The sequence below is a fragment of the Eulemur rufifrons genome, chromosome 19 (assembly GCF_041146395.1).
Source record: "Eulemur rufifrons isolate Redbay chromosome 19, OSU_ERuf_1, whole genome shotgun sequence".
Classification (NCBI taxonomy): Eukaryota; Metazoa; Chordata; class Mammalia; order Primates; family Lemuridae; genus Eulemur; species Eulemur rufifrons.
In genome coordinates this window covers 92,845,262-92,917,350 of record NC_091001.1, presented here as the reverse complement: position 1 = coordinate 92,917,350, position 72,089 = coordinate 92,845,262, and the positions used below count along the sequence as shown (strand labels likewise).

The window sequence follows — 72,089 nt, the reverse complement described above, 5'->3', positions numbered from 1 at the left end:
CAAAATACACATGCCTCTACCTTATCTCAGGATGTAAAGTTTTTAAAGTGGTCCTATAATTCTTGGTTTCTCTCTCAAAATGCAAGGTTTTAAGAAATGTAAATCTTCCCTTCCTCCAAGGCGTGGGGATATATGTCAAGTTAAATAGGACTAGACTATGCTAAGGGCAATAAAGACAGTATCCTTTTTCAAAATCAAAGATCCATAGACAAGCAACAATTTCAAGGGGGAAAAAGAAGTGTAGCAGACACTGTCAATACCCTGCCACCTTGGCAACTTAACCTCTATACATCAAAGACTGCAAACACGTGTGACTCTCTGCCTGAGGTTTCCCTGACCCCAGGAGCGTGCTCATCTCCCCAGGAAAGACAGAAGCACCTAAAAGGCAGCCTCCAAAAGTAGCTATCAATCAATAGCAGATGGGGACTGGTGGAAAAATACCCCAATTCCTTACCCCTTGGTAGGAATAACAGTACAAGCTATACCATCTCCCAGAATCCCTTGGCAGGATTGAGCTCAGGTTGCCTGAAGTGGTAGCCTGCTTAATAATTAATTCCTTATTATCTTCCTTCCCATTCCTGTTTCCCTTCCCCACTCCTCTATGCATTTTCCCAGAATCACTTCCCAAGGAAAATACTTGCATTCACATTCTTGTCTCAAAGTCTGCTTCTGGGGAAACTCAAACTAAGGCACCAAGTACACTTCACAGGCATATGTGCAACAGATATTCAAACCAGAAGGGCTCTCAGAGACCATTTACTCTATCTTCTATAGATAAAGGACCTGTGGTTCAGGGAACGTGGAGTTAGTGGCAGAGTCGATGAAAACCAATAGCACTGCTGACAGTAAGAAGCTGATGAAAATGTATAAGCAGCAGCAGGAGAACTGAAACGGTCAGGAGCTGCTAAGGTTGATTGTGTTTGTGTTTGTGGATGGAAATACACAGGTAATTTTGTAATTATAGTCTCAGTGAATATAGTTGGTGAATTAGTTATTTTCCTTTTGATGATTTCAAGTCATTTCAATACCAAACTACCAGCTTCAGAAAGTCCCTGCCCATGCTTAAAGAGAGAAATGAAAGAGTGGATAGTTTATTGGCAGGACTGTTGGGCACTGTTCAAGCATAGTGGAAGGAAACTTGGCAAAGAAACAAGGGACTCGCTCATATCCACCTTCCTGCCAGCCAGCCGCTGCTCCTCCCCGGCTATGGGAGGACGTGGATCTGTACCTTTGTGGTGTTAACACACCCGGCAGGAGGAGCCCTTTGTAGTTGTCCACTTGAACTATGTATATTTTCACAATGAAAACTCGCAACAGATCAGAAATCTGTTAGAGTCCACATGAAGTCCAAGAGGAGCACTGGCTCCCTGACCAGATAAACCTAGTTTGAGATCCCAGCTGGCCGTATGCTAGCAGGCAAGTCCCCTAACCTTGCTGAGCTGCTGTTGTCCCATCTGGAAAATGGAATACTACTTGACTTGCCCACTTCACAGAGTTGTAGTGATGACTGCAAGTTACAGGGAAGCAGGGTGTGTCTATCACCTTCCTTATTTGAACTTCTGTACATTGCACAGTGCCAAGCTCATAGTAAACTCAATACAAGTTGATGGTTAAATGGTAGCCCAAATGACGGATGCAAACAAACCTCGCTAACTAGCAAGTACCACCCAGATGTTAGAGACAATCTGTGTTTCTTTTCTGACTCCCCTCCCTCCTTGCCCTATGCTATTCTTTCTCCAGCAATGCCCCCGTGACCAACCCACCCTTCAACCCAAAAGTTACTCCCAAGCCTCCCCAGGCAGTGTAACGTCTCCAAACATATAGTTAACCAACCCATAGTCAAGGACAACTGTGGTTCCAAAATCCCCCAGCAGAGTTAAGATCTCCTAACCACTTAGATCACAATACTTCCAACATTGATTAAGTTACCAGTTATCTCCCAGGGCTCCCCTTCGTACAGAGGACCCCCCCACACCACAGGCCCCCAGGAATAACTAATAGGCCTGATCCCAAAAAAGCCCTCGGCAGACAGACACGTCTTCCGCTGGATCACACCGTTTTCAGCTTCTCCGCTCAGCCCAGGTTCTCAGCACCCCAGCACCCTGTTCTTCCCACTTCAGCCCAGTGCTGGAATCTCTTTAGGTAGCACCTATGTCACCCTCCTAGTAGGTGGTGGAGGGAGAAGTAGAACCTGGTAGGCAGCAAATTATTCACCCCTTCACCTCCACCCTTTAGCAGACTCTAAAATTGATGTCAGGGGCTGACCAGGAGTAAACCAAGACTAACTCAACAGAATATGTACTACTCTTATGACACTAATGAGAATGTGCGCCAAGGGCAGGGAGGAGGAGGAACAAAAAGTAAAAGGAAGAACTGAGTTCAAAATCTGATTTATCACGTGCACTGCTTCTTAGCCGCGTGGCACGCTCTTTGGTGTCCTCAAGCTTCCGTTTTACCACTGTAAAGTGAAGCCGTATTGTCTTTTGCACAGAACGTTGGGAAGGCCAAAGACAATCATCTAAGTACTTAGCACAGTGCCTGGTCCCTTACATCTGCCCTGACTCAGCGCATTCACTTGCAGCTGTGATCCCAGAGCCACATGGAAGCTTTCCCTCAACGCTTCCCACGTGGGCCCTCCTTCCTTCACCACTGGAGGAAGGAAATTAGCATTGCCAGAGCACTTTCTCCTCACCTGGTCCTTCTTAGAACCCCCCTGGGGTCACACCCTCTTTCACAGAGGCTCAGACATGTCAAGTGACTTTCTCAAGGTCACACAGCTCCTATGAGGCTTAGCTGAGGCTCAACCTTAATTCTCTGGAACTCCAAGAACTACTTTTTATGCTTCCCACAGCTCTCCTTCAAAAGGATGCATATGAATCACAAACTGGTTAAAATAATTATGCAACATCAAGAAAAGAAATTCATCATCCAGGAAGGGTAGTTTACTCAGGGGACATCTTTATCCTATTTTCCACTATCCCTCTGTCCTTGAGTCTCCTTCTCTCATCTGCATTTCCCTCTCTTTCCACAAGGTGGCAGCATCCAACAAAGTTAAGCACAAAGCAGCCCTACATTTAGCAGAGATCCTTGAGGTTACCAACCTCTGGACCTTGTGTAGGTACCTGCAAGGAAGAACACTCACCCTGAAATACACTGGGGAGAACACACACAAGCACCCCAGCAGAAGAGCTTCCTTCCACTCCTTTCACCCCCTGAGGACAAAAAGATGCACTCTCAGAGGCATATCTGACACCTTGTTCCTACAAAGTCAGAAAAACAAGAAACAGAAAAAAACAATGAAAATGGGATAAGGAGGAAAGAAAAGAAGTAGAAGAAAGATAAAAGAGAAGGGCAAATGATAAGAACCAGGGCCAGGGTTGATGGCAAAGGGAAGCAGGAAGGAAAGAGAGAAGAGTGTTCTGAGCTCGAGGACCTACATTTCTAACATCCACAGGTCCCAGCCCTCAGGCTAAGGCAGATACCACTTAGCCAGGGACCCACAGCACAGTCATCACTTGGGCTGGACCACTGTTCCATCACTAGGCACCAATGGGTGCTGCATCCATAATTAACTCCACCGGGCTCTAGCTCAAAGACTCAGGGATTGCTAGAGCTTACAGGGACCCTGGGACTACTTCTTCCAGAAAGATGGAGTAGATGTATTTTTCCATATTGCTCCTGCTAAGTACAGCTAAAAACCCTAGACATTAAAATAAATATCAGATGACTCCAAAAGTTGAAAAGAAGACAGGCAGGCTAGGAACTTCAGGACCCAAGGCATGACATGGTGGTAAGTTCTCTGAGTTTTCTTTTTTTGCCTCAAGACCAGTTCCTAGAGAAACTGGCAACCTGGAAACTCCAATAAGTGCAGACCAAAAAAAAAAAAAAAAAAAAAGATATTCCCAAGAAAACCTGTTCTCTTGCCAAAGGACCAGGAAAGGGATAGCCTGGCAAGACGTGAAACTTTGAGACAATAGCCGCTCAACTCCAGACAAATGCCATAGAAACAGTTGCAGCCTCACCCCTACTGTCACCAGCAAAGGCCGAATGGAGAGCCAGGTAACAAGGCATTCCCCACCTGCCCTTCCTCCCTCCATCCCCAACTGGTGTGGTGTCAGAGAAAGACAAATGGGAAGACGGGATGTTCATTCTTGCTGAATAATAAACACCCGCTTACCATGTGGAGTGGTGAGTGGAGACCACATGGGACTTCCACCCCCAGTAGGTGGTAACAAGGTGCCACTTCTCTTCTCTGATGGGGTGTCAGAGGATCATAGGAAGCCTAGTAAGCACCCACCACTTCCCAGCAATAACAAGGAATCTCTCTCCCCATAGGTATCCACTGAGGCCAGGAGCAGAACCTGAACTTCTAGCCCCTTCTGGCAGTAACAAGGCAATATCCCTCTTTCCTTCATCAAAGCAGAAGTCCTGCTAAAATAAAAGACTTAAATAAAATCTCGAGTCTATAACTTAATACCTAAAATATCCCAGTTTCAATCAAAACTTTACTCATCATACCGAGAACCAGGAAGAGCTCAATTTGAATGAGAAAAGACAATCAACAGATGCCAGCACCAACATGGCACAGATGTCTAACCAGGATTTTAAAGCAGCCATTATGAAAGTACTTCAACAAGCAGTTATAAACAGACTTGAAACAAATGAAAAGACATAAAGCCACGGCAAAGATATAGAAGACAGAAGACCAAATAGAAATTTAAGAGCTGATAAATACAATGAAAATTTAAAATGAAATGGATAGACTCAACAGCAGAATGGACATGGCAGAGGAAAAAGAAAATCAATAAACTAAATATAGAACAAAAAATTACTCAATATGAACAACAGAAATAGATTGAAAAAGAAAAAGAGCCTAAGGGAAATGTAGAACTATAACAAAAGAAATTTTTCTAACATTTGTTTCTTCAGAGTTCCAGGAGAAGAGAAAGAAAACTGGGCTGAAAAAAATACTCAAAGAAATAATGACTGAAAGTTTCCCAAATTTGGCAAAAGATGTAACTTACAGATTCAAGAAGTTTTGTAAACATTAAATAGGATAAACCTAAAGAAATCCACACCAAGGCACATCATATTCAAACTTGTAGAAACTAAAGACAAAGAAAAAAATCTGAAAAAGCAGAAGAGAGAAATGACGTCTGTAGGGTAAAGACAATTCAATGATAATCGATTTCAGAAAAGTAACCGAGAGGCCAGAAGGAAAAACATTACAACAGTTTTCAAGTGCTGAAAGGAAAGAACTGTCAACTCAGAATTCAGTAATTCTAATCTAGAGAAAATATCCTTTAGGAATGAAGAAGAAATCAAGACATTCTCAGATGAAAGAAGACTAAGTGAAGTGGTTGCTAGCAGACCTACACTAAAATAATAGCTCAAGGAAGTTCTTTAAACAAAAAGAACATGATTTTTTAAAAAGGAATTTGGAACATCAGGACGGAAGAAACAACAACAGAAAGGGCCAAGTTAGTGATAAATACTGTCCTTCTCCTCTTGAGTTATCTAAGTTATGTTTAGTGGTTGAAGCAAAAATTATCTGTCTGATATGGTTCTAAGTATACACAAAAGAAATAGTGAAGATAATCATATCATAAATAGGAGAGGGTAAAAGTATATAAAGAAAGTTAAGGTTTCTATACCTCACTGGAACTGGTAAAATGTTGACAACAAAAGATGATGATAAATTATGTATACATAATACCTAGAGCAACCACTATAAATGCTAACAAAGACATGCACTTAAAAATACTATAGGTAAAACAAAATGAAATTCTAATAAATGTTTAAGAAAATCACAGGACAGGAGAAAAAAGAAAATCAACAAATGAAAAATAGGGAAAAAAATGAAAACAAAAAATAAAATGCAGATTTAAGCTCTATCATCTTAATAATTACAAGTGTAAATGGTACCAATGAAAAGACAAATTCCCAACACAAAGAAATGATACAGGTTTGAGGTGATGGATACCCCGATTACCCTGATTTGACTACCACACATTATATGCCTGTATCAAAACATCACATGCCCCCTGTAAATATATATAACTATTATGTATCCTTGTTGCTAAAAAAAAAAAAAAAAAGAGAAAGAGAGAAAGACTGAGGAAATGTCGATCAAAGGGTACAAAGTTGCAGTTAGACTGGAAAAATAAATAAGTACCAATTGATAGGTTAATTAGCTTGAGTCAATCATTACACATGATACATATAACATCACTTTGTACCCCTAATTATATACTATTATAATTTGTCCAAAAAAAAAGAGATTGGCAGAGTGATTAAACACATTACTCAACAATAGTCTATTAGACACTTACTTCAAATATAATGATATAGGCAGTTTGAAAGTAAAAGCGTAAAAAAAGATAATTAGTCATCCCTTGGTACCTGTGGAGCATTAGTTTCAAGATCCACTGAGTATATTAAAATCCTTGGATGTTCAAGTTCCCGATATAAAATAGTATAGTCTTTGCATATAATCTGTGCACATCCTCCCATGTACATTAAATCATCTTTAGATTACTTATAATACCTAATACAATGTGAATGCTATGTAAATACTTGTTTTCTTATATTTTTAAATTAGTATTATTATAATTGTGTTATTTTGATTTTTTCCCCAAATGTTGTCAAACTGCAGTTGGTTGTATTCACAGACATGGAACCAGTGGATATGATGGGCTGAGTGTACCAGGAAAATACATGATTCGCTATACCATTATCAGGTGAAGTAAACTTCAGAGCAAAAATTACCAGGGGACAGAAGCTTCCACCACCCTTACTGAACAAGTAGCATAAGCAACAAATAAACCTTTGTTTCAAACCACTAGATTGCTGGCTTTGTTTTGTTCCCTCAGTACATCCCAGCCTATCCTTACTGGTGTCTAAGATGGCTCAAAATGCTTATGTCTTGTTAACAACTGAGGATGCGATGCTTTCTGGTTAAATTCGGCACTGAATGTTAATTAGGTGAGGGTTAGACACTGCTTGCATGTGATGGCCCCAGCTGGTACAGTGTAGTGACTCCTCTGGGAAGTGAAATAATGCCCCTGTAGACTTGGGGATACTTAAAGAGGCTTCTCAGAGGGTGGAGTGATAAGCTTCACATTCGAGAGTTAAAGTATAAACCAACACCTAATAGGAGCAGAGGTAAGCAGTCACCTTAAAAGACAGAACGACTCCTGAAACAGAAAGGCTTGTACTATCATTTGTTTTATTCCATAACGTGTCTGAGGACAGAATGAAAATTGAAAAAGGAGTGCAGAATTGAGAACACAGAGAGTCAGAGAGGCAAACTCCATTAATGTTAAGTACCTCCTAGATGCTTAGTCCACTATTCTTGCCACAATAAAAATAAATAAAAACATAAATACAAAAGGAAGAAGAGTATTCTAAGCACAGAGGCCAGTGTGTTCAAACTTTCTGAGACTAAACACAACAGGGCCAGAAAATGGCAAGTCAGGGAAGTTAGCGTGACCAGAGCATACGCCGTGAGGGGAAGGAGGCGAGAGGAAAGATGCTGAAGACCCACAGTGAGGATGACAGCAGGGTCTCTGCCCTCAAGGCACACAGCCAGAAGGGAAGCAGGCATTTATTAAGTTTAGTCTGAAGCTGTCTCCTTACATTTTTTTTTTGTATGACAAATTTTAGTAATATTTTAAACTCCCAGGGCTTTTTAATTTCTTTTACAGGAATATAATCTTTCTCTGAATGAGCAATGCTAATTTATGGAAAATGAGAGGAGGAACGAATCTTCTGAAAATATTTTAAGTGATGCACATGTGTTTCTAATGTCATTAAAAATAGCAATATATGTTGATAACTGGACTTTTCTGAATGGGAAAATAGTAGAGTCCTGCTTTCATTGTCTCCTGTTTTCTATAGGAGGTTCTCATGGCGCCACCTGCTGGCAAATGGCATAGCCGTTTTCTTCGTTTTGGTTTCACAGGTGGTGGCAGGAATAGGAACCCAACTGTAAATGTGTACCATAACGTGGTCGATCAAGAAAACCTGCTTTTGACACAGCTATTCACTCCGCACATATTTTAAGTTCTGCCAGCAGGTTTCTTCGTAGATAGTGAACTACAACCTAACTGGATGTGTAATCAGACTGTAACCTATTCGTGTACCAACCACAGAGTTTCGACCAATCACAGGCGGCCAACTGTTAAAACCGCGTTCAAATAAGGCAAACTCGGAGCTGTAACCAACCCAGCTGGTTCTGTACCTCACTCTTCTTTTTCTACCCGTAAGTAGATCCTACTTTGTGGCAGCCCCAGAATGACTCTGAACCTATTCTGGCTCTGCGGGCTGCCCGGTTTGCAAATTGCTCTTTCTCCATTAAACTCCGTCAAATTTAATTTGTCTAAAGTTTTCCTTTTAACACAATTAAGCAAGCAACTATAGGGAAGCAGGATGTTGACCGTAGTATAGAAGCACGTGGTACCCTGGAAGCTAGAAAGTGACAGGAGTTAAACAGGACAAGCAGGATGGGCAGGGGCGAGGTACACAGTGTCAGCAACGCCAACTGAACGCATTCAAGAGATGTGCTGTGCGACATCGGGCCAATATTTAACAATACAGCATCACAGACTTAAACATTTGTTAAGTGGACAGACTTCTTGTTACATGTTCTTACCACAATAAAAATAAATAAAAATATAAATACAAAAAGAAGAAGAGCATTCTAAGCACAGAGGCCAGTGTGTTCAAACTTTCTGAGACTGTGCACAGCCAAAGAAACAGTCACGAGAGTAAATAGACAACCTACAGAACGGGAAAAAAAATTTGCATACTACACATCAGATAAAGGACTGATAACAAGAATCTATTTAGAACTCAGGAAAATCAGCAAGAAAAAATCAAACAACCCTATCAAAAAGTGGGCAAAGGACATGAATAGAAATTTTTCAAAAGAAGATATAAGAATGGCTAACAAACATATGAAAAAATGCTCAACATCTCTAATCATCAGGGAAATGAAAATCAAAACCACAATGAGATATCACTTAACTCCAGTGAGAATGGCCTTTATCAAAAAGTCCCAGAACAATATATGTTGGCATGGATGCGGGGAGACAGGAACACTCATACACTGCTGGCGGGACTGCAAACTAGTGCAACCCCTGTGGAAAGCAATATGGAGATACCTTAAACAGATTCAAGTAGACCTATCATTCGATCCAGCAATCCCATTATTGGGCATCTACCTGAAAGAACAAAAGTCATTCTATAAAAAAGACACCTGCACCCGAAAGTTTATAGCAGCACAATTCACAATTGCAAAGATGTGGAAACAACCCAAATGCCCATCAATACATGAATGGATTAGTAAAATGTGGTATATGTATTACCATGCAGTATTACTCAGCTATAAGAAATAATGGTGATATAGAATCTCTTTTGTTCTCCTGGAGACAGTTGGAACCCATTCTATTAAGTGAAGTATCCCAAGAATGGAAAAATAAGCACCACATGTACTCACTAGCAAATTGGTTTTCCTGATCATCACTTAAGTGCACACTTGGGAATAACACCAATTGGGTGTTGGACAGATGTGGGGGGGTGGGGGGAGGGCATGGGTGTATACCTACATAATGAGTGCGATGCCCACTGTCTGGGGAATGGACACGCTTGAAGCTCTGATTCGGGGGGATGGGTGGGGGCATGGGCAATATACATAACCTGAACTTTTGTACCCCCATAATGAGCTGAAATAAAAAAAAAAAAAAAGAAGAAAAAAAAAACTTTCTGAGACTAAACACAACAGGGCCAGAAAATGGCAAGTCAGGGAATTTAGCGTGACCACAGCATACGCCGTGTGGGCAAAGAGACCAGAGGAAAGAAAGGTCTAGGTCTTGTGTGGCTTTGAAAGCTGAGTTAGGGAGTTTGAACTTTGGAGTAACATGATCAGATTTATTAATACTTTTAGGACGGCTCTCTGACTGCTGGGAGGAGAACTGATCAGAGATAACCAGAGAGGAGGCGTAAGAAGGATTTAGGAGGGAGATGACGGTATCCTGAACTGGGGTGGTAGCACTTGGACAGCAGAGACGCAGGGCTTGGTGGCTGCCTGGCTATAGGGGTGAGGGGGAAGACAGTTCTAAGCATGATTCCCAGGTGCTATGGTTGAGTCTGTCCCTACCCAAACTCATGTTGAAATTTTGGATCTTGCTGGTGGATCCCTCATGAATAGCTTGGTGTTGTATTCACCGTAGTGAGTTCTCGCCCTGGCAGGACTGGATTAGTTCCCACAGGGTGGGTTGTTATAAAGCCTGGACGCACCTTGGGTTTTCTTTCTTCACACGTGTTCGATTTCCCTTCAACCGTCTCTGCTATTTTATGACGCAAAACATGGCGGCCCCAGAAGCCAAGCAGATGCTGCTGCCGTGCTTCTCGTACTGCCCAGCCTGCAGAACCTTGAGATAAATAAACCTCTTTTCTTTATATTAATAATTTACCCAGCCTCAGATATTCTGTTACCGCATCGCTAAACAGACTAAGACGCCAGGTTTCTGTCTTGAGTGACCGAGTAGATGGTGATGCCAATTGCTGAACTGGAGAACCCAGGAGGAGGAGGAAGTTTGGGGTCCAGAGCTCAAGAGAGGGGTCTGGGCCCGTTTAAGCCCCGCCCACCTGAGGAGGTCCCCGGTTCAGACGGGAACTACATCCAGCCTGCTGGGGTTGCAGTTCTGGTTGTCTTAGTCACTTGAGCTGCTGTAACAAAATACCAAAGACTGGGAGGCTTAAACCATAGTTTATTTTCTCACAGTTCTACAGGCTGAAAGTCCAAGATCATGGATGGGTTCTGGGGAGAGCACTCCTGGCTTGCAGGTGGCTGCCACCTTTGCTGTTTCCTCATGTGATGCCGGGAGAGGGGGACATCATCCCGTCTTATAAAACCACAGTCCTGTAGGAGTAGGACCCCACCCTCATGACCTTATTTAATCTTAACACATGCACTGCTGCATGAGTTGTATTTAACTCACAATAGTTTTGAGCACGGGGCCTTGTGAAGCAAAACCTGGGCAAAACCCTGCAGTTGGTTCATGAAAATCTTACTTGTTGATTCTTATTATTACAATTAATATTGACAATTTAATTCTAAAAACATGGATTAAATGAATACAAGCCAATACATTTCATTTTTCTATTTATGTTTACCTTTAAATTACACTTAAGCCTGACAAATTAAGAAAAACACTTTACTCTCATGAACTATTTTTCAAGTTTTCACATTACTTTTTACATTACACATTTTCAAGTTTTTATAGTACTTTTCTATTGAAAAAAACACAGAAAAAAATTTAAAAAAATTAAATTAGAAAGGATCATTTTTGTTTTCGAAGCTTTTATTCTATTTTCGTAATACAACACTGTGACCTCAAGGAAAAAAAAATTTTTTTTTCTGGTGTGGCAGTCAATGTGTTAATTACCTCCTAAAGACTCTATCTCCAGATACAGTCACAATGGGGGTTAGGGCTTCAACATATAAGTGGGGGAGGGAGGACAATTTAATCCATAGCAGTGGTGGAATGGGGGTGGGTTATCTCAGCCTAAGGTCATTAAGCATTCACAGGAGAGCTGGCTCTCTGTGGATGCAACCCATGCTCTCCAAGCCACCTTCTGATATCTTACTTCCTGTGGTCTTTAAGGAAAAAATATACTGGCTCGGCCAACATGAATATCTGGAGCACAATAAGTATTGTGGCTTAATCAGCATGGGTCAGAATGCTCAAGTCTGAAAACCTCTGCTCCAAAGAAAGATCACAGCTTTCAACCTACAAAACTGAGAACCAAAAGTTCTCTACGCTACAATATATGCAACTTAGTCGAGATTTTCCAACGGTCAGCCAGAGCCTCTCCCAGAGAATATTCCTCTGCACCAACAGTTTCCATTTTGCCTGGCTCATTTAGGAGAAGGAAACAACAGCTTCACTTATGTGGACAAAGTAACGGAGGAAAAAGAGAAAGGGCTTTGGAGCAGACCATTGTAGTCCATGTGGATGAGACCCATTGAAGTTGTGCAGTGTGCAACCTGTGCTGCTGCATGCAGAGGCCCTGCTTGCAGTCAACAAAGCAAAGCTCAAATGCCAGCGCCTCTACTTACCAACTATGGGGCCCTAGGCAAGTCATTAACTTCTCTGTTAGGTGTAGAAAAAAAGTATCCACCTCAGAAGAGTGGATTGTGTGGAAAATGGTGTGTTGAGCCTTTAAACCAGTACCTGGCATTTGGCAGGAAATCAAAAATGATTGCTCTTTTTATTTTTAGCAGGGAAGAAAAATAAGGATAAGTAAAAGGCATTTGCATCAATATGTGACTTCCACTGTTGCCAACCTAATATTGGGATGAAATGGTTATTCAGAACCACTCCCTAAATTCTGCAGGGCTATGGGAGGAAAGGGAGATAGAGTGGTGAATGGAATTGCCAAAAAAATGGAATGGAATTCTGTTTCTGCCCAAAGAAAATCCAATTTTTTGTTTTGATCATTACCTCCCCCTAGTCAGGAAGATACTCTTCCTACCAAATGCAGCTAAAAATGACCTCTAATTGGCAAGAGGAAACTTCCAGGGATAATGTGCATGTTCATAATCTTGATTGTGTGTGGTTATAGTTTTATATATACATATGTCAAAACATTAAGTTGTGCACTTTATATATGGGCAATCTATTGTACATCAATTAAACTTCAGTAAAGCTGCTGGATTTTTTTAATGCTCTCCAATCATTACTACTTTGCCAAAGACTGATCCAGGCAGAGAATGCCACACACAGGGGGAGGGGCCAGAATAACATGCACAGTTTAGGAAGAGATTATCAGCATTTTGAAGCCTACATTAAAAAGGAATAACCCTCCTGGGAAAAGTGATCATTCTAGACTGGCACCTTTACAAATGCAAACACTCAAAACGATTTTTGTTTGGTATTTAAGGCCCTGAAAAGCCAAGTGCCAGCCTGGCCCCAGGATGGGACACAGCCAAGCCTCTAGGGAGGTCCTTTCACAGTCTTGTCCCTAACCCACCCTGTGGGCTGCTGTTGGAATAATCTTTCTCAGAGAACGTTTTCATCTCGAGCTCTCGTTCTCGGATCTCCTGTGGTCTCCACAGTTCACAAGGCCAAGGCCAATTCCCACTTGCCTCCTCTGCAACTTTCCTCCTCCGCAGTACAGGCCGACTGGCTGCGGCTGTGCTCCAGCACTTCCAGCTCTCCTGGGTTAGCGGCTTCCTTTCCACCCCAGGCTGCCCTTCGCCCTTTTAGATCCAGCTTAATTTTACATCCTCTGCAAATCTATTCTTGGCTTCACCACTAGATGATCATTTATCTTTCCCTTCATTAAAAACCTATCTATAGACACGATACTCCTGAACCCAAAATTGGAACATGTGGATAGAGTTTTAGGCTGTTGACAGATGTGAAAGACAGTCTGGGAAATGTCGCTCAGATGTTCATAAATTAGATTTTAGAGCATGTTTTGATAGTGTGTGGGGCCAGGAAACAAAATATTTAAAATGGTGATTGTGTAGGGCACCCGGGATGCATGTCTGTGTCTCTCATTTGGCTGTCAGCATGGGCTACTAACAGTATACTATTAAATTCTTTTAGCCATATCTTTTTTCCAAAACTAAACTTCAATTACTTTAAGGACAGGAACTATGTTAATACCTCAATATACTCCCAACACCTGGGCAAGACATAGAAAATGCTGGAGAGCAAATAAATGGTTACGAATGAACAATTTCAAATCCCTAATGTCTGTGGGAAAACAAGTCCCATGCAGTGTCACCATCATCCACCATCCTTAGCCACTCCCTGTGAACAGCACCCCTCATCTAGGCTGTGGCTCATGTGACTGATACAGGGAATGACCTTCAGGACTTTGTGTTCTTTGCATCGTCTTCTAACCAATACTTTAGAGAGGGGAAGAAAAGGTTGGGCCTTGCTATGATGGAGAGCAAGTTTCTGAAATTTTAACATGCATAAAAATCACTGGCAAGTTTGTTAAGATCCAGATCCACAGGTAAGTTTGGGACGGTGCCTGGAAATTTGCTTTTCTTGCAATCTCCTGGTTGGAGCTGATGCTGCTCATCCTTGGACCACACTTGAGCAGAGCTGACACAAAGCACACTCTAAAGGGCACCAGCATTACCAAAAGTTCATGAGAGTGGTAGTAGAAACTCAAATCAAACTATCTTTTCTTTTTTTTTCTTTTCCTCTTTTGCCCCAAATGTGTTCACAAAAACCAAACTATCTTAATCGAGCAAATGGATTTGTTGGAAGAAACCTGGGGAAGGTAGCTCAGTGTGAGTGGCAAAGCTGTTAAGGATCTGAGGACCTCAGGGACTGAACTTGGGGACTCGATCATCACTGGCATTCTTTCTTTCCTCACTTTTATTTCTGCTGTCTCTGTTTGGCATTGTTCTCCCCTTCTACCAACAAATGTTCTTCATATCATGGGGACACAGCTAATGGAAATTCCAAATTCTTATTACCAAGTTTCATGTTTCAGTTATTTACTGCTGTATCACAAACCACCTCAAATTTAGTGGCTTGATGCAACCACAGTAATTCGTTTTGCTCAGGAATCTACAATTTGGGCAGAGCTCAGAGTGGACATCTCATGTGTAGTCTGTGTGCATCCACTGGGGTTCAAAGGCCAGAGGGGACTTGACAGCTGGGTGCTGAAATCCTCTGGGGGACCCTCACCCACTTGTCTGTTGAGTGACACTGGCTGTGGGGACCTCAGCTGGGGGAGCAGCCAGAGCACCTACCCATGTCCTCTCCACCAGGCTGCCTCAGCTTCCTCATGGCACGTTGGCAAGTATCCCGACAGAAGCAGGTGTAAACCACATCATCTTTTATTACAGATACCTCAGATGTCACAAAGCCTTATTTCCACCATAGTCCCAGATGCAAGAACAGGGAAAACTAACCCCACCTCTTAAGAGAAGTGAAAAAGCCACATCACTTAAAGAATACAAAGTGACTAACGGGCAGGTAGCATCTACCTGTGTATATACTGGATAAAGCTTGATTCACATCCCAGATAGAATGGAGCAAGACTGTGCAAGATTTCATCACAGTGTCCCATTTAAAACTTATAAATTGTTTATTTCTGTAATTTTTATTGTTTTTAATCTATAATTGCTTATTTCATTTAATTATATATATGTTTTTTTCTGTTTTTAAGAGAAACCTGCACTCAGGCTGGAGTGCAGTGGCGTGATCATAGCTCACTGACGCCTGGAACTCCTCGACTCAAGTGCTACTTCCCCCTCAGCCTCCCGAGTGGCTGGGACTACAGGCGCACGCCATCATGCCCGGTTCTTCCATGTCATATTTTTGAGCTAAGGAAAGCAAAACCTTGAATAAGGAGGGACTGCTGTACCTCATTTAACCCCCACAACCATAATCCTGTAGGCTAAGTACGACCTTGAGGAGAGAGACTCAGAGGTGCTAAGTGGCCCATTCAGCATCACACCTAGGTGGGAACTGTTGCAGGCTGAACCAAGCCCAAGCCTGCAGGAGCCAAGTCCCTGCTCTTACCCAGCATAACTTAGGACCCCCACATTCATGTATTACAGGGTCATTGCTGTGAGCAGTGCCACTGCAGAAGCACCCCTGGCTGGTGCCAAAGTGCTCCACATAGCAAGTGCTCAAAAACTGTTAGCTATTTTTACTACTTGACTTTCTATTTCAAAACACCTGGTAACGTTCATCATTTTATTTGTTTCTCATAACAACCCTAAGCAGTGGGTAGAACTCGATCATTATCTCTAAGGTTACAGGGGAAGAAACTGAGACCCAGAGAAGTGAAGGGACCCAGGTCTTCTTTCCTCCATCAGAAGGCTCCTTCCCCTCTGCTACTGGCCACCGCTCAGGTCACATTTCTATCCTATCTGGAACATTCCCACCGGCCCAGCAGGTCAGGGCTGGCCTCCTTTGTGCCCTAACAGACTCCCACCTCCAGGGCAGATGCAAGAGTGAAAACCTTCCTCCAGCCACAAAGAGACTAAGAAAAAGCAGATACACCCTCTGTAGGCATCACATTCCCACTCTCTGAAGGACAGAGAGTTCCTGCAACTGTGAACGGAAGCAGGTGGTGAGGGCTTCTCAGAGCTGTCTCCTCCACTCCCATGTACCTTCCACACTGCGCCTCCGTGCCAGGCCACCACCTCACAGGCCTCTTCTGGAGTGCTCCTCTGGGTTCCAAGGACAGGAAACGTGTGCCTTCTGTCTGGGCTGTGCCTAGCCTTAGTCACCCTGCATGGTAAGCTCTAGGGGAAAGCTGTGGTTGGACTTCACCTCTCCGGGCCTATGAAATTGATCAGTGGCCTTCACACTTGTATTGTTAATAAGAGTCTTTTGTTTTCAAACTCAATTTTCCCAGAGCCCACATTAAAAGAGGCAAAAGCGAAAGTTTCTTTAGACGTTTTAAATATTCGATGTGTGGAATAACATGCATCTTTTTTAAGGACACCCTTGGGTAAGTCTGTGGACAGCAAGCACTCTCCAACAGTTTAAAAGCCCCTCGACCATTGGGCCACTGAGTTCCTGGCCACCTCCACCATCCCTTTGGGTTAACCAGTACGGCCTGTGAAGAGCAGTGTGTTAGTCCTTAACTCAAATAAGGTTTTGAAAGGGAGATCAGGAGCATAACTTCTGGGCCTCATATTCAGTGTTAGTAGTCCCTGGAATTTAAGGGGAGGGTTGAATTGATGATTAAAGAGAAAACTATATTTTTTCCGACACTACTTTCTCCATGAAATGCCTCACGGTCTCACTCACAAAACCCTTCTAATGTGAAGCCATGTCAATGCCCCTGGGCCTCCCCCCAAGATGATGCCACTGTTTCTTCTGATCTCCCTCCACTCCCTCCTGCCAGCCCTAATGCCATAGTGTTCTTTTCTCAAAACATAAATTTAGCTGCTCTGGGAGGATGGGCAAGGCTGGTGGCAACTGTGTTCTCTGCAGGTGGCGTGAGTCACTCGGCCTTGGCAGGGGCCTCTCCTTGCAGGCTCCTCAGCACCTTCAGCCCTTGGCTGCGCCTGGCTAAGCACACCTGTAGTGGCGGCCTTGGTCTTGAGACATTCACTCACCCAGGGAGCCAAAGCTGTAATTAACATTCCCCCAGAAGATGTTCCCTGCCTCTGGCTTCTCTAACTCCCCTCAGCTTTTTTCCCTCCTATATGCAATTTATTCACAATGGACATGTTATTCAGATCTGCTGGAGAAGGTAGACCCACCTGCAGTGAAATAGCATGTGTTTCTTCATATCCCAAATTCTAAATGCTTGAGGGATTTTAAGCTGAATCTGATATTTTTCCTTTTTACCACTTGCCGCTGCACACTGGTCTGCTTATTCCAATCTGTCCCCTAAACCTATCTATTTCACTTCTCTCTGGTCTTCCCAGATGACTACGCACTTTCAGAAGGCTGGTGGAGTGATTGTTGCACTTTCTTTAAACAAGGGGGCGAGGCCGCCATCTCGCGTCCAACATGGGAAGTGCAGGTATGAAACAAGTCATCTGTGAACAAGTACATTGTACCTGACCTGCCAATTTTAGGGAACGTTGGTGACAGTTTCATGACAATCATGCAATCAGACAGGTTACATATATTAGACAGCTAAAGAAATAGTGTGTGGGTGGAAAAATATTTCTTTACCCCCTCCCAGTATAGAGTGACCAACCATTCTGTTTACCTGGGACTTAGGGAGTTACCTAGGACAGAGGACTTTCCCTGCTAAAATTGGAAAAGTCCCAGGAGAAGGACAAGTTGGCCACCCTATGTGGAGAGATGAAATGACTCTGGGAGCAGAAACTGTCATAAATAGGAGTCCTTGGGCTTCTGGTTGGGGACAGAAGACTCTTAGCTTTAAAAAGAGAATTTTTGCTTTTCTAGAAGAGACTAGGCTTTGTGGTTATCAGAGTGAAGAGACTCAGCCAGGGAGCAGAGAGATTACTTGGGGCACCAGCCAAAGATATCCTGATCAAGAGACCAGGCTGAGCTGAGCAGATTCCCTGTCGGCCTCCAAACTGAGGAATCTCAGTTGAAATTGTCCATTTCCTACTGCAACGAAGGCAGGTTCTGCAACTTCTCTTACAGACTTGGCCTTTAAATCTCTAAAACAGCCTCAGGACTTCAAGTAAACTCATTTTGACCACACTCAAGAAGGGAAGTGTTGCTTCACTAACCATCTGGGAACCGCCCCGTGAGCAAGTGCACTTGGGAGTCGTAGCTCTGCCATGAGCTGTGTGGCACTGAGCAAGTGACTTAACTGTTCTGAAGCTGTTTCCTCAATGGGTTGCTCTGCAGACTGGATGACCTATACATCCAATAAACCTTGTCTATGGTTGACCAAGCAACCCAGAAGCATGTCCCAGCCCTGAAGTCAGAGTCCTGGGGTCTCTTCCCTTTCTTCAGGCAGACCCCTCATGGAGCCTGCTTTCCTTCCCATTTAGGGTTCCCACCCCCTATTTACTTCTTGCTTTTCTTCCTACCTGGAACTCATTGCCGACCCTGCCCCTCACTCCCAGGGCCGGCTGCAGAGTGGAGATTATAAGAGATAATCCAGATGAAGATCCTAGAGCAAGGCCTGACCCAAAGTAAGAGCTTGAAAATTCCCCTGCTGTGGTGGTTCTCCCACCTTCGCCTCCTAGCCACAGGTCTTGTTCTTTTCAACCATTGCTGAAGTCTAAGACACAAAAGTTCAAGAGATTGCCCAAATTTCACCCTAAAATCTAAGCAGTGCTGAAGAGCTTCAAAGTCCTTCCTGGTTCACCTGTGCATCCATTCAACAAAGATTTACGGCCCCTATGCCAGACTCTGTATGAGGGAGGAAGGATGCCTGGGAACACGACAAATGCAGCCCCTGCCGTTGGAGGCTTACAGCCAACAGGGAACCAGGCATTAACGGTGAATTACGACAAGGTACAAGGGATAGGACTTGGAGGGCCAAGGGAACATGGATCAGAGAACTCGTCTCCCAAGGGAGGGGGCGGGGATCTCCACCAGGCAGTGACATTGAAGCTGAGGCATGAGGGATGAGGGTAGGAATGAGCTCACCTGCCCAAGAGAGGGAGGAGGGGAAAGGCCCAGAGAGCTCCCAAATGCAGGAAAGAGGCAATGATGGTCAATGCCTAGGACTAAGGCTGGAAGACAGAGCAAGAGAAGCAGACCGGTGAGCGGTGGCGCCACGAGGGGAGGGAAGAGCTGGGTCTTGCAGGACCTGAAAGGCTTTGTAGGGACATGGGACTTCCCTCTGTGGGCCACAAGGAGCCCAGGTGAGCCTGAAGCCTGGGAGTACAGATCAGATTAGAACGTGGAAAGCTCCCTCTTTTATCCCCGAGGGCGAACCTGAGCAACAGCATCACCCTTCCTCAAGACTCCTTCCTTTCCACAGATTTTTCAGAGAAGGTTAGGATGGAGCCATGGGTGTGAAATATGGGCTGTTCAGGTGGGTAAATATCCTCCCCAAAAGACTGCCATACTAGAACCCCGGAGCTCAAAGCGACCATCAGATAACATATATCTTCCCGGCAAATCACCCCTGAGGGAGGGAGAGGATTGCAGAGTGGCTCTGCCCCCAGGCCCAGAAGCTGGCAGCAAGCTGGCTGCAGTGCCCACACGGGCTTCCTTTTGTTCCTTATCGATAATGTTAGTGCTAGTTTTTACAAGCGGTTCACAAATCCAGCTTATTCTAACCCCTGCGTATTTCTTAAATCCCTACCTTGTGTATCAGTTGATCTGCCATGGTTGAACAAAAATGACCTCAATGCTTTTAGGTGTGGGGAAGTTAGATATAAAATAGCAACCTCATTACAGTCTTCACAGAGCTTATAATATTATGAGGAAGGGGAAAAAAGGAATTTAGTAGGAAGAAAAGGACAGTAACAACCTCTGTACTCCTTGGTTAGGAAACTGAGGCTGGAAACACCGGGAACCATTTGCCAAAGATTGAGATGGAGTCAGTGCCAGGGCCAGGGCTGGAACCCACCAGACCATGCTGGCCAGGGCTCACGCAAAGGCCCCTGGGGAAGAGCCTGGGGCCCCTTCCCTGCGCTGTTGAGGTTGCAGGTAAGTCATGGACCAGATCCCTAGCCATAGTCCACTACAAGAGCCCCTGTTCTCGTCATACAAATCTTCCTTTGGTTCCTCAAAAACGCCAAGTCCATTCCCACAGCCTCAGAATCTTCCCTCTTACTGGAATGCTCTGACCCCTCGATGGTTACTGGTTTCCTCCTCTAAGTACTGCATCAATACCACCTCATCAGATAGGGCCCCCAAAGACCCTTCCTGAAGTGACCCCACCACCACACGTGAAGTCTCTCTCTCCCCCAACATCGAGCTTTTCATCTTCATTGTTCTCAACCACCAAGGGAATGACCCTGTTCTGTCAGTCCCTTCTCCCACCCCCATGCCCGGGGCGGCAGACTACAGACTCCAAAGACAGGATCTTGTCTGTTTTGTTCACCGCTGAACCCCCTCAAGGGAGGAGGCTCGGCATATGGCAGGCACTCAACAGCTTTAGCATGAATTAATGAAAGAAATGCTTTATAAACAAATCCACTTCAAGTAGACGCAGAAAGTCTTATTTGTAAGATAACTAAATTCAAAGGTGGTATAGTGAAGACGAGACCAGGTTGAGCAATAATAAGACATAAATTTAAGTCCTCAATGGACCTTTTTTTCTAGCTGTGGTGGCCAATGTACTGAAAATTCTGAATCTCAGGCTGAATTGGTAACTGTATGAAAAAGAAAGAAAGCAATAGCTCACACATTGATGTTGAGAGGATCAAACCAGAGAGTATATGGAATGCTTTGAATTCTATAAAGTGCAAATAAACATATTGTAACTTTACAGAGGGAATTACTGCAATATTTATTTATATAATTATTTTCCTTAGCCTATTTAAAATAGACTTTGACTTAGAAAAACTGATTTAGAATGAACATTTCAGAAGTCCATCTAGTGTTTTTACACTAGATTGAAACATTTCTACAAATGAGGGCAGAGTGTACAAATTGTGTCTATTTTAGACTCTATTGTTTTTCTTTCACACTGTGCCCACTGACGGCTGGCTTCACTTTAGAACAAATTTTGTCATCTGTTTATTTTCCTTTTTAAAGGACTTTTTTCTATTTATATATGGAATATATGGTCTTGAAAATTTTTAGAAAATGCTGCAAAGTATTTTTGAAATCACCTGTAGCCCTAACAGTCTAAAGGTAACAAAAGTAAATATTTTAAAATATTTTCTCCCAAATTCGTTTTAAAACTGAAATTGCATATGACGGTTTCATTTTGTAGAGCATAAGTGAATGTGCTCCGTTGCTGCCTAATAATGGCTCTGTTAGGCTGGCTGAGACCTGAGCAGGATCCAGGGGGCAGTGTACAGGGGAAATGCACAGGAGTTTGGTTCTGACTCCACTTCTTAGTAGCTTGTATACTTTGGGCAAGTTATTTACCCTCTCTGAGCCTCAGTTTTCTCCTCATCTGCAAAATGAGGCGTAATAATTCCTATCATATAGAGGTTGTGAGCGCTCAATAAAAAATGTAAATTGACTGAAACACAGTGGTGCTCCATAAATTACAATCATATTATTAGTGCTTTTAATTATAATGCCTTTAAAGATGCCAGCTCAGTCTCGAATAAAGACTTTAAATTGAAGCAAAGTTGGCCGAAGCCACACACAGTGGAATGAATCAGGTGAGACAACTCTGCACACATTGCTAGAATCTGGCCTGTGTAACCAGAGAAAACTTCCCATGTCCAGGGTTTCCTTATTCCTTGAGATCAGCATCAAGTATATAGAAAGTCAGTGAGGAAGTGGCAACACCCAGGTCTGGCCACAACTGGCCACAGCTGAAGGATAGTGATCAGAGAGCAGAAAGGTAAGTGTGGCAAAGCTGTGACGTGGCACCCAGAGGGCCCTGCAGGATGAAGGACTGATTCCCCTCGCTGCTGGACGTGCTGCTGGGAGACCACTCTCAGCTGTCACCCCTCTGTGGATGATCTCAATGAAGAAAGCTGCCTTGCCAAAGGTCACATCTCTTTTCAGGGTAACCCACACCCTGTGACTGGTGATATGGGCATGCAAAGGCCTGCCCCTCTCTTTCCAATCCAGGACAGCTCTGAAAGCTCATCTCATCTTCAGAATGCCCTGGAGGGTCAGCTGAGTCTTCATTAGGGCCTTGGTACCTCCCTCTACACAATCCTGGTCTCTTTCACAGATGTTGATCCCAAAAGTGCTCCCTAATGAGCCTCCTATGTCTGACCCCATCTCTGACTCTGCTTCCAGGAAAATCCAGCCTATGGCAGGAGCCTCACCTGTTCCCCCTCCTTGCTTCTTCTGGTGCAGTCACTGCCGAAGGGCCTGGGGGGCTTCTTGGGGAAACAAAGGGCCGAGCTGACATTAGATTGTATTTTCACATTTTGCTTTTATTTTATCAATGTCACAAAAGGATTTCTGCTCCCAGGAAGATGGAGTAGTCATACTTTATCCTATTTGTCCTGCTAAATACAACTAAACTGAAATTGCATGTGACAGTCTCATTTCTTACACAGCATAAAGTAAATGTGCTACTTATATTTATGCGCTATATTATTTATGTGCTACATATATTTATGCGCTATATTATTTATGTGCTACATATATTTATGTGCTACATTACTTTTGTGCTACATATATTTATATGCTACATTATTTAAGTGCGACATATATTTATATTATACATAAAACACAGAAAAGAAGAATCTGAAGGTGGTGAGAAGGAAGACAGGCTAGGGACCGCAGGATATAAAAAATGACACAGTGGTGAGTTCCTTGAGTTTTCTTTTTGCCTCATATATCCCAGACTTGGAGTTAAAGGAGCCAGCAACTCAGAAATGGCAACAAGCACACAGAAAAATGTCCCCAACAAAAGTCTGCTTTCTCTAGCCAAAAGACCAGGAAAAGGGCAGCCTAGCAAAAGAAAACTTTTAGACAATAACACTCAATGCTCTGTATTTTGACTCTATTAATGTTCATATCCTGGTTGTGATATTGTACTATAATTTTGCAAGTTTAATGTTTAAAAAAAGTCATAAAAGTCACATATATTTGTTGGAAAAAATTAAACTAAAATTAAATTTTAATTTTAATTAAACTTAATTAAAATTAAATTAAATGTAAATTGATGTTAATGAAATTAACTTAAATTAAATTAACAATTAAATTAAATAAGTATATAAAATAAAAAGTTCCTTGTAAGATATCTGGACCCTACCAATTCCCTTGGCCCTCTCCCCATACACCCACACGAACGCATGCACACACAAACACAGCCTCTAGAGAGATACTATTAATGGTTTGGTTTGGTTTGGTATATATTGCTCAGATTCTTTGTATATCCTAAAATATTTACCTAGCTATATATATATAATTTTCATTTTTTAAACCAAAAATGGAATTATACCAAACAGTTCTGCAACTTACTTTTCTTGTTTAATGTACTGTGGGCATTTTTCTATATTAGTATTTCATTTCTATCAATGGCTACACAATATTCTACTAAATGGATGTGCTATAATTTATCATTTCTTATAATGATAGAAATACATTTTCTTTCAACATCACAAATATTGCTGGAAACAACTATTTTTTTATTTGTGCTAATGTATTTCTAGTATCATTTCCTAGAAGTAGAAATTATTAGACCAAAAAGTTTTGCCTATTTTAAAATGTAATAGAGTTTGCCTATTTCCCTCCACAAACATTGTACCAATTTATAAAGTCACTAACAGAGTATTAGACTGTTTGCCTACACCTTCAACACAGATACTGGGTTTCAAAAATTCCTCTGGTGTCATATTTGTTTGTTTGTATTTTTTTTTTTTAAGTCTCACTCTGTTGCCCTGAGTAGAGTACCATGACGTCAGCCTAGCCAGCAACCTCAAAATCCTGGGCTTAAGTGATCCTCCTGCCTCAGCCTCCCGAGTAGCTGGGACTATAGGCATGCGCCATGACGCCCGGCTAATTTTTCTATTTTTAGTAGAGGCAGGGTCTCGCTCTTGCTCAAGCTGGTCTCGAACTCCTAAGCTCAAGCAATCCTCCTGTCTCAGCCTCCCAGAGTGCTAGGATTATAGGCATGAGCCACTGTGCCTGGCCTCATATTTGTGACAATAGCAGAAATGTGGAGAAAATGGTGTCCCCCAACATAGACATAGGAGGTTAGGTTCCAACAGTACATACAAGGGTAAGACACGTAGACAAGGGTACTCATGAAGAAAAAGAAAGGTAGAGACATAGAGACAGACAGACGAATGGATGGACAGACGGATGGATATATGTATGGATAATGGATACATAGAGATATGAAATCACATTTGATTCAGTTAAACATTTTTAGAACAAGCACACAGCTTTAAATATCCTAAAGCCAAGTGCCATGAATATATTGGATGGTTTCAGTAGTGAGAAGAATATTTTATATATAAAAACAAAAATATGTGAAATTCTAAATTAAACTAGTTGTATCAAGAACAAAAGTCCTAAAGGCTGAGCAGAGGTTTTCTAGGAGGGCATGCAAAGGTTGGTGCAAAAGCTGGGAGCTCTGAGAAGCAGCCAGGAGGGTAATGTGGGAGAACATTAGGAACCTGTAGGGAAAGGGGATGGTGAGGAACCTGTCCACAGTGCAGAGAGCAGCAGGGAAAAGATGGGTACAGGAAGCAGAGAGCAGGTGTGGTGGCCTCAGGCCTCCCTCCAAGAGAGCCTGCATAGCCACAACTTTGGCCCTGGCCGCTCCCACCCCACGCCTGAACACACATCGGGTTCTGCAGCTGGGCCATTTCTGCCTGAGGTGGGATTCCTCTCACTGGCTGCCATCTCTTGGGGATGCCCCATTGTCCGAAGCTCTTCCTACCCAATCCTCCTTCCCTGCCTCTCTCCTTCCACAGGTATCAGGTCTACATCGCAGTCTGATGGCTCTTCAGCCTACTGCTGCAGGTCACCCCCACACACAGGTGTTTTCTCCATCTCATCTCTGCATGTCTAATCCCATCTTGGCATCTGCTTCTTAGGGACCTGAACTGACCCAGAGAGAGATATTCAATCAATATTTATTGATTGAAAAAATGAAAACGGCAAAGCGGCATCTCACTCCATTAGACTTTGCTGCCGCCCTACTACCACACCTGGGATCACGAAAGTTAACCCCTTACTCCCGCCAAGCTGTGGGTTCCTCATCTGCAACACAGGAGAGATGGACTACAAAACCTCCAGGTCCTTTCGGCTCTATGGCTCCACAAACTGAATCTGTTAAGATTTCAAACTTGAAAATGTGATCTTTACTGTCAGAGGGAAAGGAGGATTTTCTTTGAACTTATTAACCAATAAACAAGGATGAATCCTTCTCCTGAATAGTCTGTAATTAATCCCAGAGTATGGCGGCTTATCCCAGGCAGGAGAGCAGGAACAAAATGGATGACGGAGGAGGACACTAGGAACTGGGGGTGCAGGAAGGAGACCTGGGTCCTTGAGTTCCTCTGCACAGAGATGGTGCAGAGTTCACAACCCACCCTTATTTGCCCTGACTTCCTTTTTTAAACTACAGAGGTTTTACAGGCTTGAAAAAAAAAAAAAAAAAAACAATCAATACAGAAGTGCATAAACTGCTTAAGGGTTATAATTGCTCACAGTATGATCTTTCTGTTTGCAAAACTTCCTCTATTTTACACAAACCCATAGATCTGCACTTGTACACATTTTATCTTTTGAATTTTTAAAATTATAAAAGAAATAGAAGCTTATCGGAAAAACAAATAGTTCTTTAGAAGATCCTGAAGCTTATGGAGAAAAAAGTGTAAGTTCCACTTGACCTCTGTCCCATTCTGGTCACCTGCAAGGAGGTGACACATATGAATGCACAATCTCCTACTTGATATATTTCTTTGTATTCCAAACAAGCAGCTGGAATTTTAACAAGTGCAAAACAGGACTCTTGACTCTCACTCTGTACCCACTCCCCAAAGCCATTCCTTGAGGCCCCAGTGTTTCTCGCTCACTAAAGGCCCCCACATTCATCTCTTTGCTCGGCTAAAATCTGGGAGACCAGGACGTCTTATATATCCCAGACACTGCCACTTCCTCTTGTGACTATGACCATGGCCCTAGAGTAAGCCCCATCTGCTCTTACCCACATCACCAAATTCACTTTTGAACTGATCTCCAAGTTTCTAAGAGTAACCAGAAGAATCATTTTAAAATGCAAAATGAAAATGAGGTTTGAACCACTGCACTGCATTTCCATTACACTCAGAATAAAGTCCGTCCCTGTTGGCCCCCTGTAACCTGGTGTCTGCCCCACTTCCAACCCTTTTCCTTTCACTGCTTACACTCCAGGCTCACCAGCCTTCCTAGGCCACGTGAGCTCCTTCCACCCTGGGACCTCCAATTTTCTGTCCCCTCTGTCTGGGACACCCTTCTCCACCATCTGCACACAATGTTCCTTCTCAAATATCCCTTCCTACACAACTTCAAGTAGCCACCCACCTGACCCCAGTGCCCAGTATTTTACAAGGCACTTGCAATATTCTGCAAATATTTGATTATTTACTTGTTCAGTTTCTCTCTTACTGGAGTCTGTCACCCGTGAGGGGCAAGGACTTTGGCTTACTCGGCACAGCATCCCTGGTTTCAAAAGCAATGCTTGGTTCAGTTGGTGATTCAGAAAAAAATTAAAAAAAAAAAAAAGCAATGCTTGGTACCTAGTAAGTGTTCAGTAAATATTTATTGATTGAAAAAATGAAAATATACATATGTATCTGGGATTTTTAAAATAATTGCTTTAATTCTCTTTTCAAATTGCTCTTTTCACTTAAAAATTATTACACAAACACCATTCTATGTCAGTACATATAAACCACTTCACAAGGTATCATGCTATGTCTGTATTATAATTTATCAAACTATTTTGTCACTGGTGGACATTTAGCTCATTTCCAGTTTTTTTTTTGGGGGGGGCGTATTATAGTGCTTTAATGAGCTTTCTTCTACATACATTTCTACACCCTGGATAAGTGTTTTCATAGACTAAGTTCCAAGAAGTGGGATTGCTGGTTTAGAGTCTTAGTTGCCTTTAAAGAGATAACTGTGGACTAGCAGAATGAGCACAGGCTTTGTTTCAGATGATCTGAGTTTAAATTTTACCTTTTCCATGAATTTACTCTGTGACATTGGGAGTCTCTCTGAGACTCAGTGCCCAAACCAGCAAAATTTCACATGTCTATCACATATCTATACATCCATATGAGATAATGGGTGTGTATCTTCTACAATGTAAAGTTCTGTAGAAAAGGTAAAATTATTAATCAAATAGTGTGGTATATCAGTTAAGAGCATGGGCTCTGGAGCCATCCTACCTGAGTGCTAATATTAGGCACCACTGTTTACTGTATGCCATGGGCAGATTACTCAACTTTTCCAGGCCTCAGTTTTGTCACCTGTACATAAGACAAGGACAGTAATAGTATCTATCCCATAGAGTTGTTATGTGGATTACATAAGTCAATATGGGTAAAATACTTAGAGTACTGAGTTGCACATGGTAAACACTATATAGGTACTATTATTATTGTTATTATGATGCCACTGCTGTGATTTATTTGGTAGCATAAAGCATTACTTCATGAAGAACAGAGCTACCTATATACCTTTTTTGCTTAAAAAAATATACTCATGTCTGCATAAATTGTAAAAAATTCTCTCTCACCATTTCCTTCACTTTATCTAAGCTTTCTCACCTTTTATTAAATTTGTCTTTCTTTTCAGCTTGCTCACAACGGAATGTGTTGCACAAATACTACATATATATCTACTCTATATTCAAGGTATGCCACTCAAAAACTGGATTAAAAAATATTTCTGAATCATTTCTAGGAAATAAATACAATGACATTGTGCTGCTGTGAGAAAGTGGAAAAAAAAAAAAAAGAACAGAACAGAAAAGCTACCAGTGTATTGTACTGCCACGTATCATCACCCAAAGCCACTGGTTATTATTTGTGGTGTGCTCATCTTGAAATTCAAGTGGCACATACACAAAAGACAAAGCTCAGCCCTGCCTCAAGCCTTTCTGCAGAATTCTCACCGAGCACTGGTGAAACAGGACTGTTACAATGGACACAGTTCTTCTTTGCCTGGTAGATGTCAAATTACATGAAGCCTCCCAGGAACACAGGGAGACACAACGGGCATGGCTCTGGGGAAAGAGAATGCCACACACAAGCGTTGATCTGTGATTCCACCTACTGCATGGTCATTACCTTTGTGTCTTTGAATACCGGACTTCCATACTTTTCGCTTGCTCTCTCTCTCTCCCCACACTGCCCCCCGCCCCAAGAAGCCATTCATTTGGTCATTCTCCAAAGTCCATTTTGGAGTCAAAGAACACATCCACGGAGGTCAAAAATGTGCTGGCCATGAGCCACTTCCCAGCTTACTGAACCTCTGTCAAAACGAAGGGCTTTGTGTGAACCCCATGAGATGAAATCTTTTCAGATCAAAGCTTATTCAGATGGTACCAGTTAGAATCCAGAATTACAGTAGGGATGGAAAGATTTCTTGATAGAACTCCTAAGCTGGTCAGTCCTGTCACTAGTATATGTTTAATAGACTCATTTTCCAAAAGTATTCCTTTTCCAATAGTGAGGCTTCTGATCCTAAAAACCTACGTCTTAGAAAACTTTAAATTGAGGATCTCAAGACTTTAAAGGCTTCTTAGGGTTAAAAAAATAAAATTGTCTGTAATTACAGAAACGTATTGGTTCAGCCAAATTGCTGAGACTGGCACTTTCAGCCTATCTACTACCTGTCCTTGGCCTGGACTTCCAACATCTTTTGTATCCGACATCCAATGCTATTCTGTTAAACAGACTTTCTCAGTCTTCCCATCCTCCCCAAGTTCACTCACACTTCCTGTCTCAGAGCCTCTGCTCCGGGGCAAATTAGTCACTGAGGAACTTTTACAACAGATGCTGGAAAGCACCCGGCAATGTCTTCAGCAATAATGGTAACACAGCTCTGTCTGCCAGAGTAGAACTGGCCTTCTTTTGGGAAATGCCGGTTCCCCAACTCCAGCCAGGCGGTCCTGGGAGCTGTGGGAGCTGCCAGGAACAGCTTCCGCACACCAGCTGTTGTGATTGGTCCCTGAGCCAGCCAGGCCAAACAGAATCCTCGCTGGGACTCTCCCAACTGGAGCTTGCAAGGAAAAGACTCTCCAGTCAGGAAGCCATAAGGAGATAAGCATGGAGCCCCTTAAGGCCACACAAGCAGTCAACTTGCAAAGAGAGAAGTGGAGATAGAATCAACCAGTCTTGGCTGCTTCTGAGTTTTCTAAGGCCATTTCAAACCAGCCTTCCTGTTCTTTGGTGATATGGGCCAATAAATTCACTTCTTATGTTGCAGCTACTTCAAGCTGGATTCCCGCTACTTACAACCTAGTACTGCTGACTGCTCATGGTAGTTTTGCAGAAGATGCAAATTCTTCACATGATCAGTTTTTGTATCAATCCTCCATAAAAGCTGAGAACAAATTAAACTTAAAAATGCTTGTGACAATAAGATTTACCTTTACTAGTTTTCTAATTGCTAAAGGTAAACATATACATGTAAAATGTTTATAAAAACTAGGACAGTGTAGAAAATGAATATTTCAGAGGTTCACACATATATAAGTACACATAATAAATCTTATTATTTTTCCAGACTATGTATATAATCCTACATAGCTTGCATATTCCACTTAATAACACATTTTGGACACTACGGTATAACAATTCATATAAGGTGCTTTGTGGAGGTTTTTTTTTTTTGTTTCTCCTAAGAGACAGGGTCTTGCTCAGTCGGCCAGGCTACAGTGCAGTGGCATGATCATAGCTCACTACAATCTCAATCTCCTGGGTCCAAGTGATCCTCCTGCCTCAGCCTCCTGAGTTGCTGGGATTATAAGTGTGAGCTACCACACCTGGCTAATTTTTCTTATTTATTTATTTTTTTTTTAGAGACAGGCATTTGACAATGTTGCCCAGGCTGGTCTGGAACTCCTAGCCTTAAGCAATCCTCCTATCTCAGTCTCCTGAATTGCTGGGATTACAGACATGAGCCAATGTGCCCATCTCTCTGTGCTGCTTTAAATGTTTATGTTCAAAGTGCATCCTCCTAAATGACTATCATTGATATTAATAACTGCAGTCACTAAAAGTGTGCATACAGTAATCCCCCTTTATCCGAGGGGGATACATTCCAAGACCCCCAGTGGGTACCTGAAACCATGAATAGCACTGAACCCTATGTGCATTATGTTTTTTCCTATACAGTAACAGCCAGATAGCGTGTACAGTGTGGAGACACTGGACAAAGGAATGGTGCACATCCCATGCTGGACAGGGCAGGACAGTGGCAGATTTCATCACACTACTCAGAACAGGATGCAATTTAAAACTTATAATTTGCTTATTTCTGGAATTTTCCATTTAGTATGTTTGGATCATGGAAAATGAAACTGCTGGTTAGGGGAGATGACAGTAATCTTATCGATAGAATTCTCATTTAGAGCCCAGAGACCTTTGCTATTGACCTTTTGTGTGTAGACAGGTTTTGAAAGAAGTTGCATGACTCCTTTTTCATTTCCATGATATAAATCATGCCAGACTTTTGGCAGTATTGCAAGTACTTTCTCCATTCAGGGTCGAATTGTGAAAGAGAGCTATCGGGCATTTGCCCAGCTGTCTGTGAAGTGGCCTTAACATCACTGTGGATGGTACAGAGAAAACAGGAAAACCCACTCACTTTGCACTTAGGTTCATGACCAACAGTCATGGAAATAACAAGAACTAACACAACAGCAACTTTTATAGAGCACTTAACAGGTGCCAGGGACATCACCTGAGCAGTTAACATTGGTGGCATTATTTAATGCTCACAATAACCTGAGTTAGCACTATTTCTAGTGATTGTGTGGAGCTCCTGCCCATGGTCAGATAGAGTAAGCAGCAGTGCTGGGGCGGGACCTTGGGCTTAATATTACAACTAAAGCTCGAGTCTTTTGCCACCAATTTATTCTGCTCTCTAACTGGCCCACCTAACTAGGGACATTTGTCTCTCCTTACCTCAAGACTCAGATTTTGAAATATTAAAGTTTTTATTATTGGGAAAGCGTGTGGAAATTTTACTAAAGCTTTTGTTGTTCTTAACAATTACAGGGATAATGTTATAATATCCTCTTGGCTGGTGCAATGTGATGCAAGTAAGGGTGAGATATTGCTAATTCAGGTTCTGTTCCTTGACCACTCAAACATTTCCTTGAGTCAGGCTTATGGAAATAAGATACATTAGAAAGAATACATGTATGTGTGTTAACAAAATTAAAGCTAATTATAAAAAGCCTTAAGTAATAAGAAAACGGTATAAAACATGACTTTAGGAAAATCAGGTGATGTGTTAGTTTCCTATCACTGCTCTAACAAAATACCATAAGCTCGGTGGCTTAACACAATTATTACCTTACCGTTCTGGAGGTCGCAAGTCCAAAATGAGTCTCATGAAGTTAAAATAGAGGCTGAAGTGGCAGAGTTGTGTTCCTTCTGGAGGCTCCAGGGGAGACTTGGTTTCCTTGACTTGTCCAGCTTCTAGAGGCTGCCTCCATTCCTGGGCTCAGGGCCCCACATCACTGGAATCTCTGCTTCCCTGCTCACATCCCCTTCTCTGACTCTCTCACTCCCTATTTGTAAGAAAACGTAGTTTATTTTTTTAATTGTGGTAAAATACACATTTACCATCACAATCATTTTAAGTGTACAGTTTAATAGTGTTAAGTATATTCGCACGGTTGTGCAACAGATCTCCAGAACTTTTGCATATTGCAAAACTGATACACTGTATCCAATAAACGGTAACAGTAACGCCTCAGGCTGGGCATGGTGGTTCACATCTATAATCCTAGTACAGTAGGAGGCTGAGGCAGGAAGATCACTTGAGGTCAGGAGTTTGAGATCAGCCTGAGCAAGAGCTAGACCTGTCTCTACTAAAAATAGAAACAAAAATAAACCAGACAACTAAAAATAGAAAAAATTAGCCAGCCATGGTGGGTCACGCCTGTAGTCCCAACTACTCAGGAGGCTGAGGCAGGAGGATCACTTGAGCCCAGGAGTATGAAGTTGCTGTGAGCTAGGCTCACACCAGGGCACCCTAACTTGAGCAACAGAGTCAGACTCTGTCTCAAAAAAACAAAAAAACAATAACGCTTCATTTCTCCCTCCCCTCTAGGCCTGGGAAACCATCATTCTACTTTCTGTTTCTATGAATTTGACTACTTTAGATACCACATATAAGTGGAATCTTACAGTATTTGTCGTTTTGTGACTGGCTTACTTCACTTAGCAAAATGTCCTCAAGGCTCATTTATGTTGTAACATGTGTCAGAATTTTCTTTCTTTTAAAGGCTGAATCATATACCAGTGTATGGCTATACCACATTTTGTTTATCCATAGATCCATAGATGGACACTTGGGTTGCTTCTACCTTTTGGCTATTGTGAATAATGCTGCTATGAGCATACGTGTACCAAGAGATTTTTGAGATTCTGCCTTCAATTCTTTTGGATAGATATACTTGCTGGATCATAATTCTATTTTTAATTTTTTGAGGAACCACCTATTTTTCATAGCAACTGCACTATTTCACACTCCTGCCAACAGCACTTGAGAGTTCCAACTTCTCACATCCTTGCCAACACTTGTTATTTTCTCTTTTCTTTTGTATAGTAGCCATCCTGATGGGTATGAGTTGATCTCTCACTGTGGTTTTGATTTGCATTTTCCTAAGGCTTAGTGATGTTGGGCATTTTTTCATACACTTCTTGGTCTCTTTCTCTGACTCTGACCCTTTTACCTCCCTTTTATAAGAATCCTTGTGATTACACTGGGCCCACCTGGATAATCCAAAATACTCTCCCTACCTCAAGATCCTTAATTTAATCCCATCTGCAAAGTCCCTTTTGCCCTGTAAGATAACATATTCACAGGACCTGGACGTCAGGATATGGACAGCTTTGGGAGTATTATTCTGTCCTCCACGGATGAGTACTCTGCTTGCCAAAACCAAGAGAATAAAAAGTTTGAAAAATGAATGTTTGGTTGACGATTTCAAATACCATACAGAATCTGTGCACTCCAAAAAGATTTGGCTGAGTTTTATGACAGTGTCCTTTGATACAGCTTTTAGTAAAGTGGCAGGGCCACAATCCAGAATAAGTGATTAATATTTGATAGAAATATTCACACATGTACTCAAAGGATATATGAAAAAGGATTTTCAAAAAAACTAAAGGCAAAATGACTAGAAAGTTGTCAGCAAAATTCTGATCATGTGCAGACAAAAAATTTTTCCATCCAGAAAATTCAGGAAAATAAACTACAAAATCATTATCTTGCTTACAAAACAACAAATAACCAGTTAGCGTTATAATACACAATATGGGAAGTTCCAATTTACAGTTACCACCTGTATTAGTCTGCTAGGGCTGCTACAACAAAGCACCATGGATCGGGTGGCTTAAATAGAAATTTATTTTCTCACAGTTGTGGAGACTAGAAGTCTAAGATCAAAGTGTTGGAGAGTTCAGTTTCTTCTGAGGCCTCTCTTCTTGGCTTGCAGATGGCTGCCTTCTCCACGTGTCCTCACATGGTCTTTTCTCTGTGTGCAGGCATCCCTGGTGTCTCTCTGTGACCCTATCTCCTCTTCTCATAAGGACACCAGTTAGACTGGATTAGGGCCCACCTTAATGGTCTAATTTTGACTTAATTACCATTTAAAGTCCCTATCTCCCAATACAATCACATTCTGAAATACTACAGGTTGCATTCAACATATGAATTGGGGAAGGGGATACTTAATTTAGCCCATAACATCCCCAGAAAACATACAGTACCTAGATATAATCCTAAAATGCTATATGAACCAAGAGGAAGGCAGCTATACCATGAAATTTTACTGAAAGATATAAAAGAACACTTGAATAAATGGAGAAATGCACCATGTTCTTGGTGGGAAAGTCTTAGTATTATAAAGTTTCAATAAAGTATCAATTTATTCCAAATTATTTTACTGGTATAACACAATTCTAACCAAAAACCCAACAGAACATTTTTCAAATCTCTCACCCTTTTTCATTTTTCCTCCATATTTGTTATATTATCTTTTTTTATTTTTATTTTTTTGAGACAGAGTCTCACTCTGTCACCCTGGGTAGAGTGCAGTGTCATCAATGATGACACTGAGCTACGAAGCTCACTGCAACCTCAAACTCCTGAGCTCAAGCGATCCTCTTGCCTCAGGCTCCCAAAAGCTGGGGACTACAGGTATGCCACCAGGCACAACTAATTTTTCTATTTTTAGTAGAGACAAGGTCTAGCTCTTGCTCAGGCTGGTCTTGAACTCCTGAGCTCAAGCAATCTTCCCATCTTGGCCTCCCAGAGTGCTAGGATTACAGGTGTGAGCCATCACACTTGGCCTATTATCTTTAATTATATGCTCTTTATAGCTAATGAGTTTACCACCCTCAGCTCAGACCCATTGTCTTTCACCCCAAAACAACCTTCCCAACCGCCCTATATCTGGCAATGGGAAGCCATCACCCTACCAGTCACCTAGGATAAAACCTCTGGATTATCTCTGAAAATTTTGCCCTTAGTCCCCCTATAAACAGTCAGCCCTGTGCAGCCACTCATGTTAAAGTTAAATTTGAACCATTAGTTCCATTCCTATCTGCCTTTCATACCTCATACTTGGATTCTTTTTTTTTTTTTTTTTCTGGTAGAGACAGGGTCTCACTATGTTGCCCAGGCTGGTCTTGAACTCCTGCCCTCATGCAATCCTCCTGCCTGGGCCTGCCAAAGTACTGGGCTTACAGGTGTGAGCTACCACACCTGGCCTCATACCTGGATTCTAACTCTGCACATCATCCTTTAAAAAGAGTAATCTTTTTAAAATATAATTTCACTATTCTTTTCCACATTTACAAGTACTGTAGTCAATAACTGTACCAGGTGACCTCTGACAAGTTGATCACTGTGCCTCAGTTTACTCATCTATAAAATAGGGATAACAGTACTTACCTCATAGTTATGAAAATTAAAGGAGTTATTAATAATTTTAAGGCACTTAGAATAGGAAGCACTTTGTATGTATTTGTTAAACAAATAAATACTGTCCTCATTGTTTTTACCTGGTACTTAAAGTGTTCCTTCCTGTGGGTTTAGGCATTGTACTCCGTTTTTGAATGATTATCTTCAGAAATACTTGAATATTTTATTGATGAACATAGGTGTTGGTTAAAGCAGTATTTTTAATACCAAAAGACTGAAGGCAAACTATATGTCTATCAGTAGAAAAACTGGTGAATTCATACTATGGAAAACTATGGAGACAAAGGTAAATTTGCAAACAAAAGATACATTTGGCATGAAAGGATGACCATACATATTGAGTGAAAAAAAGCAAGGTGAAGAACAAGAGGTTTGGGAGAAGGATACACGTTAAGTTGTTAGCAGAAGACAGAAGTCTCTTATGAAGTGAGGCAGTACAACCTTCCTGCAGTAAATGTGTTACTTTTGTAATTAATGCTAATTAAAAACAAAGGGATCAAGAGGAGAAAAAAACTAAAATATTGTATATTTAAAACTTCCTTTTCTCTTGGAAAACTCACTTATCAAAAGATAACTAGTCCTTACTACCACACGGGTTCTTGGGGAAAAGAAAAAAAAGGTTACTAGTCCTTTTACCTTTGATGTTCCTAAAAACTTTATCTGAATTGAATGAAAATACTGGTGGATCTGGTGATGACCCGGAGTCAAGCCCTAGGATTTGCTTCAGAACTTCTGTCCCACCAAGAATGGCTTTTAAACACTTTGCAAATTAACCTCAAACGTCAATTTATGTTTTTTATCTGAGAAATAAGCATCCTCAAATATTTTTGCTTTACCCGGAAAGTCAGCCAACAGAGATGTAATTACCTGGTAAGTTCGAAGGGAATGAGAAGCAAAACCTCCCATCTTAAGTGTGGATGAGGGTTAAGAGAACAGCTACCCTCTTCAACAAACAAACCTCAGACTCACTGAGGCAGAAAATCTCCATGTGGAAGACTGAATTTTCTCTTTTTTTTTTTTTTGAGAATCATTTCCCCTACCAAGAAAAAACTCAGGTAGTTGTAAATAAAGTCAGGCACAGTTGAAAAATCCCTTTTTCCATGGATGTTTCCCAGGAGTTCCTATCTCCTTACACTGGAGGGGTTACGATTTTGAAAGTAAAAGGTAGCCCTCTATGAGGGCGGCAAGAGTAAGGGGACTCAAAGAAACGAATTACAGGGTGTATTCTAACTGGCTAGGTACCTGCTTTGTCTAGGAAACAGCCTGTCGTTTTCATTTGTCACCACTGGGTCTCGCTGGGTATCAATAAACTAGGCCCTAGCTGCCACCTGGTGACGCTAATGACGCCCGAAGTCTCCCAGCTGCCGCAGCTAGTCAGGCGGAGCCGTCTCCTTTAAGAAGCTGACTCACGTGGATGCAGTGTTGTGTGCGCTCAGCTGGGAGGGAGGAGGAGGATCCTAGGTCTCACCACATTGGCCGCCTCGGGAGAGGGGGCAGAGTTAGCCTCTTTGATTGGCTGTACGAGTCCGAGGTGTTGGGTCAGGGGCGGGGCGAGCTGCAGCAAGCTTGCCCAGGGTCTGCGGCTTCTGGGAGGGGCGGGCCGAAACTCGAAGGGAAGCCAGGGTGGGGGGAGGGTGAGCCAGAGAAGGGGCGGGGCCCAGCGGAAGGGGCAGGGTGCCGGAGAAAGAGGAGGAGCCTAGAAATGAAGGGCATTCTGGGCCAACCCCGAGCGCCGACTCCTGGAGGGGCGGAGCCACGCTGGGTGATTGACGCAGAGGCCCAAGCAGGGAGAGGCGGGGCCAAGGCCGGGGCCTGACTAAACCTGGAGACTCGGTGGCCGAGGGGCTTCGTCCCAGCTGAGGAGCGAACAGCCGCTGGCAGCCGCGGATCTCACTGCAGCTCGGGGTGAGTGCTGCGGCAGGGCTTGGGCTCGGAGCCCGGGCTGAGGCAGTGGAGCCGGTCCGGACGGCTTCGAAGCACTCGGGGATCGGGCCAGGGCGGGGGGCCCGGGCAGGAAGTGCCTCTTCCTCGCTGCGCTCCCCGCGGGGTCCCGGCGAGGCTGCCCCCGGCCCCTCTGCGCGGGCCCCGGCGCCGGGACTGCGGGCTGACGGGCCGGGCTGTGGCTCTTTGTGAGGCCTGGCGCGGCGGCCGCCGTCGGCCCGCCCCCGCCGCGCAGCCGGGCGACGGGCGCGACCACAACAGCCGCGACCCCTCGGCGCGGCGCCTCCGCCCTGCTGTCTCGGGCCGCGCCCACCAGCCCCGCCGCGTAGGCCCTGCATGGCTGCGGCGCCCCTCCGCGGGCAGTTCGGCTGGGGACCCCCTACCCCGCCTGCTGCCCCGCCCCCACCAGGCCGCCGTCCCCGCCGCAGTGTCGGGGGCGCGCCGGGCTCCGCGCCACTGGGCTCTTCGGCCCCCGCCCCGAAGCGAAGTCGGAACTTGGTCGAGTTGTTTAGGCCACGATGACGCCACGGCGTGACCCGTCCTGGAAAGGGCCCCATGCCCGGCCCGCAAAGCACTGCCCACGGGCGGGGGCGGCGTTCGCGCTTGCTGCGCTAGGTGAACGTGCGCCACCCCTGCCTTCCTGCCCGCTGACCCCCTGGGCGGAGGGCGCGGAGTGACTGTTGGGCAACTTGCGGTGTGCGGAGCCGTGGGAGCCCGCGCCCACTCAGCTGTTTCCTGCTGGTGTTTGTTGTGCCGGGGGAGGCCCCGCCGCCGCCGCGCTCGGCCGCCCCGCCCCTCGCCATTGGCCGGCGGGGGTCACGTGGCCGCGATCAGCTGGGCGGGCGGCGGGGGCGCTCGCGGCTGTGGCCGAGCCCACCGGCGCCCGGGGTCGCCCGGGCTGCCCAGCTGTACCCGCCGCGGGCCGCGTCCTACTGGCCGCTCGCGGGTGGGAGAGTGGGCGTGCTCCTGGAACCCCTTTATTTACAGTCGTATGCAGGCAGGTAGGACAAACGAGTATTTCGATCAGCGGGAGTGGGAAGCTGAAATACTACGGAGATTTGTTTAATATTGACACTGACCAGTCTCCTTTTCAAGGGAGAGTCTAGGAAGGTGTAAGCTCATTTATTTTTAAACTTTTTCTGTTTACAGAGCCCTGCCTGTTGGTAATCTGAGGATTTTTATTCCGGGTCTCCTTGACAGATGGAAACCTTGAAGTAACCTCAGGCTAACCTTGTGTTTTTGGAAAATTAATAGACTTAGGGATGAAGAAACAAGGAGTAATAAGATATTAGCTATTAGCTAACCTGGCATATACAGCGTTAAAGAGGAACCAAAAGCTTGCAGGGTTTCCAGGGTACATACTTGTGCCAGATGCGAAATGCCTTGGGTGGATTTTTTTCCCCTAAAAGTTTATTGCAAATTTCTATGGAGTAGGTGAGAAGGAAATTATACAGAGCTTAAAGTCTTTTCTCTAGAAACTTGCAATTTAGTAAAAAGTCATAGACAAATGAAATTGAGTAACAATACAAAGTTAAATGTTAGTAAGTTATAAAGTGAGTGTTATAAAAGTTCAAAAATAAGGCAGAGAGAAATGAGTGGCAGTGAAGTGGGAAACATTTTGAAGTGGATTGGTATTGATTAAGCCTAGAAAATGAAGAGGTTTTGGGTTGCTATTGGGCTGATGGGAGCTTAGGAGGTAAAAACAGGCCTAGAACATTTACAAATATCAAGGAGGTGGAGTTTGTGGAATTTGGAACACAAAATACTTTCCACATATCTCCATTATTTTTCTGGGTATGTACTGGAACACCAAGTAGAATTACACTCTTTGGAAGGAACTGTTTACTTTTCTACACTCTCATCCAGCCCAGTGTCCAATACAGGCCTTTTTTTAGTTTATCTCTAGCAACCATCTTATCTCTAAGAAAGCGGCATGATGAAATGTGCTCAAGTAAATTATTTAACTCTATACAGAGAAACCAAGTAAATTAGATTTTAACAGTAACTTTTCTAAACAAGGTTAGTAAATATATGTGGCTTCTATATATTGGATCATTGAAGACTTTACACTTATTTGCCTTTTCTGTTTTCTATTTAAGTAGTAGGAATAAGAGAAACAGGTTTTGAAATAATAAAAAGTGAAAGGAAATAGAGCCAAAAATTTAGTGTAAAAAGAAGAAATTAGCTACTACCTCTAAAAAACAATCTACGAGACTCAAAGATAGTCCTAAGTATATTTGTGCCCAGAATATGACTTTAGGTTTAAGAGTGCCTAAATGCCTATCTAAATCAATACCAATTTTCCTGGTAATCCTGTGTAGCAATGTCAGTGTAATGTAGGAACTGAACCTTAGCTAGACATAAACTTGCTGCTTGAAGCCTGAATCAGGAAACCAGATGTTAAATTCTACTCTAATTCGTCCAGTTAGAGGCTTGCATAACAACAAACGAGATCATGAAATTGTCTTGCCAAGTGGTTTTTGGGGAGATTACCAACTCAGTTTGTGCACTGACTCCTGGCTTCCTAAGTGATATGACCAGTCTTATTTTCTAATGATGATTAAACTAGGCATTATAAAAATACAGTAAACTTGGAGGCCATTTAACAAAACAAGAAAAAGTAAGGCGTTATTTGGGGGGTAAGAACAGAAACATACTTAAAAATTTCGATCAAATGAAGACCTGATTCCACAACCAGGACATTATTTGACACACCCAGGTAAACTGGTGAGGTATTGCAAGAGTATAGCATAGCTTTCTTGTGTCACTGAAACCTTGGCTTGGTAAATATTTTGTACAAAATTGGAAAATTAGTTTCATGGATCTAACTTATTTTCCCTTGAAGGTTTTTAAATAGCATTTAGTCACAAATCAGTATGAATAAAGTTGATGAAATTACATTAGCACTAAATGTTAATTATTGTAGTAATCAACCCAGCACTGTTAAAAGTTCTTTGGGTTTTGATCCTTTGTTTTGGACAGGGAAGAGACTAAAAACTATATATACAAGCGTGCGTCTACACTATCACATTTTAGGAGAACTTTATTGCAAAACAAAACCTCTGGAAGGGGCAGATTCATTTAACCCTTTCTGCAAACTGTTAACTGGGTGTTTTTCCATCAGAAAGTCCTGTGAGATGCAAATAGATACCTATTGTTTTCCTCCCTGGTATTTTTAGGACTGGGAAATAGTGCCTCTGGCTAATTTCACTTGCCTGCACTAAAACCAAACTGGATTATTAATTATAGGGAGAGCAAGTACCTATTTTAAGACCTAGAACTGTGACACTGAGAATTTGAGATGCCTCGGAAGGTTTCTACCTTTCCTCCTGCTTATGATTTCTATCTCCTGGTCTCTTAGCTTTGCCATAATTAACAGGAGGTGAAGCCTGTTAATTGTTACTGTTCTTATCCTTTCCAAGCCTTGCTTTCCTCATCTGTGACAGGGGGAAGTTGGGGTGGGAAATGTTGATGAAGGTAATCTAGTTTCGACTGACCTTCATTCACTGTGAATAAAAAGCACTCAATTCACATTGTGAATTTGAGGCACTGTTCTCAGGATGTAGTATCTCCATTTAATTCTCATAACTCAAGAGATGGATATTGTTTGTCACCATTTGACAGATGAAGAGGCAGAGGATAACTTACCTAAAGTTTACAAAGCTAATTAAGCAGGAGAGCTAAGATTTGAACCTGGGGAGTGTTTGAGTCCTGGGACTGGAGGGAGGAGGAGGCAGCAGCTGGGTATAATCTATTTTTATAATCTTTATGGTTGATCTTCAACATACTGAACTAGTTATGGAAAGTTAAGGATTTTAACTGGAAAAGCCCGTGAAGAAAAAGGGAGTAAGATTAAACTGATGTTGTCAAATACTCCTATTGACAACAATAGGATCCTTAAACCCAAAGGCCAATCAAGTTTCCATTTTTTTCTGAGAAAGACTGCTTCCAATGAAAAGCTGTTTCCATATCAATGTGTTTTTAAGCAAGACAAACATTTTTTTCCATAAAGAGCCAGATGGGAGATATTATAAACTTTGCAAGTCACAAGGTTTCTGTAGCAACTATACATAGACTCCACCATTGTAGTGAGAAATCAAGTATAAACAAGTGGGGGTGGCCATGTTCCAAAATAACTTTATTTATGGACACTGAAATTTGAATTTTGTAAATGTTCATGTGTCACAAAATATTCTTTTGATTTCCCACCCACACTACCATTTGAAAGTTTAAAACTCATTCTTAGCTGTGGGCAGTACAAAAACAGGTGGTGAGCTGTATTTGGCCCACAGACCTAAGTTTGCTAACCCCCTGCTTTTAAGGAAAATATTTAGCAATGAGCAAGATACTATATTTCATTTGTTAGCCTGTATAGATAAAAGAAACCAATAAATAGTCTTTTTAGAAAATTGTTTTACCTGGCCTGGAAACAACTAGAAAATTATATAGTTCGTCATGTCCAATGTTTAAGGTATTTTGGGAGACTGTATCTCTCACAGATTCCTGAAAGAGAAGAATCTTTCTGTTATAGATTCTGTAAATTCTGCAATTTTTTTTTTCCCACTTCGTAAAAAGATAGAGCCTCCTGGTAAAAGAAACTGGAAGTTCTAGGTAGCTAAATGTGCTATTTGTTGGAGGGAGAGGAAGTAGAAAATAATTACCAAACTATGATCTATGAATCATCTATGAACTTGTATTTTCATCCCAACCCCTCATCATTTCAGGTAATTTCAAATTAACTGAGAAAAGGCCTCCAGTTAAACAACCAAGTTTGATACTTATTTCAACCTGTTTAGGATTTTATAACCTGAAACAACTAAAAGCTAATACCAAAGAGGCCTTATTTGTAAAATTATCTGGGAAATGTTACTTGTGAAAATTAAGAATATTAAGTTAGTATTTTTGCTTGAAATGTTTAAAAGGAAGGAAGCATCTTAAATAAAACTTAAGCTTTAACTATGTTGAGTTTGGCTGTGATTTCAGCCATAAACTTGAACTTCAACACTGACAGATGTGGAAGCTGCATTTTGTTACTAAGGGACACAGTAAGGTACCCCCAGAATTAACACAGAGTATTAGCCATCTGTGAAAGCAGCTCCCTCTTAAGATGTTTTAGAAATACGTGGCTGAAGAGATTTGGGATTTCCCCTAAGTTCAAGCAAGGTGATTAGCATACAGCATAAGTGGGAAGTATTTTGAATATAAAAGTGATCAGACAGAAAGCAGATCAATGGTTGCCAGTGGCTGAAGGTGGGAGAAGGTATTGGCTGCAGACTGGTTTGTGGGAATTTTTAGAGTGTGATGGAAGCATTTTAAAGCCATTTAGGGGTGATGGTGACACAACTTTATAAATTTACTAAATATCATTTCATTGTATACTTACAGTAAGTAAATTTTATATGCAAAGTATTTAGCTCTTTAAAAAAAATCAGCTGTTTTCTATTCTGTCAGAAAAAAAGTCTCGAAGTTTGTAGAGGACCAGTCTCTATGAGGTTTTATTAGGTTATTAAGTGTGAAGTGTCTGATTTCTTTAAATACTAAGTTTGACAGTTAATATCTGTGATATTTAATTTTGACACTTCTTATTTTTATTGTAAAAGTACATCCTCATTCTTTCAAATGCATGTTTTGACTTGTGGTTTTCTTTTAAATTTATTTTTAGAACAATTTCAGTACAACCATAGATAAGTCAAAAATTCATATTTCAAATGTGAGTTCCATCATAAAACCAATACAACACAGCTCAAAATATCAACAAAGTGTTTGGAAAGGATGTGGTTAATGAACACGTAGTTTGTTGATGGTTTAAAAACTTCTGGTAATTTTAATCTTAAAAATGAGCCACGTGGACGACCTGAGACCAAGGTGGATAATGATAAACTTAGTGGAAGCGAATTCATCTCAACCTATGCATAAATTAACCGCAAGATTTGATGTTATTATTCCAACAATATTAGACCATTTAAAACAAATCGATAAGGTAAATAAGCTGGATAGATGGGTACTACTTAAATGAAACAAATGTCAAAAGAAAAATCATCTCAAAGCTTGCCTTTCTTTGTTGTCACGACATAAAGGCGAACCATTTCCACACTGTATTGTTACATGTGATAAAAAAATAGATTCTTTTTAACAATTACAAGTGTTCAGCACAATGACTGGATAAAGGTAAAGTGCCGAAACACAGTCCAAAACCAAATATTCATCACTAAAAGCTAATGGTGTCTGTTTGGTGGTCCAGTGCTGGTATTATCCACTACAGCTTCTTAAAACCTAGTCAGTCGATTACAGCAGATGTCTGCTACACCCAATTGGGCAAAATGATGAGGATACTTGCGATTAAGCAGCCGAGATTGGTCAATAGAGACAGACCAGTTCTCTTGCAAGACAACACTTGACCACGTGTTGCACAAACAACGCTGCTCAAACTACAGCAGCTGGAATTGGAAACTGTCATCCACCATCATCACCAGACCTTGCACCAACTGACTACCACTTCTTCCAGGCTTTGGACCACTTCTTACAAGAAAAATACTCAGTTCTCTACAAGCTGTGGAAAATACCTTTCGCTATTGCATCGCCACCTTGCTCTCCAGGCTTCTCTGCTCCTGGCATAAACAAGCTACCGTTAAGATGACAAAACTATGTTGATAGTTTAGACATGTACTTTGATTAATTGTACTGCTGCTTGTTTGAGATGTAATAAACTAAACTTTGATTCAAAATTGGAAATTTCATATTTAATGACCTAATAGAAAAGAGTGGATGAAGTGCTTGCCTTTGACCATATTTTTGTAGCACATTTAAGCACAAATGTAGTGGTATTTGTGAATGTATATTGCATTTAATAATACACACTCCCTGACCATGAAAGGCTTATCTACATATGATGAGGGGTTAAGACAAGGATGGGGGGAGGGAGAAAAGACTTGCAGATTGATTTTGGAGGTGTTGTCAGTTTTGCAGTTTTTTTTAATGAAGTTGCCAGAGTTGCTGGTTTAGAAGAGATTGTGATTAGAATTGCCACTAACCAAGTAGGGAACCTGAGGGAGAAAGACTGAATCTGGCAACCTTCTGGTCACTAGAGAGAGAGTGGAATGAAAAGAACTGGAGCGAGATTTAGTTCAGAGAGCAGCTTGGCCACTTCTGGAAAGTCATGTTCTCTTTTTCCTTACTTATAAAAGTGGGGTAATAAATAACTGCTTTAAAAGCTGTCAAAATTAAATGTGGTAGGCATATAAGTACCAAGTGCAGTGTCCCACACAGTGTAGACACTAAATAGTTAACAGGTCTAAGACAGAGTTCAATATATTTATTACCCGGGTCCAGAGAAGCCTGACTCAAGTGTTAAGTCTTAACTTTTTAATGATCTTCCTCCTTAAGTAATAAAGTAGCTGTCTTAGTTCATTCAGGCTGCTGTAACAGCATATCATAGGCTGAATGGCTTATAAACAACAAATTTATTTCTCACTGTTCTGGAGGCTGGGAAGTCCAAAATAAGGCACTGGCAGGTTCAGTGTCTGTTGATGGCACCTATAAGCTGCATCCTCACATGGTAGAAAAGGGCAAGGCCGCTTTCTGGGACTCTTACAAGGATGCTAATCCTGTTGTTAAGGCCTCTGGCCTTGTGACCTAATCAACTGCTAATACCATCACGTTGGTGATTAGATTTCAACATGAATTTGACGGGTGCACAAACATTCAGACCATAGCACTGGCATTTTAATTGATGTCAGCCTCTTGAGAACTTAAATACTGTAAGTCAGTATTAGGTGGAGTTTCTAACTCAGAAAAGCTACGGCTTACCCCCTGGAACCTAATGACCTTGCAGAGGTTTTTCTATTTCTTAAAAGACCCTTGACAGCAAGTGATGTTTTGCTTCTGCTAGATTCTGGGCATTCTAACTTATCTTTTTTGGCAAACAAGAACTATATTTTACAGTTTTACATATATAGTGCTCTATAAATGGCAACCACAACTAGGAATAGTGTAACATAAGGTTCTGCCTAGATATTTTTGGTCTTGGTAATGAATCATATCATTGAATCCAGTAAAAATACTTGGGTAAAGAGTAAAAAATAGATTGAATTGGAAGCAAAGAAAAGAAGGCATGTTAAATCTATTTATCCCCAGTAGAAAATGGTCACAGCTATATTGTAATTTTGAGCCAAAGATAGAATAATGTAGGCAGAAAGTACAAAAAGAGTTCATTTTGAAGTTCAGTACATTGTCCACAGTAGCATTGTATCCACTGTGGTCAGTTCAGAAACAGCTAGTTAATTCTGCATTATGGTTGAAATAAATTACAATATGAGTATTTTATTTAAAATTTTTAAGGAAAATTGGCTTTAAAATAACGAGACCCAGAAGCCCTAGCTGGAAGCTATAAGTGACTGTACAAATACTAGTCCTTGTAAGAAACATTAAACCTGAGGACTGTGCCTTAACAGCCGAGACTCTAAAACTTTGCTGTTGATTCCCATCTGTTAACGATCAAGGTTAAGAAGAAACATGACTAAAACCAACTGCTCGTGAGTTTGTTGAATGCTTTATTTATATTGAGAGTCATAAATTCAAATGTTGGTATAAGGACCAAAGAGGTAAAGTGATTGTGTGAAGCACAGTGGAGTCTGAGCAAATGAAATGGCCTTAGATGTTGCAGCTCAACTATAGTCAGTTGTTGCCAAAGGAGAGTACGTGCCCTGTGTTGCAGGCTCTTTAATTAAGATTAAAAACTATGTGGCCCAAATAAAACAGACATGTCCATGTGTCATGTTTTTTTCAGGGAAGAGTTTTTATCTGTTTTTTTCACTGCTGTGTCCCTATACTGCCAAATGAATTCAGCCTGCAGGCTTCAGATTTGCAACTTCTGATTTGTGTGTAACAAATGTTGTATTCTTAATTATCTGGAGAAAGTAATGCTATAATCTTAAAGACTGAAAGATTAGGCAGTGACTTTTGCTGTCATTTTACAGAAATGTTATCAGAAAGTTAAATATCATACCTTAGTCTATTTTTAGGCCAGGGTTTATTCATTATGACTTTTAATTTACTGGTTTTCCTTTTACTAACTGCACATTGTAATTCACCATTTGTTTCTTATTCCTTATCAAACTTCCATATCATAATGTTTAAGGGAAGTCATAAAGATCTTTGTGATAATGACATTTCTGATGACATTAGGATGGCCCAATGCCTGGGAAGTTCATAGATCTAAAAAGGAATGGAATTTCCTTTTTAATTTGTAATGGAATTCCCCCAATCTTAAGGTGACAGTCATTCTTATTACAAACATGCATTCTGGATTTTTTTTTTCATATTTGCAGTTATATTAGCTCTACATGCCATTCTAAAAATGTGTAATGCTAAGTATTAACACAGAAGCTGATAACTACACCCAGGAATATATTCTTTTTAAAATGAAAGCTGTAGTGTATTCTTGACTATATTTGGATCTTTAAAAATACAATTTAGGAGAATTAATTGCAATGAATTTAAAGAATTGCATGTATCAACTCCCCTACCTTTTGAAATATTGAAGTGTGATTATCTTAGTTTCATAAGTTTGTTTCAGAGCTGTTTTTTCAATGTACTAAGATTTCTTAAAGCTAAGCAAGTTATATAAGAGAAAGCCCCTCTTTCCCTTATTCTGTGCTCACTGTGCTGGCTTACGCCAGGCTGAGACCATCGTTACGGGAGGAGCAGTGTGGGTGATGGAAGAACTTTGTCTTTGAGTTGGGTGAGCTGCAGTCAGCTGGTTTTCTGTATTTAACAGCTGTGTAACCTTTGACCGGTTAACTTTTATAGACTTGATTTGGATGATCTATGAAATAGGGGTGGTAACAGCCTCACAGAGTTGTGATGATTTTGAAATAAGTACCTTGTGCAGTGTTCCCTGGACATACACTCAGACTTTACCAAAGTTAATGCCAACCCCCTATGTAGTTGTTAGGTGCACCTGGGGACCACAGACCCCCTCACCTCATGCTCTCAACCCAGACTACCCTCTTCTTATTTTCTAACTGCCCCCTTTTCTACTCTTACCTGATCATCCCACTCTTACCCTACATATCTTTTCTCAAAATACACACACTCAGAATGTGCACTTAACACTTATGCTAAACCATTTTTTCTCACCTCTCTGCCAGTGCTTTATATAATAGTATAATTCATTTTCTAAAATTCCACTTTCTGTTCCATTTCCAATCAAACGAGAAGTGATAGCATTCCTTGGCCTTGCCTAAGCATATTTACTTCCTTGGCTCACTGCTTCTAGAATGTTCTTAGGTTGAGTATTCCTGTTTATTCATTCAGTGCATGAACTTTTGTTCGGGGTCAGCTATTTCATATAATGAGTACTACATCAGAGATTACATAAATAGAAATAGTTCTCTATGACAACCCTTCAGTAGGTGCTAACAAATGTTTTTTTATTATAATGCATTTATTATTTTCCATTTGCTCCTAGGTTTTTAGAACTTCAATTATAAAAATGGGCAGAATTTTCCTTGATCATATTGGTGGTACCCGTCTGTTTTCTTGTGCAAACTGTGATACAATCCTGACCAACCGCTCGGAACTCATCTCCACTCGGTTCACAGGCGCCACTGGCAGAGCATTTCTTTTTAACAAGGTTAGTGAGAAAAAGTTTCATTCCTAAGTGTGTTAAGTGGATATATTTGACAGTAACAACATAGTACCCCCTCAGACCTTAGAGATACTGAAAGAATCAGAATGAGAGCTGAAATCTTTAGAAAGGATTGCCCACTAGCTTATCTTTGCGACCTCAGGAAGGTATTACTAGGATGTGATTTTTAACCTTGAAAGTTTAAAGAATATGTTGTCAGAAGCATGGTCTCTATTGTCTCAGAAAACGTTCAGTGTAAGAATATTATAGTGACTTCACCATAGACAATGGAAGGAGTCAAGACACCCAGCTCCCTTCCCTGCATGTCACTGATGTATCCATTTAGCATGATAGCTGCATTAAGCTATTATAACTTTTCAGTGAAAGTGAGTGAGGGTCATCTAACAACTTGTCTTGCTCTAATTCAGGCTCACCAATCCTTTTATTATTTTTTTTTTAATTTTTATTTATTCATTTATTTACCGACCACTCATTCATCAGTCACCACCAATCCTTTTGATTATGGTTTGGCTTATTACATAGGTTTGCCAACAGGAGGAACATTATATGACTTGCAAATATTTCCAGTCTGCCTTTCTAATTTCTGGCTTGCTTTAAAATTGGTTGGTGTGATTCTGCCTCCTGAAGTCTAATATATAATAGCAAAGTTGAATTGCCAAATCTCTTAGGCCAAGGAACATGGCTAGTCTAGGGTACTATTCTTAGAAGGTCAGACAAATTTCCCCAGTAGGCTCTTGTTTCAGGTAGAAACAAGCTTTTCTCTCAGAGAATTGCTAGTGTATACCCCTTGACCTTTATTTAGATAAAAAGTACAGGGGTTGTCACACTACAGCAGGCCAGCTGCCTGTTTTTGTAAATAAAATTTAATGGAACACAGCCTATGTTGTTATTGATGTATCGTCTATGGCTGCTTTCATGCTGCAACGCCACAGTTAAATAGTTGTAACAAAGACCATATGGCCCTCAAAGCCAAAAGTATTTACTGTCAATCTCTTTACAGAAAAGTAAAGTATGTAGAGAATTGTTGGGTATTCAGAATCATTGGAAAGTCTTCACAGATTGTCTTAGAACCCACTTCATGTGTTCACTGTCTTTGAACTCAAAAACTCTGCATTGCAGTGTATGGTCTATAATAGGCTTAGTCTATCCCAGTCTATATAAAATGTATTTTTAGGAACAAATTGGCAAACTCTTTTAGGGAATACTTACTGTGTACTAGGTTGTTTTTTACACTGATTGTCTTATTTGCATTCATCATTGTATACTGAAATGGTAACAAACCCAGACCTACAATTCATGACTCCAATTTCAGGACTCTTTCTTCACTACAGCACAGTAATGTACCTAGTGTGTGTACATAATGCAACTTGGGCTATAGTAGAGTAGTGCATGATTGCATTAGATACCCACCACAGTGCCATTTCCAGATGTTTATCCCAGAAGATTCTAAAAATAACTCTTGGGAAGGGTATTATAGGTTTGACTAAAGCAACAACTTTGCTGTCTCCTTTTCTGAGTTGTTGTTAGTACACCAGCCATAATATTGTGTGCTTATTTGGCAAATAACTTATGTACCTTTACAATTTTGTTTTTACATGTTTCTTAGGTAGTTAACCTGCAGTACAGTGAAGTTCAAGATCGGGTCATGCTCACTGGCCGCCACATGGTTCGAGATGTGAGTTGCAAAAACTGCAATAGCAAACTGGGATGGATCTATGAGTTTGCCACTGAAGACAGCCAGCGTTATAAGGAAGGCCGTGTGATCCTGGAACGTGCTCTAGTTCGAGAGAGTGAGGGCTTTGAGGAGCATGTACCATCTGATAACTCTTGAAGAAAAAGAGATAAATCCATCTTTTCCCAGGTCTCCTTCACTGAAATCAAAAATCTACTTACATACACTGTCACCTTAGCATCAGAGTCGGATTCATGAACTGCGGAACAAGAGGTTGTGAGAATCCAAGATGGAACCTTTCTTTCTTTTTTTTTTTTTTTTTAATTTTGTATTTTCCATCCAACAGCAGTGTGTAGAGAGAATATTATGCAGATGCCGTTAATTTTTTTTTCCCTATGTTTACATCTTGAGGCAGAAGAGTCTGTCTGCAGCTACGTGGTGGGCTATGTAAGGAAAGAAATCTGGGCTATTAGAGTGAAAAAGTGTGTTTTATGTAAATTTTGAAAGGAAAATAATGTAAAGAGCATGGTTTTTAAACTTACTTGGGCTTCATTTAAAAATTTTTTTTTTTAAACCCAGTTATTTCACTTGATTTGCTAGCTTCAGAGAAGAGATCCGAATCTGTGCCCAGTACAAAAGGCTCAGTGTTAGCATGGCTTGTGCTGGCCGGTGTGCCATATTCTTGTTGGAGATGAACCATAGCACCAGAGCCCATTCTTCCTTGTCAGTCTTGACCCAAAGATGTCACCATTCCTAGTTATTTGTCACCACATAATTGGTGTTGATTGGAAACATTTTCTGAAAGGGGCAGAACTGCTTGGTTGTCTTTTTTCCATGTAACTTAAGCATAGTAATATAAATAAAGTAATAGTTGGATGTTTTGGTCTTGTGTTGCTTTCAAAAACACCTTATAAAAGAGCAGAGTACCTGATAAGCAATTTTCATAATAATTAAGTGTTTCTTTTAATCTCTTAAACCAATTGACTATATGATAGTCTTCGTTTAAATGAAAGCATATTGTTTAAACCCACAGTATTGCATTTAGAAAATAGTTGAACAGAATGTCAATGTGCATTCATCCAGAACGCATTTAATCGGAATCTGTTTTAAAGGGGGGGAATTGAAGCAGCTTATCTAAAAAATACTGCTTTACAAAGCATTTCAACCTTTTCCCCTCAGTTTTGCATTTTTGACAAGTCTATAGAGCCAGATAGTTTCATCAAAGGACTAGATCTCTAATTAGCATTGTTTTTTCAGCTCTTCCCTCAGAAGTTCAGCTATCAAAATCAAAACTCTACTTGGTACCCTCAAATGGAAAGGGATCAAATTTGACTCAGTGCTATTTTAGCCCCAAATTTATGACATTATGAAGTGATAAAATGTAAATATTTCTTTATCCAAACTACTACTACATATTCTAGTATTTGCTTTTGGTGGAATAAATGACAGTAAAACTGGCTAATTATTTCAATGAAAGAATGCGTGTTTGCATGCTCAGTTTCTAGGTCTTTTGTCTAGAGAGGAAATTTGCCTCAGTTGAATTTGAAATCTGTCTGTTGTTGATGTTAGAAGTGACTTCTGAGTGCAGTTAAGTTCCTCTTAACTGCCTTTGGGTTCTTGGTTATAGGCATAGTTATCTGATGACGTAGGTATACTACATTGCATTTGAAATAAGTGGACACAAATTTTTCCCTATCCTCCCTCCACCATGGACTAAATCTAAGAACCTGCATTCCTTTCCATTCATTTCCATACTGGCCTTTGACTATATGCCGATTCATAGTAGCATGCCTTATCTACAGCACTATGTGCATTGTTGTCACAATAAAGTGTATTTTGTCTTGCATTGGTGCAATACTGCTACTTATTTTCCACTGATTTGATCTAGTGATCATCTTAATTTTTATCTCTAAACACAGACTACAGATACCTTTGAGTGATTATAGCTTTCTTTACTTGGTAGTGATAATGACATTCCGACTTCTCTCTGCCAAATTTATACATGAAGACATTAGATTTACCAATATTAACTTCTGAGATCATTTTACCTTAGACACTGACAAGTATAAAGTATAGTTCAGTATATATGAACAAATAAGTGTCATATTGCTAGGTTAACTTTTAAGTGATTGGCATATAGTAATGAGCTATACTTGCCTTTTAAAAGTTATTTAATTTGGAAAAAAATCAATATTGGAAGACCCATTTAGATTGGATTGCTTACTGAAAAACAAACATTGTTCACTTGAGATGGGAACACTAATAGGAATGGTTTTACTTTGGGGTGGGAAAGCTAACTTACCAAGTACAGATGAACTTACTGCATAATAAACTGGGTCACTGAGGGGTATACAGATTTAAGCTTTTTTTCCTCGATTGAAAATGAGAATCCTACCTCTTAATTTTAGGTGACAGTGACCATAACTTGTTTTGATCTTAGAGGTGCATTTATTTAGAGACCCTGAGATAAATTCTGGGTTAAAATGTTGGTAATGGTGTAATTATTTGTTACAGTTGTGATTGACTACTTTGGGATTGGAGGGAAAAAGTACCATCTGTTTTCTAAATTTACTTATTCATAAAAGTCATATGGATGTTTAAATTGTAGTCTGGGCGCCAGCCCAGGCCTAAGTCATTCTACAGGCAATTTTTGATGGGACAGAATCAAGAAACCACCAGTTGGAAAGTATTCAGAGACACATTTATGATGGTTCATTTCCAAAATAGTTATATAAAAATATCTCAGTTGAAACACATATCTACTAATTGCTTATCTTTTTAACACCTGCTTCCCACTAAGGGCCATATAAAACTTCTCATGTAGATAAGGTGTTAATTGGAAATAGAGCAAGAATAAACTGAAAAATTCCTGTTAGGCTAGCACTTTGCACTGATGTATCTATTATAGGAATAAAGCAAAACTAAGTGTAGAAATTAGGGTGAATACTCATTTCTACATTGAGTGTTAATTGTATGCCTTCTTTATCTTAAAATATTGGGCTCCTCAAATTGAAACTTCTGTAGTAAAGCATAAAATATCCACTCCAAAGCACCATTAGGGGTAGTGATCCTGGACATCACTTTACATATTTTTTTCAAATCATCTGCACCATGACCACCTGGGAGACTTATTAAACATGTGAATTGTGTTTGTATTCCTTCCCCAAATACTGAAGGGATCTCTGAGGTGGAGCCAAAAAAAATCCAGATTTTTAATAGAACTCCAAAAGTACCATGTCTGTTAATATGAGAATTATTACTCAAAGCTTTATTCAAAATCTATAATTGTGATATGTTACTATTTGGCCAAAGCATATGCTTGCCAAAGAGGCTTATAAGCTGAGAAGTGCGGATAAAGGGGAAAAAAGATTAATATGGCTTTCCACCTGCTTAAAAAACAGTGATTCTTAAAATGGATAAATATAGGTTAGACAAACTGGCTTTAAGAAGTGGAAGAGTCTTCTAGTTTCCAGAAAGGAGCATCTAGTTTCTGGAAAGATTACTAGACATAAAATCTAAAGACATTGTCTTCAATGTGACTTTGGGAAGTTACTTAACCTCTAAACCTTAGTTCTTATAAGTATGAAATATAAAAACAAGCCCTGTCTTGAGTAATTCTTGTTAGAATATAGTGAAATATAGGCCATAAAACCTGTTAATAAGCATTATAAAAATGTACTCACGCAAATGTATGGAATACTTTTTTCAGTAATCCTGAACAATCCTGAACAATTTAACCTAATTTTGTTCTAAATTATAGAATGACTAGAATGCTTTTAAAGTTCTTTACGTCCTTTCTGGACTTGATATGTACTGTTAAACCTTTTAACAAATTAGACCTTGAAGTCCGCATTTTATCAAATGTCATTTTGAAAAACAGGTGTGGTGGTGCGCATCTGTAGTCCCAGCCACTTGGGAGGCTGATGCAGGAGGATTGCCTCAGGCCAGGAGTTCGAGACCAGTCTGGGCAACATCGACTCCACCCTCCCCCCCTGCATCTCTAAATAAATTTTTTAATTAAAAAAAAAAATTAGGTGTGGCCCACACCTGTAGTCCCAGGTTCTCAGGAGGCTGAGGTGGGAGGATTGCTTAAGGCCAGGAGCTCGAGACCAGCCTGGGTGACACAGTGAGACTCCATCTTAAAGAAAAGTTATTATCTTGACCTTTCACTATAAGGAATCTTTCATAATCTGCTACAACAGGCATTTTACATTGCTTTCAAAGTTCCTGTTTTTCTCCTACCATGGAGCAGAAGGAAGAAAGGTAAAAGGTTCATAGTAAATAAAAAGCCACCATTTTTTTCCCAGAGAAGGTAACTTTTAGAAGAACTGGGAATAATTTCCACTGATGGCTACTGGCTAGTTACTTTTTAAACCTCATTTTCTTTCTCCTGTGTTTGTGTCAGCCTGTTTCATACTGCTGTAATGTTAGTCCAGTTTTTAAAGAATCCTAAGGTTGTGAGTTAGAGAAATGGTTTGTATACCAAATCATCTAATCCTCTTCTGAGTTGCCCTAAAGATGGCAAGTTATGTCTTGTCCTTGGATTTAAAGCAAAATACAAAGACAAATTCCATCTAGTAATTACCAAAAAAAAAAAAAAAGAAAACTTGTATCCAGAGCAAATTTGAAAGCCCCTGAGGATCAGCCAGAGTTTCCAGGGACTGGTGCAGTTTGGGAAACCCCACTGGTGTGCCCCTGAGCCAGGAGGTTAGCTTGAGCCATTCCCCAGGGTTTCCCGTCTCTCCCAATGACTGCTGAGAACCTATAGAGAGCTGTCAGCATCTGGCCACCACCTTCTCAGCTAACTCACTCTACCCATATCCCTCCCAGAAAATACCTGGCAAAGCAGAGGCATTACTAGGAACTCATGAAAATTCCATGAGTGTTCTCTGTCCCAAGCCATCTCCCTTTGCCCAGGTTCCAAGTCAATTGGAAGGAGCTCAGAAGCATGGCTGAAACCTGTCAATATGCCAAAAAGGAATTAAAAGTATTTCACTCCCTTTCTAAGTGAGTCTTAGGTCCTGTGTTAGAGTAGGCTCCTTAGAACAACAACAACAGAAAGCGAGTTTCAGAGATTGGGAGAAGACATCTTAAGAACTTGTCTGAGTAAAATGTACAAATGATCCTGTTGAAGTTTATGCTGAAGAACAAATGTTTTTAATAATATAAAATCAGCTGGAAAGTATGCTATCGGAAAAATACCAGTAGATGGCATGAATGTGTAAGAAATTTCCATTCTTAACCGCCAGGCTGACTTGTCTTGGAAAAAAGTAACACCGGGACAGACTGTTCTTGTTGCTGTTGGTTAGTCCCTAACCATGGAGTAACAGGTGCTGCCGTGAGGGACTGTTTTACTCCAATGGTGCAGAGTCATTGTGGGAGTCAAAACATGGGAAAAAATGTTTTGCAAACTATCAGGTGCTATACAAATGTATCCTACTTTGTCATATTAATATAATTTTTTTCTGCCATGTTTTAGTACCCGAAGTTTTAGCTTATACAACTTCAAAACATACTTGTTACCGAAAACTATTTTTTAATACTGGCTTTCATTTTGATAATGATAAAGTCACAAAGAATTTGCACGTCACAGTATGACTTTGAAGTTAGCCTCTTGAAGCCTCATTTCTTCATCTTTAAAATAGGGAGAATAATTTCTAGTGTTTGAAGACTAAGCTACATGGCATCCTAAAAATGAAAAATATTCCTACAACTTGAATGAGGATCAGCGAGTTTTTCAGCCAGTTACTTAACCAGTAGTCTAGGCTCCAGTTGCTACAAAGTATTTATTTGTGCCTTCGCTTACCCAGTCAGCAGGATTTGAGTGCCTGTTACCAGTGTCAGGCTGTATACTAATAGCAACACCTGGCACCTATTTCTCAGCCAGATGAAGGGTGTTTGCAAAGCCCAGTAAAAGTATTCAATGCATCCCTACGGCAGGAAATGAAAGGTAGGGGTGCATAAGCTCGTGAAGCAAAATAAAAGGTCTTCCGTCTTCCAGCAATTGATTAATTTCTAAGTTAGAAAAGAGGAAACCTTTCAGATTAAATGAAAATAAGTCTATTTCCACATGCAAGAGATTTCTGAAATTGGATTAACCATTCATTCTCAAACAAGCTTCATCTGTCTCCCTTCCAGAAGCAAATATAAATCATTGATTTCAGGGCATATGGCAATAGTAACACTGACTCACATATGACCACCAGGCCAAGTAGAGGACTTAATGGCTGAAAGACGAGGAGCCCAGGCCCCAGAGCTGCCTTTGCACAAGGAACTGCCCAGGTAAAGTGTTAAGCTGGATTGCAGGGAGGAAGAAAGTTGAAGTTGGACGAGTAGTAAATTCATTAGCTATTATCTGATCAGTGATCTCAAGCTCACATGGCTCTGGGTGCCAGGCAGTGAAAGAAGGAAGCCTTGCGGTGAGAGAGCTGGACGAGGTGGTTACAGAGTGAGCAGGGTTGTGCATATACCAGGGGTCTCCAACCTATGGTGAGTTGTATAATTATTTCACTGTATATTACAATGTAATAATAATAGAAACAAAGTGCACAATAAATGTAATGTGCTTGAACCATCCCTAAACCGTGCTCCCCCTCCCTGGTCGGTGGAAAAATTGTCTTCCATGAAAACAGTCCCTGGTGCCAAAAAGGTTGGGGACCTCTAGCATATACCACATAAAGACAGGCAGAGAAACAACACATCTGTCCAAACACAGCTTATTCTCTGGGCTTTAGGGGCTCCAGTTTACATCCCTCATCTAATCTAACCTCTCCTTTCAAATATTTGGACACTAAGGCCAGGAGAGGTGAAGTGACTAAGCCAAGTTCTCGTAAGGAGCAGAGATGACTATTCAAGGTGGGGTGTTTCCCCACAACAAAGAGCACAACAGAGTATGCTGAATGTCTTGTAAACTGGTTAACATTTTCGAAACGACCTTGTGAGGCATACAGGTTAAGAGCATGGACTCTGCAACCAGAGTGCCTGAATCTCAGCTCAACATTTGACAACTATGTCTTTGGGCAAGTTTCTACACTTTTCTGTGCCTCAGTTCCCTCATATCTAAAACAGGGGTAATGATAGTACTAACTTCATAGGGTTGTCATGAGGATAAATTAATAGGTGTAAAGTGCTTAGACCATTGACTGGCCCATAAATGTTATCATTCCCAGGTATAGATGAGGAAGTGCATGCTTAGAGGTCAAAGTCACTTAGCATTACTTAGAGGTCAAGCATGTGCGCACTCACACACAGCTGTATGGACCTCCCTTTTAGATGCCTGGTATCAAAGCCTGACCACCTAAGCCCTACATCTGCAATGACCAGACTTGGAAGAAAAACAAAAGGCCGGACTGGAGCAGAGGCCAGAGCTAGGTGCTAGTCGGCTTTTTTCTACTTTTCAGGAGTAGGGTAAGCTTCTAGAAAAGCAAGCGGGGGGTGAAGAAGTAGTTTACATACATCAGTGTTTCTCAAACTTTAGAATGCACAGGAATCAGCTCAAGGGTATGTTAAACCAGAGCGGTGGCTTCACTCCCAGAGTTTCTGATTCAGCAGGTGAGGGTGGAGCCTGAGAATGTGCATTGGAAACAAGTAGGTGATGCTGAAGGTGCTGGTCCAGGGACCATGCTCTGAGAACCACCAACATGAATTTTTATCTAATCTTCAAAATAATCTTGTGGGCTTCACATCCTCTCCCTTTTATAGTGGAGAAAACCAAGGTCAGAGAACGTGGCTGACTCACCCAGTATCACACTATTTGTTAGGAGCAGAATTGATCTTGAATCGAGTTGGTCTGATGTCGAAGCCTGTGCTTTTCCTATCTCACCATGGGGCACAAGGCATGAGCATTTACTCTCTGCCAGGCACAGAGCTATGGGCCAGAGAGACAAAGGTGGCTGAGATCTCTGTCATGGGCAGGGGTGTGCGGGTGGGGGACATGTGAGGGAGACTTCCCTGGAGAAGGGAAGGCCTTCCCACCAGTTTCTAATATCTCCCCTCCCAGTGCACCAACTGCCCTACGTCCTCTACACGCACAGCTGCCGCGTCTGACCCCGTCACAGCCCTGGCGCCGCCTTCATCAGCTCCCTCCTTCCTGCTCTGTACAAGGCCCCATCTGTCACTCGAGGTCCTTGCCCATCCCAAAGGGTGATGTGCTCTCTCCAGCTCACCCTGGTGGGTTCAGTTTTTCGTCTGGCTGGACTGTCCACCCCCGTCTTTGCCTACTTGTCCTTGAAGACTCAGCTCCTCTGACCACCGCTGCTCGTACCCACCAGTGTGGATCATGTGCACCTCCTGTCCCTTCCCAAGAATACTCTGTCTTACCTGTTTTATAGCTCTTGTGTACACTGTTGTATAATTATTTACTGGTCTATTGCTCCTTCTATACTAAATTTCTAGTCTCGACCAACTTTTATCTGTAAGTCCTCAAGAGCTATTACAAAATCTGGTACGGAGTGGAGCAATGGTTCCAAAACTTGTCTGCACATTGGAATCACCTAGGGATCTTTTAAAAATCCCAAAGCCCGGGCCACTCCAGACCACTGAAGTCATAATCTCTGAAGGTAGGACAGGCCATCAGTATTTCTCCAATTTCCCCGGGTGAGTCCAATGGGCAGACAAGCTTGGGAAGCACTGAAATAGAGTTGGAATAAATGGAGGATGAGTTGGAGGGATGGTTGGATGAGTGGACAGTTAGAGGATGGATGGATGGATGGATGGATGGATAATCAGGATGAAGATTGAAATGGAGAGTACCAGGCAGAGAGAGGGAAAAGGGTATTCAATAAGAACTAACCGCAGAAGCAAAACCCCAGAGGTAATAGGGTTCACAGGAACTGATAGAAAATAAAACTAAGAAGGCGGTGCGGGAAGACTATGATGGCCCTGACCTGCCATGCTTGGGAATCTGAGCTTTATGCTATTGGGAGATGGAAGCTATTGAAGGATTATAAGTAGAGAACCAAAATGGTCAAATATATTTTTTAGAAAGCCAGTTGGCAACTGTGAGACCTTATGGGAGTGGGGAAAGCCTGGAGGCAGGAAAAAAAGTGACTTTTCTGCTCCCTCCTCCTGCTAGAGACTGGCCTCTGGGAGGCTGGTCACCTTTCAGGAGCGGCAGCCCAGTGAGGCTTGACTGGGAGGACTGGAGGCCACTGGGGTCGGGGTAGGGGCTACTCTTCCCTAGCACCTGGCAAAATGAAGACTCAAATCTTTCTGCCTCCAAGGCTGAGAACTCTTCATACTGACTTCAAATTTTCAGGTCCTCCAGATAATTTCTCACTCTGTGTCATGATGGGAAAGGTAAGACTGGACAAATTCAAACACAAGGCCCACCAGGCATTAATTCCAGTGGCTGCTAATAATCAAAGGTAACCCTACCAATAGAACAATTGGGTTTGGGAACCAAACTGCAAAGAAAACCACAGTGGTGAAGCCACTAATCCTATTCATACTTTCCAATTTTGTCTTCTACTTAATTGGTTAATCAGTCTATTCTCTGATACTCTAGCGATTGTCCCCTGGGTTTCACTGCATTATCCAGGGGGCTGCTCACCTTGCTGCCACCCCATTTTACCTGGAGCTAGGTTTTCCTCTGGCCAGATACACGCTGGAGTGCCTTTTCCTGTCCCCATTCCCCAGACCAGTGCCCCAGATGGGGGAGGGAACGGGAGGAACGAGAGAGACATGTGAGCTGGAGTCAGCAAAGGCCTCAAGCCATCCGCTGGGTCTCCTGCTTCCTGGCCTGCTGGGCTCCCTGGCCACACGAGGAGAGGGTCCCAAGCACACATCTGGGAGGACTTATCAGACCCCACACACTGACTCTGTTTTTTCTTCATCCTTTCTTTTTCCTTCTTTTCTCATCTCATAACTTTTCTTTTTCTCTTCTCCTATTTTCCTGTTGTTTTTCTCCCCTCTTTTTCTTTCTCCTGCAAGCATCCTCTTATGCTTAGGACCATTTCCCTCCTATTTGTCTACCTGTCACCTTCCCGCTCCAGGGTTGTGGTGTGCACTTTGTCCTGACCAGGAGTTCCTGGCCAAGGAGGAGAGTGGGTCCTGAGCTCGCCAAGCCACCCACCTGCAGGGCCCCACGAGGGCGCTGTATGGACTGGCTACCTGGCTCTTTCACGTCCTCTGCTTTCTGTGTCTCTCTCCTCTGGTCTGGAGCAATGTGGCAGGGCGGACAGAGCATGGGCTCTGGAGTCAGGCTCCAGCTCTGCCATTTACTGATTCTGTAACCGTGACCGTGTTATTTGGCCTCTCTGAGCTTTAGTTTCCTCATCTGTGCACACTCCTCGGTTAGCTCTGATGCCCGGGGAGGCAGGCAAGCAGTGTGAGCACAGAGCACAGGCTTACGAGTTTGAATGCTGCCTCCACCTCTCACTGGCTTTGTGACCTCAGTTCCTCACCTCTCTAAACCCCAATTTCCTACTCTCTTCAATGAGGAGATAATTAGACGAAGCTTGTAGGGTTGCTGTGAAGATAAAGGAGGTAACTCAGGCAAGAACACAGCATCTGGACACATTGTAAACATGAAATAATTGTCAGTTGGATACTATGATTGTTGTGCTGTATATTATTTGCATACCACCTGGCGTCTGGGAGGTGCTTGTGGCAGGGGCACCCCTGCCCTGGCAGGGCAGGATGGCCCTCATCAAGCCCTGAGATGATTATAGCCCTGACTGGCAGCTGGTGGCAACTCAGAGCCAAAATCAGCCAGCCACGCTTCCTGAGGCTACTGAGGCTTCTATAACAAAATAGCATAAGCTGGGTGGCTTATAAACACCAGACATTTATTTCTCACATTTCTGGAGGCTGGGAAGCCCAAGGTCAAGGCACTGGCAGGTTTGGTGTATGGTGCGGGCCTCCTTCTTTACAGATGTCGCCTCCTTGCTGTGTCCTCACATGGGGGAAGGGAAGAATTCTGTTCTCTTCAGCCTCTTATCAGGGCACTAATCCCATTCATGAGAGCTCCGGCCTCATGACCCGATCACCCCTCAAAGGCCCCACCTCCTGATACCGTCACATTGGGGATTATGCTTCAAGAAAGGAATTTTGAGAGGACAAACACATTCAGACCATAGCACATACCAAACTCCTGACCCATAGAAACTGTGCATGATAATAAATTCTTATTGTTGTTTTAAACCTCTCATTTGTTATACAGAAATAGTTAACTAACACAGTGCTAAAAAAAAAAAAAAAAAAAAAAAAAAAAAAAAGTCCCTTCACCTTTCCAAGTGAGAAAACACAGATTGGCATTTCTTTCTGCAAATCCATGCAATCTAGCATATGATCAGCAGAGGGAGCCATTGGACCACTTTCTGGTCTGGCTGTGCAAGTGTTTTACTTACAAAAACATCGGAAGAGGCCACCAGAGAGACCAGCCTCCTTAGGCCCTGCTCCATAGACAAACTGATGGTGGCCCTGGGGGAACACCCAGTCCCAAGTACCAGCTCAGAGCAGGCTCCTGCCCCTGTAGCCAGGAAGCCCAGAGAATGGCTCTGAGTCCTGCTTCATGGGTTGTAAAGCAAGTTTCTGGGCAGGCTTGATTACGACTCCCCTTGGCCAGAGAAACTCCTATTCTTGGGCTTAAGCGAAGACCCCGAGCAGGGAGCAGGGTGCTGTGGCCATGTGGCACTGCTTGGGGAAGGGCTTCTGTATTTCTTCCCAGTGACTCATCTGTCCTGGAGAAGAAAGGGGCTGGGCTCCTGGCCAAGGGACAGGTCTCACCCGCTCTGCCATCCTTTGTGTACCCCAGCCCCCCACCCCGTCAGTAACCACCCGCCTGGTTGCCTCAGGGCCAGCATGTGAGGGTGTCTTGCCTCAGGTGGGCCGTTGACACCCTCCATCCACAACTGAGGCTTTGGGGCCCCCTTCAGACTCTGACATGACTGTCCCACCCCACCACCACTTGCAGACCCAGGCCCAGCCTCAAGGAGCAAAAGTCTGTCAACTGGGTCTGCCTCAATCTTAGAAGTGCTGCAAATCCAGGGATCACACGTAAGGACCAGCCAGCCTAAAGGAAGGTCGCAGTGAGCTGGAGACAGAGCTAGAGAGAGAGTGCAGGGCCCTGGCTCCTCCCAGGAGGTGGGAGAGCTGAGTGAGACAGCTGAGCACACCTCCATGCTTGCTTTCTGTGTCCTTGGGAAAGAACAACATCCCTGTGGCTCTCATCTCCTCTAGGCCTGCGACCTAGAGTATCTAAGGCCTTCTGGGTCTTTCTGCTACATCTTCCTGGCCCAGGAAAGGAAGCATCTTGTGGGGAGGGAGGAAAGGGTTGGGCACATCCTGGGTGCTTCCCCCCATTCCTTGTTGGTGGGGTGGGGTGGAGGTGGGTGGTCATCCGAAGAGGTGAGAGGGTAAAGGCCAATGTACCTCAGGAAGCTCCAGCCCCAGGAATGATCCCTGGACCTGCTCCCCTGCCCACAGAACTGGACAGGAGGCAGGACCACCCTCCAGGGGACATGTGGAAACACAGAGGAGGCATATTTTTTCCTCTAATGTGGTGTGTTTAAGTATTTACACATTGTAATGTACACAGATAAGTGATAGTATAAAATTACTCTCTATTTCTTCTGTATATTGCAGAGCCTTTTTGGTAATTCTTCAAAATTATGCATATAGATTTTAATAACTGTAGATTTCAGCATTGTAAAGGGACACTAACATATTTATTATAAAATAGGGGCATTGGGTTTGATTGTGTGAAGAACTACAGCTACAGAGGGACCGATTACTGCCCCAGCTCACCCTTGGCAATCCAACTCTACAATGGGAACTTCCTTCTTAGGCCCCCAAATGATGTCATTGTTATCCTCATGCAGCTCTGATTGGAAAAAGTGTAGATAGTGCTTTAACCTTTACTCAGCTACATGTCCTGCCCTTGTATCAGCCCCCTGGTCAGGCCACTGTGATAATTATCCCTTGTTAGGTGTTTGCTCTGTGTGCTGCTTTAATCTCTGGTTCTAATAACTATCCTTCAAGGTAGGTCTCTTCACTCCACAGGTGCAATAACTACAGCTCAGAGAGGTTACGTGACTTGCCCCAGAGAACTCAGCTAGCAACGGAAGAGATTGTTATCACACATACCTGGTGCTTCTAAGAACAAGCCTGTCTCCATTGAGAACAAGCCTGATCCCATAGTTACTGTCACAAATATCCCAAAGCTGATGTTTCCCATCCTGTGTCTTGCCCTGGGACCCTCCAGCCCACCCCGATCTCAGTTCTAGCAGTGAGGTAAACTCCCTTGTCCAGGAAGACCTGTGTTAGGTGACCAGGCCAGCTCTGTCTGCCCAGCCAGTGGCTTTACCTCTCCAGATGCACCACGCTGTTACTGTAGAATAGCATACGTTTTAGTATTTGATAGGGTTAATCTGCGTGAATTCCTTTTGTTTCCAGAATTTTCCTGTCACGTAGCAGGTGCTCAACACGTGTTTTATAAATGAATGTTTCAAGGGGCTTATGGTCTAGATGGCATGATAAAACTAAACAGATGAAAGAAATGGTGCCATGGAGACATATCCACTCAACAAGTAGTGCTTGGGCACTACTACACATGGGGCGCTGTGCTAAGGGCGTGGTGGACTCTGTAGCAACTGGGAACAGATCTTCTCAGCGTTCCACACGTAAAAGTACTTTATCAAAAAGGCCTGTCTTCGTTGCCTACTTCCCAGGGACACAGAATGAAGTAGAGACCTAGGCCGACCAGCTGGAGGAGGTATCTGGGAACCGTGAAGCTCCCCACAATTCTAAGTCACTATCCAGGTAGAAAATCATGGCCCTGTGCAAGGTGAACAGTGCTCCACAACCACTGAGAAGTTGGGGTGCTCCTTTTAGGCCCAGGGAAGAAAGTGGGGAGCTATGAGAGTCAAAGTGGAAAGTTTTGTGGAGAAGAAGCTGGACCATTAAAAATTTTTAGAAAAAAATGATACCAAAAGGAACTCTCTGGACTACAGGCGAGGTGGACGAATGCCTCCGTCCCAGGCACGCTGAGTTCTCCAATCCCTAGTGTAGTCAGGGCCATCCCACCCGAGCAAAGAAAATCAGCAGTGTCTCCATCAGCCCTTGATGAAGAGGATCCCCAAATAAACACGTTTAGAAAACCACTGTGGCTCTCCTGTACATGAAAAGTCTCTTGTCAGAAGTGTCTTCGCCTCCTTACAGAGAAACAAGCTACCCCCAGCAGATGAGAATAGCTTCACCTGCTTCTCAGCAGTCGCGAAATTGATTTTCTGTTCCCTCCTGACTCCCTCTGGACAGTGGAACTCAGTTATCCAGCCTCACTTCCTGTTCTCCCGGTAACCCCATTTGGTGAAATTCGAATTAGGAGTTTAATTCAATGTAGCACAAAACCCAATGAGATTAGCTTTACGGTTTCAAGACCTTCGCTAGGAAACAGAATCCCATGTTCTCTATTTCTCATCCAAAAATTGACATACAACTAAATAGGAAGGGATGTGGAGGGAACATCAGCCTGGGGCCTGTGCCCCGTCCTGGGTTCTGCGCCCCACTCTGCTATGAACGTGTTCAGTCCTAGGTATCTAAGAACCCATTTTGTGAAGCTGGACCTATCTTTAAAAAAGAAGCTCTTTTCTTAGATTTCTTTCTCATGCAGTATAAAAGTGAGGTAGCAAACTGAGTCAAAACACGAGCAGCTGACATTCATCAGGCCCTTCCCACGTGGGATGCAGTTTCCATGAGGCATTTAATGTCCTCTTCACCCTTCGCTATCTTTGGTGGCACACAAGACCTTGCAGTGGCACAGGGACCCAGGCTCAGAAGGGCCCTATGTTTGGTTTAGTGCTCCAATGTCTTGAAATTCTTAATACTTTTTGAGTAAGGGACCCTGTATTTTTATTTTGCACTGCACCCTGCAAATTATATCCCCAGTTCTATCTTCACCTTGACCCCTTTTGTTTGGTAGGTATTGTTAATCCCATGGTTAAAATGGGAAACTGATGACCAGCGTGGGTTCAGTGACTCACCCAAGGTCGTACAGACTGAAGACAGCAGCTCTGAGCTTTGAAGCCAGGTAGGTCCCTGCTATGAACTTCAGATCCCCGCTCTGTTGGCGGAGTGATGCTGCCCTCCTGGCGTAGCTGCCTAAGTCAGGTCAGCCCACCTCTCTGATTAGTGTATTAATTATGGACACACTCAGTTAAAGCTTATTAGCAGGTGGTTTTTATCCTTAATCATCAAGATAATTATTAAATACTTTAGCTCTCTAAATAGCTCCACATGCGAAACATTTATTTTCTGACAAAATGTTTTTCAGCAAAATGTAACAAATTTTATCTTTGAAACCTAGGCAATCTTTTTATCCTCATACACTTTTAAAATGGCATTAGGGATGTCGACATGAAGAACATCTGCTGTGTAACAAAATTACATTCCTTTCTAAGATGTAGTGATTTAATAATTAAAACAATATGCATGAAATATAAATACAAGGTATTCATAAATAAATTAAATTGGATTGTGGCTATAAAGAGCCAATTATCGTGTAAGATATCTCCGACCGTTGAAATAATAAGAGAACAGAATATTAATTTTGACATTCTCCATAGACCATGAGTATAAATTGCTAAAATGGTCTAATAGGTTATGGAATTTTATTGAGATTTGAGATGGCCCTTAAAATATTCATCGTGTGCTAGAAATTAGTTGTCATGATTGATTTTAGTTATAATTCCATTATATGTTTACAAGATGGAAGAAGGTAGGGTGCCATAGAACTAGGAAGAGAAGTCTATTCTACTTATGAAATAATAATAGTAATGAAGATGGTGGCATCATGATTAAGAAGTTCAGATAAACCTAGATTTGAATCCCAGTTTCACCACTCTCTAGCTGTGTGACCTTGAGCAATTTGCTTAACTTCTCCAATGTCCTCATCTGTAGAGAAAGGTCATGATAAGGAATGAATCAGATGATGCTTAAAACATGTAGCAAAGAGAATGGAACTTAGCAAGCACAAAATAAATATGAGCTCTTATGATTTCTGCTGCCACAATGGGGGAACTTGAAGGACGTGGGAAGACAGTACTTCCCTCTCTCTGATATTATGCATCAAATTTGGGCCATGGCCAACTTAAGGGTCATGACATTTTCTTCTGGACCAACTTGAGAAATTATTGGGATATTCTCAGTGGTATGTTGATAAATGTTTAACAACCAGTTCTGGGTAGCAGGGTGAATCAGGGAGCCCTGATGTGAACCATCTGCTGATTTCCATGGTGTGAATACTTTCACCATGACTGATTTCAAGCTTCCAAAGTGATGTTACTAAATGTGAAGTGAGGAAGAGATGTGCACACTTGCCCCTCATAAGCTCCCACAGTCCCACTGGTACTTTTGAACTAAAAACGGAAATCATGGGTTGGTTCTCTTTCTGGCTCTGCTGCTCCAGAGTGGCATAACCCTGAGCAATTCACACCTTCCTTGGGCCTCAGCTTCTTCATCTGTACAATGGCTGTGGCAGTACCTATCTGGCATGGCTCACAGGGCTGGTGTAACAATTAAATAGAGGACACGAAAAACTATCAAAACTGTGAAACACAATGGAAGTGAAAGTAACTGGTCCTATTGTTGTTGTACTGACTACTACTATAGTTACCAAGGTGCTTTGGTCTGACTTTCAAAGTCCCAAGATACATAATTCCTTTGTCTTTTAATCTGCTGGGCCCTGGAGCTCCTGATTTATTTACCCTAATCTTTTTATCCTTCTCTGCGACCATTAGCTGAATGATTATCTGCACAATTAACAATGAACCAAGTTCGTTAATCTCTTTCAAGCCGTAGGAAACAAAGACTGGCTGCTGTTACTGGAGGCTTGGTGCAGAGCAGTGGGGGAGCCTGGGAAGCCATCCAGGCAGATGTCCCACCACCCCTGGAGCACAGGAACGAGGGCTCCTTGTCCTGCAGGGCTGTCCTGGTGACCTAGTCACTGTGGGAGGTATATGTCCTTGTCCCCTGACAACCGCAAAGCACTACTTCTGTGTCTCCGTTTCTCTGTCTGTCCTTGACTGCTCTCTGCTCCGACCACCTCTGCTTCAATACCTTGCAAGACAGCGCAGTTGGAGGAACACGAGTCACGGCCTTGGTTCAGACCCCAGCACCAGCAGATCCGTCCTTTGGGCTAGTTATAGAATCTGGCTGTGCCTCAGTCTCTTCTTCTGTAGAATGGGGGAACAGCACCTAGGGCTGTTATGAGATGAAAAGAGTTGGAACATGTGCAGTGTGATTTAGAAGCGTGTCTAGCAAATAGCAACAGTAATTGCTGACAGCTGCCCTCTGCTTCTGCTGCCAACTCCCTATGGTCTACCAGTCAAGTCCAGGCTTTGATGAGGTCTGTTTGTCACTGTTCAATGCAATATTTCCCTCCGGGAGGAAGAATTCTCACAGGCTCAGGCTTCCCTTACACCTGCCTAAATGTGGCTGCCGTTGGCTCCCTAGCAACATCCCAGGACACAACATGGCACGTCATGGGTGAGGACTGGAGCCCGGCTTCATCTGAGGAGGGCTGTGGTCATGCAGACACCTCAGTCTCTTGGCTCCTGTCCTTTCAGCAAGCAGTTCTTTCTGAACATCTATGAGGAGGCGACCTCAAACCACAAGCATAGCCAGGAAGATGTGTTCCATGGCTGCGGAGAGGAGGGTTTCGGGATAATAAACAGAGGAAGATACAAGAAGGGTTTAGTGGCTTTTGTATTAGTGAGTGTTTTAGAGGTTTGCCCTTCACTGTCCTTGGTTTGCAAATCCGCTTGGCTGTGCTGACTGCTGGCCTCTTCCCTCCCCAGCACCCCACACGGGCCCCTCCCCGGGGGAAACAGCCTCCGGGAGTCCAGCAAGTCCCAGGCTGGGCCACAGTAGTCTCTAGAGGCAGGGTCGGCTGGATAAGAAACAGCGTCTCCATTTTCCTCAGAGGGAAAGCATTCAAGAATGTGTTTCTGAGGTTCAGCTGCTCATCTCATAACAATAATAATTACCTTAATGTTCTCGGATAGGGGATTAGTTAAACAAATTACGGTACATCCATGGTACATGATGCAGCCATTAAATTAAATGAAGTAGAACAATACACTGTATTTCATTAATCCTTGTGCCAATGTACATCTGTACCACGTGGGTGGCTTTGGAGTGAAAGGGCAGTGCCCAGTCGCATCCTGAATTAAAATCATACCCCTGGATGTGAGCCAAAATTGCATTTCCATCCTGGCTGAGAGGGGAGAGAGATGACCTGGCATGAATGAGTTTCCTGGAACACCACTGGCAAGCCAAGGGGACATTGGAGAGATGAGGCTGAGGCTAGAATTACAATTTCTGGGAGACGGCACGGTTCAGAACTGGATGTTCCAAGTGGAGGATGCGTATGAGTCACTGAATTGAGGAAGTCTCTAAGACTCCCTGGTGGAATCAGAATCAGCTGGTCAGGCTGGTTCAAGGCCCGCAACGTGCTCGCCTACTGGCCACTGCCTTGGGACTTAACTGCTGCTGTGGGACTGAACATCTGGGAAGCACCAGGACAGCCCACTGTCCACGGAAATGGGAAGGATTAGCAGGGAGCCCCGTGCTAGGGAGAAAGAGTTTGGGAAGGGATTAGAGCATGGCCACAGAAATAGCACAAGGACAGACAGGCACCGGAACAGGGTTGCTGCTGCCCACGTGAGCATCTGCAAGTCCCCACCCAAGGAGGGCTGGCAGTTCCAGAGCCATGCAGGAGGGCATTGCTGGGCGGGTCACCCTTGTTGCTATGAAATGAGCATATGGCAGCGTAGATAGCAACGAGGGCTGATATGTTGAATTCATAACCTTACAGCAGGGACTTGAGGAACACTAATGTCTCCTGAAACTATTGCAGGTCCGCTCGGGTGTGGAGCCAAGTAGATTCAGGTGTGAGCCAAGAGCAAGCAGGATTTTCTGAAACCAACACTTTCTGTGGCTGAAAAAATACAATGACAAACCTGAGCTTTTTAAAATTAATTTTTGATTGTCACAGATGTTTCTTTGATCAGGACATTGCTCAGAGTCTGGGCCATGTGGAGATGGTTTTCATGCAGTGCATGTTTTTAACTAAAACTAAGGCTCAGTTCTGTTGGAGCGGCATGCTTCCATTTGGGTATGTTTGTGCATAGAAAATTTCTAGAAGAAATACAAACAACTATTAACAACAGTTTTCTCTGGGTTGAGACAAAGACATATTTTTTGTGTTATACTCTTGTGTTTTACTAAATTATTTTTCAACCTGGACATACATCACATTCTCAGTCTATTTCACAGAATGTTTTTTAAAAAATAGCCATTTATTAAATACCCATTAAGTATCTGTGATAGGAATTTTATTTGCATCATATCTGATCCTCACAATTTTGCAAGATTGGTTTCATTGTCTCCTACAGTGTAAATGGGCAAACAAAGGCTTGAAAGAGGCAGTGACTAGATTCCTCAGGTTCTCCAGAGAACTAAATGGGAGAGGAAAGGGAAGGACGGGATGGGTGAAAACCTACCTAACGGGTACAGTGAACACTGTCTGGGTGATGGGCACATTTACACCCATGACTCAAGCATTATAAAAGCAACCCATGTAACCAAAATGATGTGTACCCCCATAATAGTTTGAAATTAAAAAAAAGAATCATGGGGGCTGGCACGTCCAGAATCCCTGGGGCAGGCTGCAGGCTGGAAATTTGCAGAAGAGCTGATGGAACAGTTGCAAGTCTGAATTCAGCAGGCTGGAAACTCAGGCAGGTTCCTCTGTTGCAGTCTTAAAGAGAATTCCTTCTTTTTCTGGAACCTCAGTCTTTGCTTTATTTAAGGCCTTCAAATGACTGGATGATGCAGATTATGGAGGGCAATCTGCTTGACTCAAAGCCTACCAGTTGTAAATGTTAGCCACAGCTGGAAAACACCTTCATAGCAACATCTACACTGTTGGTGAGACAAACACCAGGCACTGCAGCCTAGCCTGTTTGACACATATAGTGACCATCGCTGGGAGTTGGCCAAAATTTCACAGCTAACAAATGATAAGCCTGGATTGTAACCCAGATTTCTCTGGGGCCAAAGGCCGAAAATGGGCAAGCAAACCACAGGCACAGGGAGTACACATGTGGCAGGTTGTCTTGGGTGGGGCTGAGCACAGAAGAGTGTAAGGTGGCAGCCTGTTGAGACCATTGCTAGACCAGATGGCAGCCCTCCTAAGCTTCTTGACTGGGTTTTGATGCCAACTAATTGGGAGTCACTTCTTTCTTGGTCTGTTTTGTTGGGTTTTATTCTCCTCCGAATGGAAGTATTAGTCTTTAAGGTCTCTTCAAAGCCATACAGATCCAATGCCACTAGAGGAAATACAAACTAATACCATAATGATGTAACACTATATACCCACCAGAATCGCTAAACTTAAAAAGACTGAAAATATCAAGTGTTGGCAAGGATGCAGAGCAAGTGGAACTCTCATAAATTGGCAGTGAAAGTTCTTCTGGAAGTACTATTAGAGCTAAATATAGTCCCACTCTATCACCCAGCAATGACGTTCCTGAGTATAACAGACCCAAGAGATAGGAGTACATTAGTCCACCAAAGATGTGTACAAGAATATGCACAGGAAAACTTTGTCCATATTTATTTATACATAAAAGCTGGAAACAACCCAATGTTTATCAGGATGAATTTTGGAGAAAAACATGATGAATCTCATCTTTTGTTGAATGGAAATAAACCTGACCCCAAATATAAGATCTATTTATATGAAGTTTAAGAACAGGTAAAACTTTTGTAGGGTTATAGAAGTCAGAATGGTGGTTACCTATGAGGGGTGTTGGCTGAGAATGGGCACAAAAGAATCTTCTGGGATACTGGAAATGCTCTATGTCTTGAGCTAGGTGGTGATTACACACAAATATATGCAAAAGTTCATCAAGATTTGTGCATATTACTGTATATATGTTATAACTTCATAATAAAAGGCCCTACAATACATATTATTGCACAAAAAAGCTAAACTATTTTTTTTTATAAATGCAAGAAGGTGGTTCTCATAGGAGTCAGGACACTGCTGTGTTTCAGGAGAAGGGAAGGGATTATACTTAGGAAAGGGCACGAGGGGCCCAGGTAATACTCTGTTTCTTGACCTGAAGGTGGTGCATGGTGGTCACTTATAGTAATCCATTAAGCTCTTCATAGCATTAATGTTTTATATATAGTTATGTGCTGCATGAGGACATTGCAGTCAATGACGGACTACGTATATGACAGTGGTCTCATATTTCCTGTACCTTTTCTATGTTTAGATACACAAATACTTACCACTGTGTTACAGGTGCCTACAGTATTCAGTACAGTCACATGCTATACAGGTGTGCCACCATGGAGCCACAGGCTGTACCATATAGCCCAGGTGTATTGTAGGCTATACTATTGAGGTTTGTGTAAATACACTCTACGATGTTTACACAATGATGAAATCATCTGACGCAAAGACTGTGCTTTTATGTATATGAGTTATGTTTTACAATTTAAAAAGTTTTAAAAGCAATGAAACAAGGAACTTCAAAGTAGTTGCTCTCTTGATGCCGCTGAGGATTTGAGGCCATGGGCAGGCCCCCAGGTGGCACGGCTGCAGCTCAGAGGACTAACTCCCAGGCCAGGTTCTGCCACTGGCTCTGCTGCCTCTCCCTGCAAGGAAGGAGCCTCTGGGAAGTTGTCCCTCCCTATCCTGCTCCTTTCAGAGCTCCTAATCAAGAGGAGGAACATCTTATTGTAGAAGGCTCCTTCCATTTCACTCAAGAAGCAGCATATTCTCCTCTTGTCTGATGTGTTGATTAGATTTCAGACAGGATTGGTGGGGTTAATACCATTAAGTAAAAAGTCATCTCCTTTGGAAACAGCCCAGAAAGTCTGGATTCCATTTTTAAAAGCCTCAGATCCCATTAAGATGAAATATTGAGAACCATGTGGATGTAGATTCCATGGAAGAGATCAGAACTCGGAGTACTGGCAGGCTCATGTGGACACCTGGGTTGGGGGGAAGGGAAGGCTGTAAAATGGGGACAAGAAATGTTCTTTGGCAGTAAGATCAGAGGATTCTCAGCAACTCTCTTTGTCAAGAACAAGTGACCAATAAATCAAACACTTCCCATCTGATAGGGAGTCGCTGAATAAGTTACAGTACACCCACACCATGAACTATCCTTTTAAAAATACAAAGTACAGTTTCACCAATGGACTTGGATGGATTTCCACCAGGTATTACTGATTGAGAAATCACTCTGTGATTCTCCCCATGTGCATGGTCAACAAACCTTTCTCTTATTAATCTGTCTAAATAAACCTTTCTATTCTTAATCTGCCTTCACTGTGAGTTGATCTTTCAGCGAACTTTTGGGGGAAAGGGGAAGTTTCCCCTCACCCTTACATGAAGAAGAGCCCCTCAGAGTCCTGGCACCGGGACCCCGCCCCCCCACCCAGCACTCCCATGGCAATGGCTGTACCACATAGGCATAGAATTCACAGACTCTTGGTCTGAAGAAACCTAGGTCTTTACTCATTTAAACCCACACAAATGTGAATTTGCGTGTCAAGACTCTGAGCCACTGGCTGCTCTGAAAGACTCGGGGAGTGGAGGCTGCAGCTC

The 72,089-nt window shown here is 42.3% G+C and overlaps 1 protein-coding gene across 2 annotated transcripts; it reads left to right on the top strand.

Annotated features, from left to right (window-relative positions):
* Positions 1–37,018: 37,018 nt before the first annotated feature.
* YPEL5 (yippee like 5) lies at positions 37,019–51,308 on the top strand. Of its 2 annotated transcripts, XM_069494243.1 has the most exons (4): positions 37,019–37,106; positions 38,292–38,356; positions 47,611–47,775; positions 49,397–51,308. In XM_069494243.1, exons 3-4 carry the CDS (start codon positions 47,635–47,637, stop codon positions 49,619–49,621), a joined length of 366 nt encoding a protein of 121 aa, XP_069350344.1. In that variant the 5' UTR covers positions 37,019–37,106; positions 38,292–38,356; positions 47,611–47,634; the 3' UTR covers positions 49,622–51,308. The 2 variants fall into 2 exon arrangements, with proteins under 2 accessions (XP_069350344.1, XP_069350343.1); XM_069494242.1 differs by lacking the exon at positions 38,292–38,356.
* Positions 51,309–72,089: the final 20,781 nt, after the last annotated feature.

Excerpts from the sequence above, each read along its gene's own strand:
- YPEL5 (XM_069494242.1), top strand. The coding sequence starts at position 47,635 with ATGGGCAGAATTTTCCTTGATCATATTGGTGGTACCCGTCTGTTTTCT. Across the intron at positions 47,776-49,396 it reads GAGCATTTCTTTTTAACAAG|GTAGTTAACCTGCAGTACAG; the intron begins GTTAGTGAGAAA and ends CATGTTTCTTAG.